This window comes from Neltuma alba, unplaced genomic scaffold (assembly GCF_004799145.2).
Source record: "Neltuma alba isolate B1F8T4 unplaced genomic scaffold, ASM479914v2 tig00010126_pilon, whole genome shotgun sequence".
Lineage (NCBI taxonomy): Eukaryota > Viridiplantae > Streptophyta > Magnoliopsida > Fabales > Fabaceae > Neltuma > Neltuma alba.
This window is the reverse complement of record NW_021635077.1, coordinates 6,203-68,430: the sequence shown is the minus strand read 5'-3', so window position 1 is coordinate 68,430 and position 62,228 is coordinate 6,203. Positions and strand designations below refer to the sequence as shown.

The following is a 62,228-nucleotide window of genomic DNA, read 5'->3' as shown; positions in this document are numbered from 1 at the left end:
ATGATAAGACAAATCTAAATTGTAACTTATAAAAAAAAATCAAGTTTCTTCAAAGATTTCATGCTGTGTTTTGAACTAGAGAGTATAAATTTGGATATAAGTCAGATAGTATTATATAATTTACAAAAGTTATAAGTATCAAATTTCTACTTATCGTTTATTGTGGCTCTTTACTCATAAGTCAAGTCGCCCCCATTACCAATACATTAGTAGCGCAATATCATCCGTCACATGTTTGATGTTGCATCCCGTTAATTTTAACCTATTAAATGAGAAATTTAGAACTGACAGAGGGCTAAATAAAATAGTAGAGGCAGACATGAAATAACTTTTGAAGTGAAATCCGGGTAGGGACTAGATTATCATTTTGAAAAGTTTCAGTTAAGGAAGGGTAGTATTGAAAATTATACCCAAAATTCCTAAAAATTTCCAAAAATGCATGAAAAATAGAATGAAATGTCTAAAATAGTATCTGAGGCCCAAAAGGTAGAAATAGGATAAAAATAATTTATTATAAAAGTTTTTGTAATTATAGGTATTCTTGGCTAGTTAAGGAAAAATAAGCCAAAATAAATTATTTTAAATGTACAGAGGCCTCAATTATTCAGACAAAAATGGGAAAAAAATTAGTTGATAGTTTACAACAGATTGTAAAATTATTCATAACCTCTGAAAGTACAAAGATTAGTTTAAAAATATTTAAAACCAAATTATGCTGATAAAAGACTGATTTTGGGAAAATTTTGAATAAAAGGAGTTATAGGTCAAATTTTGACATGAGAAAAATTGGTGAACTTCTTCTCAATAAAAAAGAGTTGTTTGCATAGACAAATGAATTTTTAGATCTTCTGGATTAGAAATGATTCAAAAAAAATTTAACTAATAGGATGGAATTATATAGTAAAATAACCTAAGGGCCCATTTGGTTCAATTACCAAGTGCTTATAGATGGTAATGCAATGCAATGAAATAGGGTGTAATGTAATATTCCTTACCATCAATATGTTTGGTAAGTTATTAATAAGATTTGGCAAAAAAATTATCTTTTATATTTAATCAAATAAAAATAAGATTAAAAGTCCGCAATGCCCCCAATCATAAGTACAAAACAGATGCTCTTACAGCTCCTTCTGCAATTACCAATCCCCCTCTGTCAGATCCTTGCAAGTCATAACACCTCTTCAACAACTCATAGTCCACCTCCATTTTTGTTTCAGCTTGGTCTTGAATTTTCCAATTTGAAACATTTTCAATTTTATCCTCTCCATAATCTGACTATGGTGAACAAGAAAGAAAGAACCAAACTAACCTTGCTTTTCTCCAAATAGATGCCTTCACTGTCTTTAGCTCTTAAAGGCAATGCCATTCTCATATGTCATTTCAACATTCATTGTCTCTCTCTGTGGTGACCCTTGTGCATTGCCCATCTTGCACGACTTTATGCTCTATTTGCATTCGAGGTCTCCCACTGTCGGCAACAATTCCTTTTTTTCCATCAACTCTTTCAGTAGTGTTCTATATATGATGCACCAAAACAGCACAATATGGAGAGAGGGGACAAAAATCAACCAATTTAAAGGTAAAAGTGAAGCAACATGAGGAGATATATGATAATGGAGGGAAGAGACAATGGAGTAGGAGGAGAGAGAGCAATAATGGTAATGGAGGGAGGGAGATGAAGGATAAAGTTTGGAGAAGGATAACGATTAAGGGAAAATATTGTATTTTTCACATTGATTACAAAGGCTAAAATCGATTTATATAAGAGATTGCAGCCCTATAATGATCATTCATAAACCCTCCCATAGGAATGGATATTACCAAAAAAAGGTGCAATTGATATTACCATTATAATTCTTTTTACCATTAGAAGTCCAACTAAACATGTCATTTATGGTAATGTAATAATAATTAACATTGCACACCTTCAATGGGGTTGAACCAATAGGACCCTAAAGCTTTGTAGGGCAACTTTTTCTCCTAATTTTCTATCATTTTTGACCCCATTTTTATAAAAGGAGGATCAGGTTGGAATTATGCTATTTGTCAAGGGACATAATTGCAAGATGTTAAATTATAATTTTATATTACTTTTAATCACATATTTAATTTGTAAAGATGACACATAAGAGGACATTTGGCCAGTTATTGAGATATAAGAGGACACTTGGCTTCATCTTAAGGAAGAAGACATGATCAAGAGCCAAGTAAGACATGGAATTTTAAGATTTTCCAAGGGCAAAAAAAGGGAAGCCATGGCAAAATGTGAGTCCATAAAAACCCCCCCAAACAACACATAATTTTGCCAAAAGAGAAAGAACAAGAGAGGGAAGGTTTTGCTCTTGAATTGAAGGAAAAGGGAAGAGAAAAAGGAAGAAGGAAACCAAGACAAGTTCAAGTAATCATCCAAGATAAGTCAAGGCTTCCATTAAGGGTTTAATTGCCTTGATTAGTGATTGTTTTGGATTTGATTTTGATGGAGAAAAATGGCAACAACCCTACTCTAATTTCTGCCCAAAATGTCATATAATTTGATATGAATGATTAGAAAATGGCTTGGGGATTAAAGAATAGAAAATGGTTGGAAACTTGTGTTGTACCTTGGTTTATGAAAGAATTTCAATTGTTACCTTTGTATGTGTATTTCTGCCAAGCATGGATCATGAGGCTAGGATGTGATTCATGTTAATTTGATGCTTCTAATGAGTTTAAGGAATGAAATTATATAGGATCATGTTGAGGAAATGTGTTTGTTTGCAAGCATTAAAATGAAAATAAAATTTTGAACCCAAAAACCCTATGTCTCAACCAACATGAAATCTAGGGAAAAAGAGTTGATTTGATGAATCTAACTTTAAATGTGGATTTTACATGAAAAATATGTAGGAAAAACATATGGGAGTTGTGTTTAAAAAGGATTATACAAAAACCCTAAAATCAAGATAAGAATTAGGGTTTATGTTAAGTCATTCATAGATGTTGTTTGAGTTGAAATTTAGAATGTCTTATTTTATAATTGATAGGAGTTAAATATTGGCAAGAGGAGCTTCAATGCTAAGGGAAAGAAAGGAAGAAGCAAGATTTGAACAAGTAGCAAGGACTAACAATTTTGATGTTAACTTGCAATGGTTGCTTGCTATGTGTTTTTATGCCATGATGTGATTGAGTTAGCTAAGTTGTAATGTGTTAAACTCCTTGCATTTTATGTCTTGGTAATGTGCATAGTTGAGTTATTGAATGGTATGTCTATGTACTCCCTTTTCATGGCATGATTTTGTTAGGGAATGCAGAAAATCATTAATTAACGTGTGGCATGACATACCTTGTATTGTTAGTATTACAATTGTTGTTTTTTACTACTGGGATTTTTTTTGGAATCTCATTCCTTTGTATATCCAATGACACCATTGGGGGCTGTCCTTCAAGGGAAAGGGGAAAATGTGGAGGGATGAGAGAGAATTTACATGAAATGTTATACTTTGATATGGATTATGTTATGTTTTATGAGATTTAAGTATGAATTTTGAGTGGTGTTACATAATTTGTATAACAATTATAGATTTTTGTAAGAGACTATGTTCTTATCCCTTGGGAAGTATGATTATGCTTGAAAAAGTGAAAGCATAAATGGTAATTAGTAAATTGTATGATCATAGCCTTAACTCTCCATAACAAAGCATTAAAAAAGGGTTAATGATACTTGTAACATGGTTTTGTGGCTGTAACTTTTCTGACCAAATCATAGAATCTGACTGTGATATTTGGTTAGCTTGAAGTTCACATTTAGTAAACTACTTAATTTAAAGCTATGTACAGAAAATTATGAATTTTTGAAGTTATAGTAATAACGCAGGAAATTTAAAATGATCAAATGAATAATACTTTTTGAAAACAAAATGGAGCATGACTGGAATGAGAATGGACCGGTGAGTATTTTGTCTATGTAGAGAATGAAAGAGCTTCAAATAGAACTTATTACTAATTTTTCTCAAACTCAATTTTGATCTCTAAGTATTTTTCCATAAGTTTTAGAAATTACCTTATATTGGGCAAAATTCCCTCACAATGTTATTTGAGCTAAATCTTCTATTTCTTGGGCACGAAACCATTTTTACAAACTCACATTAATCTCAAAATAACTTTTTCCTATTTTTTTCAATTATTTGAGGCCTCCTAGTAGTTTTCATTAATTTTAAATTTGACTAATTATCCCCTAATTAACCAAAAATTTCAGAAATTAAATAAATTCCTTTAAGTTATTTCCTCATTTATGCCTTAATGAAGCCTCAATATGGTATGGAATTTTATTCTCCATCTTTGTGGATCTCTGGGGATTTTTCTTCAAATTTCAAGCTTTATTTCCAAATTAAAGTTGCCCATTCTTACTTGTAATTTTTTAAAAATACAGTTTTCCCTACTTGGGACAGAATGCGATGTTGTATTGGAATGTCTATTATTTTCTTTAGTCCTTAACAGACTCTTAATCACATGTTTAGTCTTTATTTGAAAAGGTCAGATGTTATAGACATGGCTTCTGAACTTTAAAATTTGAAGAGATAGGAACAATTGAACATATACTTTGCATGTATTAAATTCACACACTTATGAGTTAGAAGCTGAAAGAACGACGATTTAGAGCAGCAGGCAATTGAGGAGTCATCTTCAAAATTGAGAAAGACTTGTCCTCTAACACACCTAACCTAGAAAAATAATTTTAGATCGAATGTATGAATAACCGGTCTAGAAACTCATATAAATATAAATGTAGACTTATTTTTAAATTATCTTTATTATTTTCTAGACTGATTAATTAGTAACATATATAGATCTTATTATTTAGACTGCATTTTTACAAAGTCGGTCTGAAAGTATATCAATATTTACAAAAATATCACTGATCATATTTTCTAAACCTATACTATAATGACTGATCTAGAAAGGACAATCTAACTAGTAGAAGTTTATTTTAAAAGTTATTGTGTGATGGTCATGTTTAGTGTGTGTGGAATTTATAATAGGGTTGTGTAGTGGGTAATATTCCCTTGGGTTTCAATTTTGCCCTAAGCCTTATTATATATGATTATTATGTTTGAACATGCCCAGATTGTTGTATCGTAAGATTTTTTATAATCATGGTGGCGTGTTTGTTACAAGTTTCACTCTTCTCTATTATGATTAATTTTATAGATGTGTTTAAGGAATAATTTTGTAAATTGTATGGGGTCCAATCTTTTTCCTAACCATGATAATTCCTTCTACTATGTCTTCAATCTCTTTCTATCATGATTAGCCTTAATTTGTATAATACTTTAAATTATTTAACCATGATAGTGTCTTTTAAATGTTAAGTTTATGTCTTTTTATATCGTGGTTTTCAAAGATGTATTTCTTTCTCTTAACCATGATAGACTTAACAATAAACAACCTCTTTAACTTTTTATTCTTATAAGTCTTTTCAAACTTTCTCATTTTAAGGGGGAATTGCCTAAAAATTGACGTCTATCCTCCCTAACTTTCTTCACATATCTTCCTATTTTTCAACTCATCAATAATAATTAAATTTATAATGTGGGCAACATTTCACAGTTAAAAACTAGCTTTTCATAAAGGAACAACTATGATTATTAATTTCTTTTCTTTCAAGTAGGAAATAATAGCATCATTAGAAAGGAAACTATCCCTCAACATCATAACACAGAACACCAAATTAATTCCCCACTCAAGTAAGCATTTTTTTCATTTCTATTTCAATATCCCTCCCTGTATGACTAGAGTGTAAAAAGAAAGTTTAAAAAGTCAAAGGGTGGCATTAAGAAAGGGAAAGCTATTGTTATACTACCTTACCTCTCCTAAGCATGAAGTCGATCTCACTGGGGGCTTGATCCATAAAGTGGACTCCTAGCATTATAGAGGGTCCTTTCTTAGCCAATACATCATCTACTCTATTTGCTTGTTGACTCACATGTTTAACCTCCATAATCCATTCTCTTTGTAGCATATTTTGGGCTTTACCAAATAGCTCATAATTAGTGTGGGCTTCACTAGTTCGTTTGTTCAAAATAGACAGTGCCTTTGGAGTCAGACTCGAGCATTATTCTTTGCAGGCCTAGGTCCTAAGCAAGTTTTTAGCCATGGACACATGGCCAAACCTCTGTAGTAAGACTGTCTCCTTCCCTAAAGTGATAAATGAAGCTTCGAATCCAGCTCCCATGCTCATCTCATACCAAACCCCACAAGCTCTACTTGTTGAGCTAGTAGCAGCTGCACCATCAATGTTCACTTTCATCCAACCTTGGTTACAGGGAGTCCAATGGCGTTTATTATGATTCACTCCTGTCACAAGGGCCCTCCCTCTACACATCCTCTTCTAATGAGCCTCTCTAGTGCTAGTAAGGGTGCTCTAACACTGTTAATAAGATCTTTATTTGTGATGAGCTTGTTTTCAAAGATGCATAGGTTTCTTCATCTCCAAATCCACCAGTAAGTGATAGTAAAATTACACTACTATAAAAATGCAAATACTTGACGGTTATTTTTTGCTATAATTGACTATTAAGAACTATCAAATATGGAGGCATCATATGTGATCTTAACAAACATTTGATGGTTAAGTATTGGTAGAGCCATATATGTTAAAACTGTCAAGTATTGATATAAATACTTGATGGTTATAAATACTTAACAATTATAAATTGAAAACTTTCAAGCATTTAGCTTTAATAATTATCTATTGGGACTATATATTTGATGATTAAACTGAATAACTGTCAAGTATTAAAGACCTTTTTAGGAAAAAAATATAAAAATAGAAGGCGGCAATACAAAACAGAGAAGCAATAATAGAACAACCACATATATATCAATCCAACCACCAAATAGGAAACCAATTTACACTATATTTTAACAAACCAAAAGTCATACAATGTACTCTAAACCAAAAATCAAAATTGGATAAGCATGCGAGGAAAGAAAAACCAAACCAAAACCAAAATGGCTAATTACCTTAAGCCAAAATCAAAATGGGCCAATTACCAAAATCACAACCAAATTATCTAAGTAAAAAAACCAAAAACAAAAGGCAAAAATCAATCAAACAAATGACAAATACCAAAACCAAAATTATCTTATTAATTATTTATATTGTGCCCACTAACAGTTAATGATTTATATTCCTTCATAAAAAAAATACAATAATTAGGCAAGCATGTATATTCTCATAGCTTAGGATGACAAAGCGTAACGCCTATTTTGCAGCATATACTTTGCTTGGAAGCTCGTTTTCCTTTGGTAGTATTTGTTTCATGAGCAAAACCAATTCTGTGAAACTTATGTCACTTCACTCATTTCTTACTTTCAAGTTATACAATTTTAAAACTGCATACAATTTTTTGAACTCAGTATAACTTTCATACAAAGATGTTTCTGCATCACTCTTTAACCTCTCAAACATTTCTAGACAATCCTCGAGTTCCCATTCAATCATGTTGGCCAAATCTTCAACCAACTTCATGTGTGCTTATGTCAAAATTAAGTGATCCACAGCTTTTACTATACCCTTGATTACTCACATCTCTTGTCTCCCCATGCTTTATCCGACATTTATAACTTTGATCAATTCTACTTATAATTAAGTGACTCTCACAAATAGATTACAAAACCCACTTGAAAAACAAAAATTTACACAAGGACAAACAATCCTAGTGTGATCACCAGTATGCTCAACTACAAACTTAAAAAAATCTCTTACCCTAGCCCAATATTCCTTTGATTGGCGGACATCTATTCCTTATCTATGGTCTCCATCTAACATAAATTATTTAGAGGGAAATATAGTCAACGATTCAAAAATATTTGCAAAATTAAACAAAGATAGGAAATCAATAAGTCACAAATAATCACATGTTGTCTCTCTTTAATTTTATTTATGCTATTGTAGTTGTTAATAACTAGTAATTAAAACAATTCAAGCTTGTGCCGTTCTATTTGGAAACAATTTGGCAATGTAACAACTTAAAAATAAGCATTTCTTAGGTTTTATGCTCTTTATTTGAACTATGTTAACTTCAAAAAAATTATTAAATAGTAAGCAAGGCAATATCAGTTTGGAAAACCAAGCAACTAAAACCACTATTCATGCATGTTTAATTCTTCACACTAAATAGCAAAATCCCAACTAACATTTAATCATTTAAACCATTCCAAATATCTAAAGCAATGCCAATGAATTTAGAAACAATTTCATCTAAATTCAATCATGTGCCATTTCATTTGGGAAAAATTCGATCGCTTAATGGCTTAAAAATTACCATTTTCTAGGCTTTATGCCCACTATTTCAACTATATTAACTTCACAAAATTATTAATCAGCAAATCAGAATGATGACATTGATTTTAACATGTAAAAACCAAGGCTACATAATAACGCTTCAGACGCTAGAACAATGCCATTGATTTAAACATGTAAAAAAATTAAACAAAGCTACAAAGCAAAACTTTAGAACATACAAACCTTCTGGAAAAAAAAAACAACAAAACCCACGAACACAAAAAAAAAATGCAAGATAGTGAGCAAGACAACGAGTACTTGGTAGAAGAAGATGCATCAGAACCCATATTGTGCTGAAGAAGAAGCAGGTACTTGGTAGAAGAAGAAGAAGAAGAAATAGATGAAACCTAGAGAGTGGAGAGTGTGGCTGGTGGCGAATGGAAGAGAGTGTGAAACAAAGGCGGGTGAGGGCATAGAGGCACTAAAATGTGAAGAACAGGGGTAGGTGATGACAGATGATGATGAAGAAGAACCCACAAGCTTAGAAGACGTGAGTAAAGTGTGAAACAGTAGTGGGATGCTAGAATAGAGTAGTCAAAGGCTTAAGGAAAAAGCACAAAAGCAAGTGGAGAAACTAAAATAAAAAAGGACATGTATCAGATCAGGGATTTTAAAACATAATACTTGATGATTTTAGGATAAAATCGTCAAGTATTTATTCAAAATACTTGACGGTTTGAAGAGAAAACTGTCAAGTAATTCTGTGTGAAACAATACTTGATAGTTTCATTTTAAATTGTCAAGCTACTCGATATTGTTTAAGTAACATCTGTCAAGTATTGTTTTGCTAAATAGCACCTCACTTTTTTTTTTCTTTACGGTTTTTATATACCCATTAAGCATTTGACATCAATTATTAATAAACATGTAGTAGTGAAAATGGCTTTCTTGTTGTCCATCTTCTTCTCTATGCTTGAGGATGTGTTCTATCATATCCAGCCGTCGAAATTTGTTGTACAAAATTGTTTTTGCACGTCGAGTGGAACTATCGACTCATAGAGTCTCCTTTTGATGTGTCTGTCTCCAAGATCGTGTAGAAGTCTTCAACTCATGTACACAAATAAGACAAGCATCATCTTCCCCCAGACCTTACATGTGTCTCAAAGCATTGTCGAGCAACCTCTTATGTGTGTCCAGAGGAAAGATTTGCATCTTTGAAGTACCTTCATTTTTTATATTCTATCCCACAAAGGGTCGTGCCTATTATCATCACAAGTTAACTTTTCATAGTTTGGTTTGACTAGTAACAAATTGTAACATTCCATTTTTTTTTAATCTTATTATAGGATTTAGATTATATGGGTGAGATTAATTCATAATATTTAATATTAAAGGTTATTGAATAAATAGTAAATCATAATTTCTGTTATATACATATAAATCATATATATAAAAAAATAATAAATTTATTATTATTTTTATATTAAAAAAAATAATATATATATAAAGGCAAGTGGGTGGCACGTGGGCCACCCACTGCCAGCGGGAGGAGGCGGGGGGGTGTAAGCCCCTTTTGGGCCGTGGCCTCTTTTATTAAAAAAAAAATATTCATTTCAAGTGGGGGGGTACACGTACCCCCACTTTCAGATGCTTCTCCCCCTCCCCTTTTCCGCTTCGCTGTTTCCTCTGGTCCGCGTCCTCGCAGCGCCGCGACAGTGAGTGGGTGTGAGAGGTGGTTTGAGTGTGTGAGAAAGGAAGGGTTCTACTTGGGTACATATAAGATATCTATGTAAGTCATCTTCATCCTAAAATTTTTATTATTTAGCTTATTCTTTTATTTTCTAAGTTATGGCAGAATGAATATTTTTAGGGCTTGTTAGATTTTTAATTTTTAAGGCTTCTAATTTAGTATTAGGATATTAATAGAGCTTATGTGGTTAGAATAAGAGTCTTATGACTTAGATTTTAGTTGGATGGTTGATTTGAGACAATATAAGTTAGTGTTTGGTTGGGAAATGGTGATTAGTGTTAATGATGATATTAATTTCAAAATTTATCTCTTAGTTGAGTTCATTTGAGGTTATATTGAGGATTCAATGCTTAAACCTTGAGGATTGTTGTTGAAATAGTAATGTTAATGATTCTTGAAGAGACTTTAAGTAGTGGAAATTGGGTGTTTGGAGTAAATTGAGGAAAATATTATAAGTTATTGATTCTAATGAATGGGAAATGATAAATGGAAGAAGGGAATAGGATTGTAATAATGATTGGAGGCATAGATGGTACATGACTATTTTTCTAAGAGTTAAAATAAACACTTTTTGGAGACTTTTGGATGATTTAAAGGAAATATTCTTATTAATGATGTGAATGAGAGAAATAGAGTTGGGAAGTACTAGGAATTGTCACTTGGAAGAATAGATGAATTATTATTTTTTTTTCCTAAGGATAAATTTTTAGATAAGCCGATTATGGGGATTTAGTTAATAAACTATTTTAATGCTATATTAATTAGTCTTTTTATATTAATATATGTTTATCAATTTATTATTGTAGAGTGAGCTTGGTTTGGGCTCTTGGGTCTTGAATCCTCCTACTTTTAGTTCTTGTGTCAAGAACTTGAGGTAACCACTTTCTAATTTACCTTGTATGCTTGTTGATGTGATTATAAGCATGTGTTGATATTATAAATGTTCTCAATATGTGTTATGGTGGTTTCTGTATGAAAAGTAATTTATATATCTATATCAAGATTTAAGTTTTGATAAATTTATTAGTTAAGTGGGCATGAATTATTTCATCTTATGAATATCTTGTTGATGTTGAACAAATTTGATTATTGAATATGAGAATACTTTATGGATATGAAATTGTGTAGAATTGGATGGTTGGATTGAGCTGTATTGGTTGTGCTGAAATGTAGTTGTGGGAGGTCTGATTATTTATACCACGTGGTATAGCCGCCACTTGGCGCCCAGTGGTTGGCATTAACATTCTTAGGGCCCTCGGTATCACCCTTCCTTTGGCCGGGTCAAGGGTCAGCCCAAGGGACATGACACCTTTCCATATTCCAAGGAAAGGGAACCCATGGTCCGATATGAGCTCTGTAACTTTTGGCCGAGTTACACCTCATTATTGGAGAGCTTGGTGCAGTCTTGTAAAAGAGACGAATCCTGTTATGTGTGAATAGCCCATGGGTTCTGTCAGAGGTTACAAGGAGGTTATAAGGATGGTTGATGAAGTCCTATGCATGCAAGTTACTTTCTGAATTATTATATATTGTTTTCTGTAAAGATGTTTAACTTATATGTTATTTGAAATTGTACTTTGCCCGCTTAGCTATCTTGTAATCACTCCCTGGATACTTGTTGAATTGGAATTGTGGTTATTGGGTCAAGTTGACTCACCCCGTGGTTATTTAACATTTTTCAGGCGAGGGTTCAGGTGTTGGTCCCAAGGGGAAGGTGTCCGAGGCTTGAGTTTTCCTTTCCACTCTGTATAGCCTCTATTTTGATATACATGTTTTGACTGATGTATATTGCCAAACTTTAGGGCCTTTTTGTTTTAGTTAACATTATCATAGCCTTTCCGTTGCATTCTAGACTTGTACTATTGGGCGGAGCCCTTTTTGGTCATATGTGATCGTTATTTTGATTGCAATTGATAATGGGCAGTAGTGGTAGTTATTTTGATGGACTTCAATGTCCTAGCCCATTTACAATTGGTCTTAATTGTAGTTGAGATTCCAGAGTATTGCTGATGGATTTGATATATACATGGAAAATCAAATGTTGATCCTTTCTTATTTGATTAACTATCTTTATTATTCTAGAACAGTAGCTACTACTCTGTTAAAGATTTGGTTTGTTATTGACTATGGTAAATTTCTATTTGATTATGTTTATCCTTCCTACCATGGCTAGCCTTTTAAAGTAATTATCCTTTTAAAAATGTTTATTTACCATGAATTACGGGGGTTGTAACACAAATCATTTTTCCCACTTCCATTATACATCCTAACCATGATTATAGGCTCTTATCCCTATTATACACTGCCCAATGTTGGTTTTATTCTATCCTACACATTTGACCCACACCGACCCTGGTTAATCTGTGGAATGAGATTATTTCCATGGCCATACTTGTCTCTGGTTACTTGATCCCCTAGTTCTCCTTTGCATTTAATGAGTTTCCATCCAAGATTTTTGAGAGTTGTATGGTTTTGTACTAATAATCAACTAACATTATGATTACATATTATATTTGTTTATATTGTCACGTGTTTAGGTATTCATGAGTCAAAAAAGTCAGTTTGTCTTGTAATTTGCTAGGATAGACATATCTAACTTTTCACGATATTGTTAGTTGACAATTGGTGTGGATTGACAAATCTTTTTCTTTTTTATTGATGAATCCTTGTTTGGAAAGCTACATGACATCCATTTATTCTTCCTTTTTTTAATCAAAACATGTGTATCATGTTTTGACATTGTCAATCATTATGAGATTAAGAGTGTTTTTTTTTTACCGACGAGTGCTTAGAGAGTAAGTTAAGATAAATATATACCAATAACATTGTAATGGATCACCAATAATTGAAAGACCTTTTTTTTCTTGTTATTAATGAATATATTGTTCGCAAAAAAATTTTGAACATCTTTGGATGGAAAAGAAGCATGAGTATTAATTACTCTATATTATTGAACTTTAGGGTGCTAATTACACCTTCATGAATATTTTGAGGGTTAAAAAAGCTCTTTAACTGAAATCATGTTAGAGTTAATGATAAACTTTAACATCTATTAGGACAGGGGCAATGTTATAATGATTTTTACACTTGTGGGATGAACTGCTCTAATAAATAGTTTAGGATGATTAATGCTCCTTACAACATAATTCCATGACAAAAATGCCTCTAAACCCAAATTTAAAATCCTTTCATTCAAATTCCAATCTGCATCAATAAGGTAGGATATAATGCATATGTAATTAATTCTATCCAAGTGCCATTTGTGAGGCAAACCATTTGTTTGTTATTGATGCGATACAGCAAGCTAATGATCTATTACAAATCCCAACTGGACCAATCACAATAGCAAAAGCTAAAAAAATTAAGGAAACTTTGAGTGGACTAGTGTAAGACACTTTGACAAAGCAAATGGCATTTATTGGAGCATCAAATCTGGATGAAAATGCTAAGGACGTCGCTAACATCATTTGGGCTGAAAATGGAGCTGATGATCATATCTTGGGCTTGGAGACTTCAATTTAAGGAGCTTGGATCAAGTATAATACATGAGAAGACTCATTTGGGCCTAATTAATCATATTTTGGTCTTGATATGCCGATTATATTTCATTAAATGCATTTGAGCGAAAATTCATAATTAATTGGCAGATTTGACTTTTGAGTTTCCAAGTTACCTAAATCAAGCCCTTATTATTTTATTTAAGTTAGATTTTATATTTTGATTTTCTAGATTTTATTTAATGCTTTTTAGGTCAGATTTCTGAATGTATCCTCTATAAGATATTGTAACCCTTATTTGGAAGCAGATTTGGAATTTGAATGAAAAAGTTGTATTTTGCAATTTCTGACTTGAGAGGGAATTCTCTCTAGGGTTTTTCATTAAATTAACAGACTTATCAAGGATTGATCAACCTTGTGGCGTCTTTCAACACTTTGGGTCCTTGTTCTTCCGTGTTCAAGGGTTCAAGTATATTACCAGACCTTTGTTTATGTTTTTGGGGTGCATGTATTTGAATTGGTTATGGATTTGTGGGATTTTCCCTTGTGGGTTTGCACCAGTTATTGATCAAATACTCTTTTAAATCTTTTTTTTTTGTGGGTGAGAAGGAAGAAGCCAAGAGATTACATCACAAGCCTACATAGAAATAAAGTTCCAGTAACACCTTTATGGAGGATCTCACACACCTCACTGGGAGGCAAATTCCATAACTTTCTGTGAGATGGTTAAGTCCTGCACATATGAGTTAATTTATCTACATAGCGGTTGCCCTCCTAAAAAACATGATTATATTGATGTGCACCATCCAATTTCATTCCAAGAGGTCCTTAATCTTTTAAGAGATTAAATAACATCCTTGTATCTCCTATCCTTCATAAAAATTCATTTACAAGTTGAGATGTGTCACTTTAACTTCCTCTTGTTTTAATCCCATTTCCTAGCAAAAGTGTAAGTCCTTCCAACAACCCCTATGCTTCTGTCATTTTGATACTACAGCTCTTTATTTTGATGGAATAACCACACAGCCATTCACTATAACTACCTCGCACTACTCCTATATATCATAAGCAAAGCTTTTTAAAACTCTTTTACAAGAGATGCCAAGACTCAAAAGATTCATATTCTAAAGTTCCCAATGCAAGGAATTGAAAGGCATACAGCGGAAAAATAACTTTAAAATTTTTCAATCCCTTGCTCGGATCTACCGATTGTGTCTAAGTTAAGTAGTAAGAGGTGTTACCTGCGGTATTCGAATAATTGGTGGCTCGGGGATTCCGACATTCGGGATGCTTATGCTCTCTTTTCGATCGTGAGAAGTCGACAACTCAGATCGGCTTCCTCTACCGGTATCCACACGAACAGCGTTCCAATCACGAACGACGTGCTAGCGCCTCTTGTCCTTCTAGGGTTTGAGAATCCGTCCTCACCATCTCTATTTTGGCCGTTTCTTATCTGCAAACCTTTTGCACTCTCACACACCCAAAACCTTAGCTCCTAATATCAAATATATATAGGACGCTAAGGATATTGGATTTCGGAATTAATTTAGGATTAATTTCAAATTAATACAATATCATATATTACGTAATTTGATAAGAAATCAATTAAATAAATACGGTTTATATATTAAATCCGTCTTACATATTTAATTCACCTATTCATTTAATTCAAAATAAAGATATGACAGAATTATATTTGATTTATTCTAATAAATCAAATTTGAGATATTATATCATGCCTCATCAATTTAAAAGTGATATAGATTTAATTTATCTTTATAAATCAAATCTTATAAATATCTCTTATATCATATAATATATATACGTGAATTTATATATATATATATACATGTCCACCCTAGATTATTCATTGAATCTGGACATATCTTAGATTTAACGAATATGGACATCATAGCTCGTGTTGGGCTATTTTGTGTGCGACCCTGTAGGCCCATATGAAGTTGGCAGTGGGCCATTTACTATAATGACTCACAAGTCGTAAGCGGTCTCTAACAAGACATCACGACTACCCAAATCATATGAGGATCGATGAACGATGTAACCTTTCATACAACCATATCACGTCCCTTTTGTCACATGACATTTCGATCATGGATGAGGCATGGAGAACGTCATCCTCCTATTCTTGACCGTTACTTTCTCGATCCCTGAGTAGTCTGAGTATAGAAATGGAACTACCTTTCCATTATAGTATGGCCATACATTTCTCAGACTCACTCATCGAGGGGCCAAGTAATGTCTCTCTACGAATGTGAGGGACAAATTCCATCTTGACCATTCATATTCCTCCATATGAAAAACCACTAAGCCTGAACATAGTCTTTATGATCACTCGATCAAAAGTGACTTTTGACTAGGTCAAAGCTGAGCGTTTCTCATGTAGGAATCCATGATGATCTCAAGTCAAAGGGCATAGTGACATGGTTTGTATATGAGAGAAGCTTATGACTTAACCCATGCAGCTCTCTCATAGCGGGTCGATCCAACACCTTGTACTCTTACATGTGCCTATGACTTTGATTTATATCTCTATACATCTTCAAAGTCATACTGGTCTTATTTCATCTCTACTCCCACATAGATGACCGACTAGGGACATTTAGGATAAAATCATGAGTTATCCAAGGATAGTCATCACAGTAAACATGCAAATAATATGATAACATAATTAAGAAATTCATAAATCAACAATGTTCATAACACAATGATTTGCTCCTAAGGCACAATTTCCAACACCTAAGCCTTCTCTTATCCCTTCAACTTTGATCTTTTTGTCATATAATTTGCAATTAAATCATTCAAAACAATATTTTTACTAGTTTTGTTATGCTAAAAAATCAAGGTGGTTCAATATAGGATCCGCACAGTAGGAGTTATTATATGGCAATAATTATTAAAAAAGCACTCATGAATGAGAAGGAAGGTGGCATGAACCGTGTTTAGGAGAAATTTGGAGATTGTCCGCGCCTTAGAAAATACCAACGTATATGTGGTTAACTATGCATGAATCTCTTTGACATTAGAAGATATAAGAAGCAACTAGATCGATGAGGATGGATGTTTAATTATGTAGAGCAAGTTAAGAGTGCTACACACACAATTAAAGAGACTACTATCATAATTATATTACATTCAAAAGGGCGCCCTTTTATGCATGGGAAATGATCTTATGGTGTGAAACAAGCTTTCTAATGAAGATATTCCAAATAGGAAGTTCGAGGGTGGTGATTAGGCAAGCATATCCATTTAAGGAAGAATTTACTATATGTTCAATTGAGAGGATGCTTAGGTAGAAACAAAACCATGGTTTTAAAAATACTTTTACAGTATACGAAGTATATATGTGATGAAATTTGTCTTGATTTACGAAAAAGTACTTTTGAAAAACACTTTTTCACTAATCCAAACACCTCTGAGTAAAACTACAGTGTAAAACTCTATAACTGCAAAATAATATTATTTTAATCATATTGCCCATCACCATGCATAATCGCTTAAATAAAAAATTGAAAAGCAATGATATTTCCAGAAATTTAATCGTAATTAAAGAATATTTTAACATCACGTAAAGTTATATGAAGTGGTAAAGGTAAGGTAAGATATAATAATAGTAATTTGTGTTCCATATCTTTTTGATGTAACTAATACTACATTTAATCTTTAATATAAGATCTAATTTACTAATTTGAAAAGATTAAGAACGTTAAATAAATCATTTTAAAGTATTATATTTATCATTTTTTCAAAATAATTTGCCTGGCTTATAAACTGATATAGAATTTAATTATATGTATAAGTATTTTAGAGAGATTATGCAATATATTCTATAATTAAGTAGTTTTTTTTAACTTTTAAATTTTTTTTAAATTAGTCAATTAAGTCTTATGTTAAAGAAAGAATATAGTATAATTTTATTAATTGACCAGTTTAGGGGAGAATTTAACATCAATATAATTTTAACCATGATCCCCTGAAAGTTTGATGTTGGGTTTTTAGTTCAAATGCTTGCATATGATAGGAAAATATGGGAAAGGTTTTTGCAATAGAAGATTTTGATAGATGAAAGGAAAGCTTGAATTTTTTAATTTTTTATCAACCATTACACCTCTCACCCAAGATAAAGAAATTGGGGATGATAAAAGAAGACTAGGCAATTGGTTTTTCCTTCTCTTTTGGTAGAATCCCAAAAAAGTACTTTTGAATTTCAAAATTTTAAATTAATATTATTTACTACACTTTAATAACAATTAATCATAACATTTGAAAAGTGAATAACAACACATTTTTATAATTTTTTATCAGGGATTTTGAAATTTTAGAGGTATTTTTTTAGGATGTTTCCCTTTTCTTGCCCTTGTTTTTTTTGTAACTTTGTTTTTTTAATATAATTTCTTTGTTTTCTATTGAAAAATGAAATAGCTATGCAAAAAAATTCCATTTTGTTATAAAATTAACTAACAAAGAAAGTAAATTAGAGAAGGGATGTGGATATGAAAATGAGAGATGATATTGTATTCCTTCACCTGCTTCACTTTCTTTCACTTGCATCACAACACAATGATATGCTCTATTTATAGGCATAGTCTTATACATAACTTACACTTATCTTTGAATGATAGATAGTAGGCAATAAACCACATGAATGTAAGTGGAGGTGAGTTAAAATATTAAAGACATAGTAAAAAAGTAATGGAGTAGTGGGAGATTAATTTATAGTGGAAGTAGTAGGAGTTACTTGATAGACTTAAAAAGAATGAGGAGATAGACACCCACACTTAGAATATTCATAACACTGCTCTTTAGATGTCCATTATGCAAGACTGTACCTCATTAAAAAACTTTAACTAGGAACAATCTTATGGGTCAAAAACCTAACAGAAGAAAAAGAATATACATTCATTGATACACTATTTAATGCCACTTTATTAACCTTGCTAGGAAAACATAGCGGAAAAAACCATCGACAAGGAAAAAAGAGGCATGTATTAACTCCCCCTTTTGGTAATATCAATTGATATCCTTGAGTTCATGACTTCCAATATCATGAACAAGCTTTTCAAATATTTTAACAGGAAGTGACTTGGTGAACAAATTTATTAGATTTTTATTTGAACAGATTTGCTAGATATAATTTCACCATCTTTTGAATATTATGAAATGAATACTCCATCTGGAATTACCAACATATGGATCGGAAAAGAATCTAGAATTCTATTTTAATGCATTTGTGTTGGTAAAGAACTATATTGTAATAGTAAGTTAACAGCAAATGATATGTCAGGTTATGCGTGACTGGCAAGATATATAGCTGCACCTATTGTACTATGATATGGTACTTCTAGACCTATGATTTGGTGCTTCTGGACTAAGTAGTTCTTTATTACCTTCTCGAAATCTAAAAGAATCTTTATTCCCCTCCAAAGATCTTAGAACTACTAGAATACATAATGGAATAGATGTGATTTATCCATACAAAACATTTCAAGACATTTCTTGTATCAATTATTTGATACGCAAAAATTTCATTTCTCAAGTATTCAATTTGCAATCTAAGACAAAACTTTATTCTTCCCAAGTCCCTCCTTTCAAATCTTTCTTGTAAGTAATTTGTAGCTTTTATGAGCTCTTTAAGAGTTCTGATGATATTTATATCATCAACAAAAACAACAATTATGTCAAACTCATTTTCATATTGTTTCATAAAAATATATGGGCGAATTAGATCATTTTTATATTCTTCCTTTAACAGATATTTACTTAGTCTGTTATACCACATACTCCTGACTGCTTCAATTCTTATAGAGACTTATTCAACTTAATTAAGTATTATTCTCAAAAACTTGAATTGTATGTTTCTAGCAACTTAAATCCTTCAGGAAATCTCATATTTTAATCCAGAATGATAAAATGGATAGTACATACTCGTGTTATTTTAATCTTCATAACATTTGATATATTGAATGACTTTCTTATATATACTTCTAACATATTTTGGATCCTGCAAGACTTGCTATGTAAATTTCACTATTTAATACACCCAATGCATAGGCTATAACAATATCTAATAGACACATATCTTATTTTTTGTATACTGTCAAACTATATATACATAAATAATTACATCCATTACAAAATAATATGTCTCATCATAATCATTATCAGACTTCTGTGAAAATCTTTATTTTCACATAAATGTTCATATGTCCTATAATACTGCATATTTTATGTGTTTTGACTATAGGTCCATAACTTCACATATTGAAATAATATAATCATATTTTCACTGCGGCTTTTTTCCTTTTACTTTTCTTTTTGGCCAAATATCTATTTATTTTGCATGATATATTTATGTGTAAGATCCTCTTTTTATCACGTGATATTATTATCAAAATCGTTGTTGACAACTTTATCTTTTTGGTTTTATTTTTCCTCTTGTGACATAACTTATTCAGATTTCTTTCTTACTTTTCACGTGCCTGAACCTCTTTTAGAGTTTTACAATTAGTTAGTCTTGGCACTCTTTTAGAGTACATGCCTCCTCAATATGACTTCTAAATTTTGTGCTCTTCTTTGTTTAAGATATTTATATTGGAACCGATTAATCTCTTGTGCTTTTGGCATGTCTCACTTTTATTTATACTAATTGAAGCATTTTCAACTAGAATAAGAGATTTAGAAATTCTCATTTAGGTTAGTAAGATATTTTGTAACATTTCATAAATGCAATGTTTGATGAACTTCTGGTCCATACTGATATATTTAAGGATATATATTTGATAGTAATAATGCATTCGGGTGTTCTTTTTTCTAGCTTTTCAATTTCTCTCTCTCATGTTGGAAAAATATTGTCGAATGATAATCAACTAATTATGCAGTATAGATCTCCTAAATCTATTTGCTTACTTTAGAAACATTCTTTTGTTCCATTTAGAAACAAATAAGAAGAAGAAAGTTCTTACCTAATATGTCTCAACTTTTTTTAAATATCCATCTATATGCATTATGGCGGGTCAGTAGAAATAAACATTGCACATTTAAATTTTAAGATGAAAAATATCTAGCCCCTAACCAAAAACCAATTTTATTGGGAGAATTTTGTTGTCGGGACGTGTATAAGTGTTGCAATATATCAAATTAAATATGTCAACACTAAAATGGAAAAAAAATTATTTCATAAATATTGATCCAACTACTTATGGAGGCATTAACAAATGATTTTACCACATCAGTTTTTTAAGCAGGCTTTTCAACATCAAAAGCCAGACATATAAATTCACTAGCATATTTAAGATCAAGTTTTAAGGATTACATAGTCTAGAAATCTCACGTAATATTTATCTAAACAATCTTGTAAGCTTTATGTTGCAAACTAGTGTCAATTACACTTGTTACCATTTTATATAAATGCATTTGTCAAATTTACTAAATACTCGCATGATTTACATGCTATGAATGGGCCCATATATATGCGTTTGACATATTTCCAGAAATGTAGAGATTCATTTCAAAACAAAACATGACTAGTGATATTCTTATAATCGATTTTCTTTAAAAACAAACAGTATATATAAATTATATATGTGTTGGCTATTTGGGAAGAATCTTTTGATTCTTCAATGGATATTAATACACAATTCCCAATAATTTGTTACATCATATAATTCAAGACCATTAAACAAGACATGCCAACAACAAATCTAATTAGATCAGTAATAATTCAAGATTATCAAACAAGATATTTTAACAATAAATCTGATTAGATAAGCAAACTTCTGGTTTACTGTTCTATGTTTCTTTACCAATAGTAAACTTTTCAATTACTATAACATATGATTAAGTCTATGTGATATTTATTTATGAGATTAATTGAGCTATATGAGAAATATGTCAAATATCAACTCACACTTGTATTCTAATAGTCTTTTCTTTAAGTGTGAGTCATTTAAACGTAATTCTTTTATTCATATGTGTCATAAACAGTGACTAGTATATAATAGGTTAAGGCCAATAACCTATCTTTTGCTTGGAAGCCTAAGTACTTCCTAGTTTATATATAATTATAGATTTTAATCCAATTATGCTATCACATTTACACTCTTTGGAGAACCAAAGTAGTGATGTAGATCTATGGGTCATATTTTTCACTATCAAAACTTTGTCTACTTATAAAGAAAAATCAGTATTAGTTTTTTGAAGCCATATTGATATTCTTACATATAGTTCTTTAGGAACTATATAATTTAAGAGGAATATGAAAGACAACTTTATTTCAATATATCATTAACGTAATAACACATGATATCACATGATCCTTTTGGCTTCACAACCATTTTTTAACATTTACTTTCAATAAATTGATATATATTTGTCTATATGACTTTTGGTTATAATATAATATTGGTTCATAATTTTATCATATTGATCATAAGACTATTACTATTTTCGCTATTATGATTCAATAATCAAGCCCAAAAATTATTGCTCTTTTAGTTATCAATTCTATCGATACAATGTGGTCATGCTCTTATCACTCTTATAGATACGTTCTTTGCTTTCAGGAGTACATCATCAATTTCATCAAATATTAGTCTTAATTGGACCATAGTGAAATTTTTCAGAACTATAAAGCTCTTTTGTATCATTTGATATTCAAACCATCAGTCTTTAGAACTTTGATATAGATTATGAGATTGTGACAATCTTGTCATGTCATTTATTACAACCACGAGATCGTCCTTTATCAAAGAATCATCAAAAGTGATATGACTTCTGGCCATCTAATCACAAAACCATAAAGAGTACAATGGTTGTTATTCATTTATTTATGTGTTTAACATCTTATTTCTGAGACAACAATTAATTAATATCGGGGATGATAATCATTTATAGTAATGTTATAAATGAAAATAAACCTCATAATAAATCAACAAGTATAAAGATAATAGAATCATGAAAATATAAGAAATGTAAAAAATAGAAATAAAAATTTCCATACCTCAATACAATGAATAAATATTGGGTTGCCAATGAATTAATAAGGTTAATATGCAAAACCATCATTTCCTCTAAATAAATTGGAAAAGTCTTACCATGACATATGGATTAAACTATTTAAAAATTAATAAGAAGCCATGAACTTGGATGGTAGAGTTTTGTATTGATAACATGTTATGAAATTAACTAATAAAGAAAATAGATTAGAGAAGAGATTTAGATAAGAAAATGAGAGAATGATATTGTATTCCTTCATTTTTTTCCACTTGCATCACAATACAATGATATGTCCTATTTATAGACATAGTCTTATATATAGGTTACACTTATACTTAAGTGATAGATAGTGACTAATAAACCATATAAATGTGAGTGGGGGTGGGTTACAAGATTAATTCATAGTGGAAGTAGTAGGAGTTATTTGATGATCTTAAAAAAATAAGGAGATAGGCATCCACACTTGGGATATTTATAACACATCTTTAAAATAATTTTTTTTGTTCAATGAAAGGTTCATCTTGAAGATATTTGCTTCAGGCACGCTTCTAGAGTTCATAATACTCCCATACTATGCTTTAATACGCTGTATTTCTTATGCTTAATTTGATCATAATTTTACTAATATTCCCAATTGGCGAAATCATCCGGTTTATATTTATGTACCTGGGACCATTTCCATCATGCTTTGCTTAATTCATTTTAGGTTGTGATCACCCTCTTCTAAGAAAAAGCATAGACCGAGCATGTAAATAGTGCATTATCTCCCACACGTTTAACCAATAAAATTAAAGATCAAATCGGACCCCACACCCTCTGACGCGAGACTGTGATCACTGTGATCATCATCAAACCCACTCGTTCTTTTGAAATTCCGAAACCACCCTCCAAGCATTACCAAAATTCCGTGTCACCATTTCTTGAACGAAACGAGGAAAACAAAGAAAATAAAAAACTACCCCGCACATTCCCTCCCCTCTCTTCGAGCTGCAGAGGGAGATCGGAACTGCTGGCAGAGCCCTGAGAGAGGCAGACGGGGTGACAAACAAAAGAAGAAAAAGGGGGCTTTATTCTTCACAAGGCTTCAAGGTTGTGGAAAATAATCTGTTGTTGCTATACTAGGATGTGGGGTCAGTCGGTTTGAATTAGGGTTTTTGAGAATTGGATTTGATAATCTGGTTGTGCTTCGAAAAATCTGTCTTGATTGTTGTGGTATAGTCTTGTCATGTTGGGAAGAGTTTCATCGAAATCTTTCTGGTTTATAATGTGAGTGGAACGGTTTTGGGTGGGTCTAGGGTTTGCGGGTGTGTGTATCAATGGGGAGCATGGGTGAACCGGACAGAAAACGGCGTCACTTTAGCTCCTTGTCTCCTACAGCTGCAGGTGCTACGGCCAAGAAGCTACCCTTCTTGCCCATTTCTGAAGACAAAAAGGTCGGACCTTTGTACCAAAGGATTTTCCATGTTTATGAGAAGCTTTTATTTCAATTCATTGGATTTCATTTTCTTCTTTTTCCTTGCGTTAGGTTCCTGTTAACACTTTTGTTGTATATGGTGATTGAATTATAGCCCGATGGTAATAGAAAATGTCTTTATATATTACTCTACACAATAATGGAAACCATGTATTTATGCTTGAAGTCAAATAAGGTACCATATTCTGTAGAATTCTGTGATGTAAACCTTTCGTTCTCTACACAATAGGCTTTTTCTGCGCCCTGGGCTTCTGCAAGGGGTGTTTGTAAGCTAGAAATTATGTACAGGTATTTTGGTCAAGAAGTTTTTAATTTGTTTTATTATACAATTGGCTCAAATTATTATTTTATTCATTTTGAATTTGTAGTATGGGTAGTGAGACACCAACTTTAATTCGCCTAGTTGATTTGAGGTCGTCTATCTAGCTGTGTAATTTGTAAATGGGGGGCCCAATCTTGTGCTAATATGTTGGGGGTTATAACCCATACATCACATTTTCATTCCGCATTATGCTTCTTATAGTTTGATTCATAATATTAATGCGTTTTGAATGCCTGCTGCTGTAATGATGTCATTGGTTAGATTCTAAATTTCTCCCTCTTTGGCAAACAAAATGTGTCCTTTCCTGGTGGCTTGTATGTTTTGTCCAATCAAGAGAATCTTTACCGCCCGTTTGATCCGCTGCTCGCCAGTCCACCAGGTTTACCTTTTAGCTAATCCAACTGACACGCTGCGTTTAAAGTCATCTCCCTAAACCGAAACCGAAACCTCTGTCCTGTTCGGTTTGTTCGCATTCTTTGGCGGAGTGTGTTTTCTTCCACCACATTCTCTTCCAGAAATTCCTATGCTGTGGTAATGAAATCAAGCAGATTGAGCATCTGAAGCCATTGAGTCTTTCTTCTTCATAAACTTTGGGATCAAGCATCTGGTTTCCCCATTGCTTCATCATTTCCATAATTCTCATCCCTGCAATTATCGTTGTGTGTGGGAGAGGAAACGTCCCTTCTGCACCCCAGATTTGTCAGACTCCACTTCAATGGTTTATGCCAACTAACAGCTTTGATATGACAAGATCTAGATGCATCTGTACAAGACTGGATCTTTTCATCCTCTTTTGGGCCCTGGTGTCTTTGGCTATTTTACTTTCCAGCGCTCTTAGCTTCCCACTAGTGAATTGAATTACTTTGTAAAAATTCAAAGCTGGGTTGAAAATTAATTGCTTCTGCTCTGAGAAGTAATTGTGCTGATCTTATGTAAGATCTCAATCTTGTCAACCCTGGGAGCATGTAAAATGGTTACCGTGATTGCCTAGTGTCCAGAGATTCAAACTGTACTAAGAAGAAAAGGATATGCCTGTATAATTTTTTTGCTGATTGCATTAAGTATTTTACAAATTAGAGCATATCTTTAATTGTCTAGACTCTGAATAAAAAATTCTCTTACCTGATGATGTGGTCATTATTTTCATGATTAGGGATAGAATTCTCTTGCTAAATCCGTGTGGTTATTTGTCTTTTTTGATCTTTCCGTCCTTGCCTACCCTTTTATCTAGAGCTTTAACCAGAATACCCTTGAGAGTGGTAACTGGAAAGACTGATTGGAGTAGTAAGTTTGTCAACAGACAAGAACTTATATAATTTACTCCTTTTGAAGCCACTTTGTCTTCTCAGTTTGGCTTTATTGTCAACACTAAGCATTGCTTCCATTTAAACTTTTGGATTCTTTTCTCATGATGCAGCTTGATATTGCTGTTCTTCAGTTTCAAAATCAAAAGCTTACACAGAAATTGGAAACTCAGAAGTTAGAATATACTGCGCTTGAGAATAAATTTTTCCAACTAAAGGATAGACAACATTCATATGATTCCATGTTAATGGTGGTCAAGAAGTCTTGGGAACAGGTAACCCCCCCCCTTTATTCTTGCTTCCTTCAATATGGTGATTCGTTTGTATATTGAATCATATCACTTGATCAGAGCATGAGTTTTGCCCATCTCTTAAATACAGGTAATTGATGATTTGGTGTCATGTTCTGCTCAAACGGTCGAGTCTAGCAGCAGCAAATTGCATACAAATGTTACATCAGGGACAGGTGGTGAGGGTCAATTGCTAGAGCAAACTTATTAACTATCTCATGTTTTCCTTATTTTTTTTCTTGTTAAATATGTTTAGTTCTTCTTTTGATTGTGTGCATTAAAATACTGTTTTTCTTCTTACGTGAAATATAAAAGTGCTTGTGTAATTTTCCATTATCAGGTAAGCCATAATTTCTATTTTGGCGGGAAGGATGTTAAACTTAATTCAAGCTGTAATATAATTCAAGAGACATTTGTCCCTGTTAAGTTCAATTTATTTGTATGCTATATAGAAGGAACTGATTTTGCGGGAGATGTTAATTGCTGTGCCATACGTATAATGATCAATGTAAATATTAGTTTCCCCAGTGAATACATCTAAATGATGCTACTTATGCATGATCAAAATGTAAGAATATTTTACCTATGCAGTTTCATTTGTCATTGATACGCTTAGGCAAATGATGGAAACTAGAGTTTGGGGTCCTTCTTTATGTTCAGTTCAGATTTGGATTTCTCATATGCACTCAGGATTGTTGTTCAAGCATTTGAAGATCATATGAATTCTGGAGTCACAGACCTGCTTAGAAGAAAAATTAACCACCCAGTTGTCATAATAATGTTTGTATCTCTAAGGATGAGTGATGGAGAACATCAATACTTCAAAAAAAAAAAACCTACTAAAGCTGTGCCAAATCCAATTCTAGTTCTTTTGGACTCAATTGAAATGTTGCTATCGTACTAAGGGATTGGAAAGCTCTTCTAAGTTAATGTGCCCGTTATTTGTATTTCTATGTTTTGAGAGGAATTTGTGTCCTCAGATTCTGTATTGCTTTCTTATCATCTGTAACTTTTCAATGTAAATATATAAGTGTTAGTTTGGTAAGTTTTACTTGTAGATTCTTTTTGGATCTTGTGTTTTAAGGGCTTAAATCATTCAATGTTTCATTTTAGTTCAGTGTAATTTCTGTTGTGCTTAATCATGGCTGTATCTTGGCTGGGATTTCGTGCTTTATAGTTTTATTAGGTGTTGCTGTTTCTTTAATGTTGCTATGTTTCTTTTTGCTTTGGTATTTGGGGGAAGCTGAATTCCTCAAAAATAGACCTCTAGTGGCAATTTTTGCAGTTTGTTATCTGGGCTGGGCTATGCCCATGGATATGCATGTGTGCGTGCTACTCTCACTAATGTCTGCTATTTTGAAGAGAAAATCATGGGAAGGTGAAAACGTAAGCTGATATACATCCTGAAATACATAAAATCTAATCTAAATCTAAATAAAAGTAATAGTAATATTTCAATCAGATTAAGGAGCTGATGGGCTTGTGTCTTTGAGTTTGTGTGGTTGCCTACACTTCCTCTCAAGATGGAAAATATTATGTTGAGCATGCCCAGCCTCAAATCTCAATATACATAATCCTAGTGCCCGAGCTCCATATTTATCTTTAGCTCTACTTCAAGTAACAATTGGTTCTTTCTTGCTAGGCCAAGTAACTGAGTTACCGCACGTTGAGGTGCAATATCTGTGAGGATATTCTAGCAATTGCTCATTCTGCATTTGTGTGCACCTTAATGGTCTGATTTTCTTCCTTTCTCAAAAAACAGTCTTTTGGAGGAGTCATTTAAAAGTACTCTAGAATTCTGTACATTGCTACCAGGTGCTGTTGCTTCTAGTTTTTCTGTTGGTAGACTTCTATCGGAGTATCTGCTGGTCTATAGTATCATCCCATTTTCCTTTGATAGATCAATTGTATGCTTTCTCTGAGACATTGTGAACCCCCAGTGATCTTTCTACATTCATTCTAAGAAATCATCTCAGCCTTCCTAGATCTTATATGTCAAGTGCATTTCCCAACGACTTCTTTAGGTAACTTACCATTATCATCTCTAGTGATTACTATGTGCTAAATACACTATAGGTGATTACTATGTGCTAAATACACTATAGGTATGGACATCTTGCTAATTTTATTTTCTTAAAAAATAATGTATGATTTCTTTGGCATTGAGCTTAACCTGGCTACTTCAAAACTCCTGCGAATCTTTCTTTCAAACCATGCCCAGTGATACTCTTTCAATCCATAAAATGACTTGAATAGCTTGTACACTTGAGTTGTTCTGTATCAAGAGCCTTGGTGGTATTTCCTTGGTGTGATCATTTTTGCCATAATGATGACACCATTTAGCTGATATATTGTGTTTTGGATTAAGAAATTGCCCTCTCGTGATTGGACAGATGGCTTAGGATTCAAAGAAGTGCTTTTTACTAGATGTTTCTTATGCTCTTCCTACTAAAACGGATCATAGGCTTCATGGTGAGAGGAAATGGGGTGAGTCCTCATGATGCGTCCTTTGGGATCTTCCATTCTTGCAATTAGGCCAAGTAATAACTTGTGATCTCTTTCCGCTTCAACTGTCTGCATGTAGTATAGTACACCAAATCAGCACTATAAGACCCTTGGTGATCATCAAATAGATCAATCTGTCCCCTCAGTTTGAGTTCATGCTGCATCCCTTTAAGTTGGAAAAGTGAGATTTAATGGGAAGAATTGTACGTTATTGGATAATACTACCTTTGGTCCTAATTATAAGAGTCAGTTGATTAATTTGAGAAGATTAAAGAAGTAAGTTGAGTTAGTTATTTGTCCTAAATAGGTATTGTCTTTCCTAAAATATCCTTGTTAATCAAGTGTATTGACTAGAACTATCATTGTTAGAAGGGCTAGTTTGGAAAAAAATGTATAAATATGAGAGACAAAGTGGATTGGGGTCTTATATTTAGGACCAAAATAAAAGTCGAACAAAGTCTTATATTAAGGACCGGAAGTAGTACTAAGTAAGAAGGAGTACAATATATAGCCCAACTAAGCTAACTAGGGTAAATCTAGGGTAAATCAGATAAATAAATATGTCCTAATGATAATGCTAATAATTTGGAAAAGAATCATAGATAAAAGACATGATATAAAGATAATATCAAATAATTGTAAATGAAACTACTAAATAAATAAAACTAAATTTATTGGGCTTGGGCATTGTCTTCCAACACTCCCCCTCTAGTTTATAAGTAGATATCAATCATTCTCAGCTTGCTTCTTAGTCCTTCAAATGAGTTTCTCGGTAATGATTTAGTAAATAGATCTGCCACTTGAGTTTTGTTCTGATGTGAGACAAATCAGTGATGCCTCCTTCAATTTTTTTCCTAATAAAGTGTCTGTCAACTTCAATGTGCTTTGTCTTGTCATGATGCATATGATTTCTGGCCATCTCTATGGCTGACTTACTATCACACTATAGCTTCATTGGTGTGCTGTGCTCGCGTCACGGCTTTTTTAGTACTTTGACCATCCAGATCCCTTCACAGACTCTTAAGAGCTAAGACCCTTAGCTTTGTTTCAGCACTGCTTCTGGAAACCACTAGTTGCTTTTTACTTCTCCAAGTAGCTAAGTTTCCCCACTAGAAAGTAATGTACCTAGTGGTAGACCTATCCAGCTATGATCTTCCATGATCTGCATTAGTATAAATCTTTATGCCTCTAGACTCTTTTTTTTCCCAAAAAAAAAAACTTTTTTGTCGATTCATCTTTAAATGTTGCTGAATTTTGTATACAGCTTCCATATGATGTTCTCGAGGCTTATTCATCAACTGGCTTACTACCCCTACTGCAAAACTTATATTTGGTTGAGTATGAGCTAAGTAGATGAGTTTTCCCACTAGCCTTTGGTATCTTCTGGTGTCAACCTGTAAACCATCTTTTTTGTATTCTAAATTGCAGTTAGCTTCTGTGGGAGTTTTTGCGGGTTTGGCTTCAAGATTCTAGTCTCCTGCAACAGTATACTTACTTTGAGAGACATTGATTCCCGGTTTAGATCTAGCAATCTCCATTCTGGGAAAATATCTTAGTTGTCCCAAATCCTCCATCTTAAACTCATCTGCCAGGGACTTCAACCTTCTCACGACACTTTCATCGTTTCCTGTAATCATGATATCATTCACATATATTGTAAGGACAGTTATTTGGTCATCGGCATGCCTTGTAAATAGTGTATGATCTAATTGGCCTTGTGAGTATCCCATTTTTTTCATCGTTTTGGATAATGTTCCAAACCAAGCTCTAGGAGATTGTTCAATCTGTACAATGCTTTTTGTAGTTTGCAGAGCTTTGAGCGATAATTTGTGGAATTTTGTAACCCAACTGGTATGTCCATATACACTTCCTGTTCAAGGTCTGTTTAAAAGGGTGTTTTTTAACTTTTAGCTAGTAGAGTGGCTAGTCTAGATTCGCTACCATTGTTGAGAGGACCTAAATGGTATTAAGTTTGGCTACTGGGGCAAGGTTTTCCTGGTAGGTAATTTTGTAGGTTTGTGTATACCTCGGCTACAAGTCTTGCCTTATACTCCCTCTGTTCCTTATTATAAGAGACGTGATGCTTATAGCATGTTCCTATATATAAGAGATACTTAAAAGTTGTCTCTACTTTTTTATGTTGATTTCTTATTTTACCCATATTTATTTTGTTTCCAACTCACACTCTCTTTTCCTTCCACTTCTCTTTCTTTTAATAATTTAATTGTTCTCTCATGCTCTCTCTCCTTATTAATGAGGGCATTTGTGGAAAAAAATTATATTTTTTACGCATTGATTGTTCTTAACTAATTTTAACTGTTTTTTTTATTAACATAATTCGGTTATTCGTCTTTTATAATAAGGAACGGAGGGAGTACTTGCTTATGCTTCCATGTGGATTGTATTTGATGGTAAAAACCCATTGGCAACCTATTGTCTTCTTTCTTGAGGGTAGATAAGTGATTTTTCCATGTTTTGTTTTTCTCCGGTGCTTCCAATTCTTCTTTAGTAGCTTGTTTCCAATTTGGGTTACCAATGGCCTCTAGGAATGTCTTTGGTATTCTCTCATTGGACAGGTTTGTCGTAAATGGCTGCATTCTAGGAGATAATTTGTCACGGGAAACGAATTTACTGATTGGGTGCTCAGTATAAGATCTTACCCGTTTTCTAAGAATAATAGACTGGCCAAGATCCTCAGGATTTGACATTGGATTGGAGTGTTGGTTATGCCTTGGAATGTGAGAGACTTTATTATCTTGCTGCTTTGCTTCATCATCTGACTTAGTGCTTTGCTACTTGTCCATCCCTATATCAATTTCCGTATTGTTTTTGAGGTTGCTGTGGTTAGGTTGGGAGTTTGGGTGCTGCTCGGTTGTTGATTCAGGGTGTTGATGAAGATTTAGGATTGTCAAACTCGGTATGGTTTAGTCTATATTGTCTAGGTTTGGTTTAGGGATTATAGGTGAATTGGTAGGGATGTTTTGGCTTGTGTTAGAACTGTCCAAGTGTGGTTTGGGTTCTATTTGCCTTGTTTTAGTAGTGGAATCCAAATTTAGCCATTCTTCAGTGTCATAATTCTCGTCTTGAATGGGTAGCTTGGAATAAAAGGCGTCTTCCTTAGAGAATACAGCATCTTTGGTGACAAACCCTCTTTGTTGTTGGGTAATGACACTTGAATCCCTTTTGAGTAGGGGAGTAACCAAAAAAGATACATTTTAATGCTCTCGGCTCAAGCTTGTTACCATCACTTTTGTATATATACCACACATCTAAATGCTTTCAAGGGAATGTTTAGAGCTAAAGGGGAATTAGGGCAGGTTTCAAGTAGTTTTTGGATAGAAATTTGGTAGTTTAGGACCTTTGAGGGCATTCTATTGATAAGGTAGGTTGCTGTGAGAATAACTTCTCCCTAGAATAGGTTTGGAGCATTTTTGGGCAATCATAATGGCTTGAGTGACTTTTAAGAGGTGTTGGTTTTTTCTTTCAGTAACCCCATTTTGTTAAAGGTGTGTAAGCGCATGAGGTTTGATGGTGGATCCATAGTTAGTCAAGGAATTCCTTAAAGGTTGTATTAAGATATTCTTTTTCATTGTTACTTCATAATATTTTTAATTGCCCCTTGAAATTGAGTTTTTACAAATGCATGGAAACTTTTGAAGACTTCAAGAATTTCTAATTTTTCTTTTGTTAGATATGCCCAAGTCACTTGAGTGTGGTCATTAATACCACTTAGCATTAGAGGTTGATTTAATTCTTGCGGGTCCTCAAATGTCATTATGTATTAGGGTAAATGGTGTCGTTGGTTTATAGGATTATTTTGAATCAGGAGGTTCTTGTTTGTTTGGCAAGTTGGCAAGTTTCACATAGAAAAGGAACTGAACTTTTATTAAATAAATCTAGAAACAAGTGCTTCGTATAATCAAAACTAGGGTTGCCTAGTCTAGAGTACCGCAATAATACATCTTTATTTAAAGAATTTGGACTAAATAATGCCTTGCTCACACTTTTATTTGTGATTCTTGTGCCTTGGGGATGATAAGAGTTGTCCCATTCCTTAGCAATGCCAATCCTCTTTCTTGCCGTCAGATCTTGAAAAACACATTCAACATCATCATAAAACACTCTACACTAATGACTTTTGGTTACTTTGCTCACTGAGTTCCAACTCCACAAACTTTTGAGAAGATCCCATTAGCAACTTTCATCATTAGGTTCTCATCCTGACATTACTTTAGAGATTTGAATAGAGTTTTATTACCCATCTTATGATTTGTAGCTCCTGAGTCAACGATCTTATCACTGGTTATCATGGTATTTAGAGCTATAATAGAATTATCTGATTTTACTAGAGCTTTTTGGGGTTATTGGGTTTCTCAAGGATTTGTCTGAATACTTGTAATTCCTCTCACCTTAAGGTTTCTCCAATTTGCTCTTTCTCATCAGTCACTGTAGTGTAGCCCTTGCTTTTTGGTTTTCGTCTTTGTTTTATGTTAGTTGGCTTAACATGGAGTTTCCAGCATGTGTCCCTAGAGTGATCATTTTTGTTGCAATGATCACACCATCCTTTGGAATTCTTTTTCCTCTTGGCTCAAATCCATTACTGCCTTGCACTATCATGAGAACACTTTGAGGCCAGTGTAAGTAATTGCTCCCATTCAATTTATGGGTAATTATCATATGTTGTGTTTCGGTAGAAGGTACTGATTCTCCTCCCATTGAAGACGACATAGAACCCAAAGTAGAGAGGAAGAGGATTGTTTTTGTGATGTAGTTGCCATAAACACTCGGGGGTGTTGAGTTCGAATTCCCTCTAGGGTGTCTCATTCGGTGGAAGTTCTCTAGACTCCATTGTCGTCTTTGGTCACTAGCTCATGTCTAACTTGCGATTCTCGGTTGCGAAGGAGACGCACTAATCTCTTGGGTTGTAAACATTGTTGCGGGGAAGCTTCATGCGACCCAAAGATAAACAAGGTGGAGGAAGTTACTTCTCTGATACCGTGAGATTTAATGGGAAGAATTGTACTTGATTGAATAATACTGAATAGGAAGGAGTAAAATATATAGCCCAACTAACCTAACTAGGGTAAATCTAGTGTAAATCAGATAAATAAATATATCCTAATGATAATGCTAATAATTTGGAAAAGAATCAAAGATAAAAGACATGATATAAAGATAATACCAAATAACCATAAACAAAACTAGTAAATAAATAAAACTAAGTTTATTGGGCTCAGGCCTTGTCCTCCAACAAAAAGGGTTCATTATTCTCTAGTGATATGGGTTGTTCTCACTACATCCCTTATCTCTAGTCATTTGAAAAGGGAGGTAGGTCTTACTTGTTTCAAGTGCATGGGGTTAGCAAGCCATATGAATTTTCCCAATCCAGGTTTAAAGTCTTAGATACGCATCTGCAAGTTGAGTAGGCTTGCCGGTGAGGTAATTTCCTTCCCTTTCCCTTTAACAAACACGAGACGCTTCGACCGTTGAAGGAAGTTGCTTTTGTTGAGTATGCCCAATCATAATTTGAGGGAAATATCCTGGATGTTTGCTTATAAGGGCATTGAGAGGCACCTAATCAGATGATGGTTGTGGCCTCGTTGGCATTGGCACAATGGTGGCGCTCCTTGGTAGATGTGAAATGTGCTGCCCATCTTCCCAAACAATTTCCTATTGTTGGGTTTGTGGTTGCCTGTCCTTGGTACCATGAAATTTCCCTGTCTAGGGTTTTCTTTCATTGATTCAATAGAGGTTACAGAATTGATATAACTCAGAAGAGGCAGGCACAAGCGGTGCTCAATTCTGTGATTATTGGAGAGAAAATCATGGAAAATTAAGAAATATTGAGTCTGATATAATCCTAAAAGAGATGATAACAAAGATCCAAATGATAACAAGTTTGCTTTCTGATAAAGGAACTAATGCGTCTGTGTCTTTAGGCTTGCATAATTGCCTACATTAAATTAACTGAAAAATTTTCATAAGTATTCTCTATGTAGCTGGTAATGTTGGGTGCATTATATTAATTATAAATGGTTAAATAAACTTATCATTGTCGAGCTAAATTTACCTGGATTGATGTTGGGCAACAGTTGTTCAGACTTGGACACTTAAGTATTGATACGGCATCTGTACTTCACACCATGATGTGTGTATTGTAGTCAGATTGCTTAACATTTTAATGGTGCAAGATCTCCAATAAAAGTTACAAATTAAGGTTACAATGTTATGGATTTGATTACTGCATTGAGCTGTGAAAGTCTGCTTTGTTGGGGGTCATATGGATGAGATCTAATACATAGTCATTTATAATTTTGAGTGTGCATCATAAGTGCCATCTTTCTCTATCTGTCCTGATTTTGTTTTTGCCAATTTATTTTTTTGATAGGCTTTTGCCAATTTACTTTACTGTCACCTGCTTTTTTAATGGACTTGTCTTCACTTCATGAATTTATGCGTCTGCTTTCTTCGAGCATGCTACTTGAAGTTTCTTTCTTTGTATTATTTCTGGTTACCATTTTTTGGGGAGTGGGGATAAGAAAGCAAGATTTATAAAAACTGGATAGTTGGTATAACTAGGATTGCTGTGCTACTGTAATATCTGGATGTTCGAAAATGTTTCCTAATGAGGACATTTTGATCTTTTTGCCAGTTGGTAGTCGATCCACTGTTGAGGATGACCTTCTTAGTCGACTTGAGCAAACTGGTGCAACTGAAAGTTCCTCCTCATATAGTTGGTCCAACCAGATGGAAGAGCAGAGACAAGTTACTGTTGAAAAAGCTAAGAGCATTATGCAAAATATTGTGGCAGCTATAAACAAACTTTGGTCCCTGAAAGATGGATTGCATGCTGCAGTGTTAATAAAACTTCCAGGAGATGGTAGGAAAAGATTGCTGTTTATGATTATCTTTTAGTCTTTTTCCTGAGTTGCCTCTTACCTTTTTGAGACTTCCTGTTTACAGGTACGTGTGGGCAGAAGTCCTCCGTTGATCTAAATATGGAAATTAAAACCTTGAGATCTGCCTTCACTGAGCTTCATTTAAAGCACAAGTCGTTGGCTAGTGAGTTCCGAAGTCATCGAGATGTTGATGCCAAAAATAAAGTTGAGCTTAAAAGATTGAAAGGTAAATTTCTCTGTCGTATTCTTGATCATCCAACTTTGCTGTCATACTAAGGGCTTGTCTGGAATGGCTTATATGGAATTTGAGATAACTGTGTGAGAGGGGTTTTGTTTCAATTCATGTGAACATGCTCATTGATCATGAATCCAAGCAAGCCCTAAATTTATCATTTTGGTGTCCCTATTTATAAGTAAATAACTAAGGGGCTGCTTGGTTTGGGGTTTTTTTTTGGTAGTTAAACTTCCTAGGAAGTGTATAAATTCCAGTTGTTTGGCCCATTAAAACATAATAGATTGTACCACACTGAGGTTCTATAGTGCTTTTGTTACTCTTGCCCTTTGCAAATGTTGCAGGTTAGTTTTGTATATATGGTCAACTATTGCACCCTTAAGTTTTTTGCGCTTCTGCTACTTGGATCTGTTATGAGCTTGTCCTCGTTATTTTTTACTTGAGAATGTGTTAGACCCTTTGAAGCTGTACTTTTTTCTCTGTTAAATTTCTTTTAACACCCCAAAAAAAAAAAATTGGCGTTATATATTGTAATAGTTGCGCTTTTAGCACACTTAAATCAATGCATCAATAAATTATTCAATATATAATAGAAAATATATTGCAAGAGACATTGTTCATAAGCCATTAACAGTGTTCCTTATTTGCTAGACTCCATGCAATGCGCTGGAAAATATGTCCGGCTTTAAATAAAGTTGGGTTGCTTACTTCCATGTTTCATCTCCTCTCTGTTTGTTAGTCTTCTATGCTACTTCATGCCCATCTCCTTTTTGCGCGGTTAATGAAGAAGGATTTAATTTTGTTGTGTTGGACTTTACTTAATTTATTACCTTTTTTTAAATCTAAGCGCATGAAAAGGCATTTCTTAGTTTTGTCATTTGATTCCTTTCTCTTCTCTATTCCATTCTGCATATTAAACGTCCTTAAAATTGGAGGGAAGAGAGAAGAAAAATGGAGTGGTTCTCATCTATTTTGTGATTGAAAAATGCTGTGATTGTTTTGTAGGGGAACTAGCAAGCACCATTGCAGAGCTTGAAGAAAGTAATCACAAATTGGCAACTCTCAAGGCAGAGAGAGATGCAGCAAAAGGGGCAGTTTTTCCCATCTTAAATGTCGGAACTAAGCATGCTGCTAATGATAAGATCAGGGACAAGCAAAAGGACTTGCAAGAGATGGAATCTTCTTTAAAGGAGATATTGGTAATTTTTTTAATAATTTCATTTTGGTTGTGAGGTTTTTGTGAAATGGTACCTTAATTGTTGAGTTTTACAGGACCAAGGATCCTCGAGGCTAATGGAACTGAAAAATCTTCATGAGGAAAGAATAAGAATATTACAGCAAATGTGTGATTTACAAGTTAGTTTTCTTTACTGTTTATGTTTGCTCCTGTAAATTTTATTCCGGGGGTAAATTGTTGTCTGCTTGTTATAGACAGTTGCATTTTTTTGTTTATAGTATTTGATTTGGGATGATTTCATCAGAACACTCTGAAGAATTTGAAGTGTATTACTTCTTCCCATGCATTCCAACTGGCAAGAGATCAGATAGAACAATCAAAAGTAGAGGTTCTTGAGTATCAGACCTTATTCGAGAAACTACAGGTTGTAACTGGTCGGTAGTTTCATTATGCCTTTTGAATGCTTTTTATTTGTTGAGATTTGCTTCTGATATGACTGTATTGTTATTTTTCCACGTCAATGTAGGTTGAGAAGGACAATCTTGCTTGGAGGGAGAGGGAGTGGTACATAAAGAGTGATTTGGTGGATGTTTTCCAGAGGTCTTTGTCAGTCGTTGAATCTAAAGTTGCTGATTTAGGGACTGAAATAAAGAGGAAAATTGAGGAGAGAAATGCGATAGAAAATAAATTGCAAGAGGTGGCAAGGGAACCGGGTTCGTAATTTTTTTCTAAAATTTTTTTATGGTAACAGGAAATTCTTGTTTTATTTATTTATTTATAATCATTTTAACAAGTTACCTTGACGCTTTATAGTTTGATACATTTGTGATGGAGGCTCTTTTCCCCCCCCCCCCCAAAATTCTTTTAGGAAGGAAGCAAATTATTGCAGACTTCAAATCTCTACTCTCTTCATTTCCTGAGGAAATGGGATCTATGCAAAGTAAATTAAGCAAGTATAAAGAAGCAGCTTCAGACATTCATTCTCTGCGTGCAGATGTGCAGTCTCTCTCCAGTATTCTTGACAGGAAGGTGTGTATATTTGTTTAATTTACATTGATATTATTGGCAGCGCACTCTCACAACTCTTGAAGATTTATCCTTTTATTGTTTTGGCTTTTACAGGTAAAGCAATGTGATGTTTTATCTAATAAATCTGCTGATCAACTTGCTGAGACACGGAGGCTGCTTGCTGTGGTATGTTTACCTTCATTTTAATATTTATTAACGAGGGAAGAAAAGACAATCAGAATTGAGGGAAAGATATTCTAACTTCTCAAGCTGAGTTGCAAATAAGAGACGCACGAGTGATAAAACTCTCAAAATATGAAGGCTTCCTTTTTCCTCCGTGTGTCTTCTGGGTGTATAAGTTGTAGTACCATGGCTGGAACACCAGAGAGGCCATTAATTGAGGGGAGGGGAAGGTGGGACAGATTTTAATGATCCCTCTGAATCTATCCAAATCTGGATGGGAGAAAAGGACCTTCATATTCTGTCATCTTCCTTCCATTTTCTGCCCTGACCAACAAGGGGAGGGAAGGGTTGCAAAAATCCCTCCCCTCTCCTTCCCTCAAGTCCCTCCGACCAAGTACACTGTTAAGGTTATGTGGGTTTGCCTTTGTAATACTGGCATTAGTTATGTGAACCAAATCATCCTAGAGCGATGAGGCTATTAATGTGGCTAAATATAATATAAAATTTCAAACTTCGTACAACGCTCAGAACACGTGTGATGGGAATGGGCTTCAGCATCACTTGGTGACATATGCCAGGGGAATGAAGATGGCTGGGGACGAGCTTTTGTTGACTTATACTAGAAGAAAGAACCAGGGCAGGGCCTATGTGAGACTTCAGAGTCTGAATGAAGAATTGTTATACCTCTGGCTGTTATAGAAGGAGAATGTGGGAATGTAGTCTAGGTAGGGAACCAGAGGGAGTTAAGCTGATTAAGAGTGAATTTATGTTGGAGAGCATATGCCTCCCAAATGCGTCAGAGCCTTAGCTTAGTCTTCATTTTCTTCCTTCTTTTGCTAAATCTGTAGCTAATCCTGAGACGTGGACTCTAGCTAGACCTTGTATGCATAAGTAATTTAATTATGGTGTGGCATGTCTCCCTAGTTTGACCTGTAAAGCATCTTAACAAAGTTTAGCTATGAGACTAGTTTCATTTGATGAAATAGATACGAAGCAATATGATGACTAACTTCTCTATCTAGAGACTATGACAAACTTGGACTCCTAGATAACCTGACTTCTCATCTTTAACATTCGTTGCTCTTATCATTTATCCGAGAGTTCCCTGGCTCATCATTAGGTTTTGCTGATTGTCAATTCTTATGTTCACCTGTTTCTCTTAATCTTGTCTTGGCAACTTGTGCAGGTTGATGATTTGAGAGAAAGTGAGCTGGAGTTGAAGTTGATTCTGGACATGTATAGACGTGAATCCATTGATTCAAGGTTGGGACAAATCTGGAATTGACCTGACATATCACTATTGTTTTTCTTTTCTGATTAAATTTTATGTCAAGGACAGGTTGGGCTTTGGCCAACCCCCCCCCCCCGGCCCAAAAAAATTCTTTTATTTTCTTTTTTCTTTATATTTGGTGAAGCCATGAAATCAGGTAAATTACACAGGCAATCTGTGGATTGTGGTAATCAATTCTAGGTCTTATAGTTTGTTGAAGATCATGATTCATATGGAACACTGTTGAAATCTTTATGTCTGCAGGGATGTTGTGGAGGCACGGGATTCTGAATACAGAGCATGGGCCCATGTTCAAAGTTTGAAATCTTCTCTTGGTGAACACAACTTGGAGCTTCGAGTTAAGACAGCAAATGAAGCAGAGGCTAGATCTCAACAGAGGCTTGCTACTGCTGAAGCTGAGATAGTTGACTTGAGACAGAAATTAGACGCCTCAAAAAGGTCATCTATTGATTTTTTCCTGTTTATTGAAATGTTATACTAATATGGCGTGCATCTGGATTCATTGCTTCACATGTTCTTATTTCTAATTAGTTAAAGCATCACCCACGATGCTATTTTTGATGTTGAGTAATGAAGGAAAAGGTAAGGGACCTTTTGGTCTTGGGAGATTGTTATTAGGGGAAGGAGGGGGATAAAGAATGTGTTTCTGCCAGCAGGTGCTTTCAGTAGATATCCCTGCGTAGGTCTCTTATTTTTCTTTGGCCTAATATTTAATGAGCATGAATACCTTTTATTTAGTTTCCTTGAGGAGCTCTTAATAAATCTCCAATTATTGAAACCAACATCTTTATATTTTATTTGTGATACTAGACGAATCAATCTGATGTCTTTTTGTTGATTCTCCTGATGGAATTACATGCAGTGGCAGATCTAGTAAAATTGATGGCAAAACCCCATGTTCATCCCATGAGTTTGAATGTTTGAAACTAGTCTTTTAATTGGAGTTTTATTCAATTTAGTCTGTTAATTTAAGGTAGCGTTTCAATCTTCTCTTTCCCAACGCCATCAAATAGTGGTCAGAGTGCATGAAAAATTGATGGATTCATGGCCCTTAGCTACGCGTGATGTTTCTTCAAATTTGACCCTCAAACTGCTTGCTTGGACTAAACAGCATTGTGACCTCATCCTCCTTTATCCATCTTTCTCTTTCTGTTCTCTCTTGAATGTTCTTCTCTTTTAATCTGAAAATGAAATCCAAATAGGAGGCTGCAAAATAGAGAAACCAAGCTTCAGGTGAAATCCCTAACATAATGTGAAAAGTTTATGATTTTCCTCAAGAGACCATATGGAAGGCAAACTGGAGCATGTGAACCAACACCCCAAAAATCAAGCACTTGTTTTTGCGGACACCTACACTACAAAGAATGGAAAACAAAGGCTTTACAATAGACATATGAGTTAATAAATGATCAAACTAATTGAAAACTCAGAATGATGAAGGTAGAGTTCATTCTGAATCTTCTTTGTTGCACAACAATGCTATTTCCCCTTCTTTTTTCTGAAAAACATGAATGAGTGCTTGTAATTCTCAACTATGCAGTTTAGTGAAACTATAACAAAAAAAAGTACTATTGAATGAAAGCAAGCCTGGAGCTAAAGGAGATTATTGGGAAGTAAGTATTTTTCAAAGTGTTGAAAGGTAGGGTAGGTGACATTTTGTGGACAAAATTGAAGCCATGATAACTAAACCAAAGCAAAAGTAAATCAACCCACTAAATTGAAACTAAGATCAAACATAAGGGAAGAAAATATGGTTTCTACCCAATTTTTATTTTGGTGAACATTACAGCTTTGCTCATCATTTGTTTGGGCAAATTTATTCTTATATTTAAATAAATGGAATCTAGTCAACTGCTTAATTTGTTTCAAGACTGATGATTAGCTCCATCGACCTTTAATATACTATTTCAGGGAGAAGGGTAAACTCTCTGATGTCTTGAAATCAAAAAGTGGGGAAATTGAAGCCTACTTATCTGAAATAGAGGTTAGACTCTATCGTAAAATATCCAGTTTGATTTCTTTGGAAAGGAGGATGATATTTAATTGTTCACCTTCTAGCATTTTCTAACTTAAATAATTTTGATATCGGTCTTACAGTGTTGAGATTATATTTCTGCAGACTATTGGACAAGCATATGATGATATGCAAACCCAAAACCAACATTTGTTGCACCAAATTACTGAAAGAGATGACTACAATATCAAGGTGACTTGCTTTCTAACGCCCAAAAAGTTGGCTTGTCTTTTTTTATTTTTAGCTGGTCACTATTATCCATGTTTAATTTCAATTTCATGGTTTTTTTTTTCTTGGGGTAATGGGCCAAAATTTTCTTTTCCCATCCTTCCTCTTTTATGTTCAAACATGGGCCAGCTTCATGGCACTTATATTAAATGTCCACGTAACCTCAGACCCACTATAAGTAGCATCCAAACACTCATGTCTCGTTGTTCACTTGGTGAAAAGCATTCCATTTCTTTACAGAAATCGTCTCTTAATTATTAGGCATTGTGCCCTTCTTGTGCTCTGAAAGAATGGTCTCATGGCACTTCGATTAAATCCCCACCGAACCCAAGACCCCCTATAATTAGGATTCAAGGACTCGTGTCTCACCAGTGCTTGCCCCAAAAGCGTTCCATTTCTTTACAGAAATCCTCTCTTAATAATTAGGCATTGTTCCCGTCTTTTGCCCAGAAAGCATGGTCTGTTGCCAAGTATAATTAGCCCTTAGCAGTCAATATATTTCTGGACATTTCCCCAGAAGTAGTAAATGTATACGCCAGCCTTTGTCATTCGACAGCCTTTGTGCCAATGGGTTGGTGGTAGACTATAGAATCAATATGAAATGCATGGCTGAGTATATGCAGACGTTAGTGCATTGTGATTATTATTGAGATGAAACTGTAAGTGTTTTACCTCAACTGTCGTGAAATCTTCACTGCCACAAATGATAAAACTAGAGGACATGTGGCCTGCTGTGTCAACTTTTGTTGAAAGATATATTTGTTGTCTGACATTTTCGCGGGTTTGTTTCTTTTGATGCAGCTTGTCCTAGAGGGTGTAAGGGCAAGACAAAAACAGGAATCTTTGATCATGGAGAAGCAGGCCATTGAACGGGAGATCCAGCAATCAAATGCATCTCTTAATTTTTTTGACATGAAAGCTGCTAGGATTGATGAGCAGGTAGCTGGGTCTCATTTAATCACATTTCGGGTGTTAACATGGCATTGACTTCTTATACTTGATATGCAGTTAAAGTTGTGGTCAGATCAGTGTCAGAGACTTGAGGAGGATAAGGTTCAAAGTTCTGCCACATTGGAAAATACACAGAGGAGGTTGTTGGATGTCAGAAGATTATCTCAACAAGCCAGAGAAACTGTGGAGGAAGTGCAGTCTAAAGTTGGCATTAGTCGAGTGACTTGTATGGAGTTACAAGTAGACCTAGAGAGAGAAAGGTATTGTGTTTGTGTACAGGTTTTCCCTTTCCTACCATTTAGGACACAACAGTTAGGGCCTACCCTCTTGTCATCAGGTTTGCCAGGAAAAGATTAGAGGAGGAGCTGGAGGTTGCCAGGAGAAAGGTTTCTTACCTTCAGGCGCAGATTGAGGGCTCCTCTGTTGTTGAAAAGCTTCAGCAGGAACTAGGAGAATACAGGGAGATTGTCAAGTGCAGTGTCTGCCAAGACAGGACCAAAGAGGTAAATCGTTTTGTGTTTTGAATGTCTGATTTTTATTTATTTGATGTTCTGAGATGTTATCTGGGAAGGTTTTCTGACATGGTAAGGGTGAAACAGTCACATGATAGGAGCTTCTAGAAATATGTCAATTTGTGCTGGGCCCTACACTTGATACGTTGCTCTTTGAAAGCACATTGACGTTGAATAAAGTAATTAAAAAAATATAAAACATTATTTTGGAGGTAAACAGTAACTGATATAAAGTGTTCATGTTAGACAAGTTCCTTTTAGGTTTTCGTCTTTTACTGTTCACCTTTGTAGTGGGTAAATTTAAATACCTGTATATGCCTTGGTAATCTATGTTACCAGTAAATGCATCTGTAAAGTTGCAGTGAGCCAGTTCGAAGGTGTAAATTTCAAATCAATTGACCAGTTTCCAATTTATTCCACTGGCTTGGTCTGTTTGTGATATTCAAGTGGTTTCAAAATTTTACTTGTTCAATATAATATATTTTCTTGAACAATATAACTGGTGAAGCTTACTAAAACTGAAATTGAAAAAAAAAAAACCAAGGACTAGGAATCCACAAAGGAAGAGCATAAATCATAAAGATGATGATAGTGATAGTGACAAGTATTAAACTTCTGGACAATGATGAAATCTTAATGGGAAAAATGACATAAAAAGAAGTGGAAATTGCAATATTCTAATTTAGGCACCTATGATTTCAAAATCTAAGAAGAGGAAGTGATGCTTGATTGGGTATTTTGCCAATATAGTTAAATGACAAAAATGTCGTTGCATCAAAAAATTTATTAACAAGTTGTGAACTAGCAATGACCAGTGTTGAACAGCAAATGATTAGAAATGTACTGACAATGGCAAGTTACTTATTAATAAGTTGTGAACTAGTAATGGTAAATTTTAAACAACTAATAACAAGACATGTACTAGCAATGATTGATAGCTTGATTTTAAAATCTGATATGAGGGTATTTTAGTCATTTGCCTGCATTTACAAAAATACCGGATCAGGCACTGCTTCCTCCTCTAGGCCTAAATTGGAATATTGCAATTTCCAACTTCTTTTTCATTTTCCCAATCTTAATTTATGGATAAAGGTTGTGAAACTGATCTCAAATTATCTTCTAGCACTCGGTGAGTTTGGAAGGTTCATCCTTGAATATAGTTTCTTGACACTCATCTACTCTGAATGGACAAATTGCTCTTGGAATTTATTGACTATACTCAAGGGTCATCCTTCAACATAGTTTCTGTGACTAGCATTAGTTAACAGTGCCCTGATAGACAAATTGTTCCTGGAATTATTGACCTGCTTCTCATGAATAACCTTCTGAAGTTCTTTTATTGGTTAAGCATAGTTAACATATTGGGCTGCTTTATCCTCCTGAACCCTCATATGTTTGTGATTTGGTGCTAGGTTGTAATTACAAAATGCTATCACTTGGTCTGCAATCCATGTATCCAGAGAGTTGTTGAGAGTAAGCAACGCAAGTGTCCGCTATGTGCTGCTAGCTTTGGGCCTAATGATGTTAAGCCCATTTATCTGTAACCGGGAAATCCATTGGTTCTTTTCTGCTTAGCGACTAGACACCCCCAGTGTTCGTTTAAAATTTTTGATCCAAAATCTGGCATGTGGGTTCTCCACTAGTTCAAGTGTATTCTTACATAAGCAGCAGTAGAGTTAAGGAACACTGGAGTCAGTTCGTTAGTGTTTCCCTTGGACTAAAGCTGTGCATTTTCTTTTTTGGCTGGTATTCGCATTTAGTATCATCCGACTCAAACTTGGAATTTCCAGTCTCAATGACTACTTTTTTTGGTGGAAACTGGGAAGATGACTCAATGGAGCTATAGGTATCTTGATGAATGTTCTTTGCAGATTTATCATAGTACGTCATCACAAGCGATTTGGAAAAGGTCATTGGGGTTGGTGTTTCCCTGCTATTAGTAGTTCAAATTTTTCTCTGCCTGAAAAGGCCATCCTTGCAAATTGCTTTTGGAAGTTGTCTAGCAAATCAGTAGTGTTCTGTTTCCCTGCTAAAATGGATAGGGCTATAGACATTTTTGGTTTCACAGGTTTTTGTATATATCTTAGATATTTAGATGAAGTCGTGTCAATTTTGTCTTTCAAAGCCTGTAATTTATGTAGTTCTTGTTGATTGTTAGGATATATATATATATGTTGTAATTTGATTCGATTTGAAGACAATATCATGTTCACAATTTGTTAACTTGATGTTTTGCATTGCATTTTCTTTGGATTCAGTTCTGTTTGAATAATGCATCTGCCCAGCTATAAATGTGTTTTGGTGCTAAATTGGTAAGGTCTAGTTAGTTTAATCCATACATGTAATTGGCCATTTGATTTGATTTTATTTGCCTTAGATTAGAATTGTTCCGTTTGATGATTAGACGACTGAAAATGGAGTTAAATGTTGGAGAGAAACTCTTACTCCTACTCATATGAGCAAAACCTTTTCCTTTTGTCATTTTGTAATAACAATGGGTAATTGATTTCTTTTAGGAACTATACTCTTGTATTGATAATTGGTTTTTGGATACTTAGAAGCCATGAAAGATACAAGATGCTACTCCCTTTAGTCTCAATTACAGCCAAGAAGACAACAAAGCTAGTTGTTTTTAATTGTGAATAAAATTGGGACCTTTTCTGTTTTCCTAACATCCCATGTTAGCATATGTTCAATTACCCCTCTTCTAATTTTGAATGGGGGTCAGAACTGAAAACATGCGCTAATTACGTTTAATTTAAAGTTGGGTAGTTTTGCTTATAATTAAGAAAATGTTAGTTGTATCCAAAAAAAAGAATAATGTTAGTTTTGGCTGGAGATGAGACCTGATGGAGTGTGTACATCTCTGTTCTTGTGTGTTCATTTGTATTTCATTCTTACATGTTAAGAAATGCATTAAGGGCTGGTTTGGATAGGCAATTATAAGACTGCTTTTACATATATATATTTTGTAAATTACAGATAAAAATATACTTATAAGTTATTTTAAACGGGTAATAAATTGGTAAAATTTTTCACTCCTGCCCCTGTGAAAGAGAGGAAAGTGAGGAGTACCTTTTTTCTCTTGATTTCTTTGTTGTATTCGATATAGGAATAAACTTTTCTTCTACAATTGACAAAGCGGTAATGAAAAAATTCACATCCATTTATCTATCGTTTCTAGGTTTCAGTGCATGTTTGATTTAAACTTTTGATACCGTTACTTTCATAGTACTTTCCCCATGTTTTGACCAAGGCCAACATTTTTGTTACCGTTTGTTTTTTGGCCAAAGCATGTTACGTCATTCATTCGGCAGATAAGCACCCTCCATTTACAGTTCATACTGGACTCAATTAACAGACGGCATATCTGGGTATACGTGAATCGAATCTCAGATGATCCAATTTCTTAAAGAAAAATTGAAAGGTTCATACCTTCCTAGAGGGGATCCGAACCCTTTCAGCAGACCTAACTTTTTTTGGTCTTTATCTTCATTTTTTTGACAGGAACATGTATTATTTTATTAGAGATAATCATATTCGTGATATTGTCGAGTACTAAATATAAATATTTTTCCTAATAGGAATTCAAATATTGGTTCATCACATTATGGAGACTACTTTTCTGCTAAACCCAACCTTCATTGGTTGATAACTTTATATTTGATTCTTCATTTATCACCCTAAATCCACTAACCAAAGTATCTAATGCACCCAAGTCCTCTGTTGGTGTGATTTCAGTCGAGCTCTGGTTCTTTGTTCTGGTTTTGTCAACCCTCACTCTTGTTTTCTCTCCTCGTCTCTCCCTGCCTCCAGAACATTGTCCTCTCTCCACCACCAGAAAGACTCAGGAGAGACGATGAATGACTCAAGGCTGAGCTCTCGTCGTTGCCCCCTTGTCCCTTCTCACTAAAGATGATGATGATTCAATTGAAATTTTAGGGTAGAAGCAAAACACACTGTTTTGCTCCCCCTCTTTTTTTTTTTAATTATTATTTTTTAATATTTTTTCTTTTTTTAATTTTTATTTTAAAATCTACCAACAATCTGCAACCAAAATTTAACAATAAGGTGGCATTAATTGTCCTTAAAAATTAATTAATCATAATTATGACAAGTTTACCCCTATTATGCACTAATTCCAGTTAAAGCATTCTAATGTAAATTATACTCAAATGATACAATTAAGGATCAATAATAATGACAAAAACCCACAAAAAATATATGAAAATGCATGCAAAAACATAGGTTTATCATTAAACTTCAAATTAAGTCGAAACCACTCTTGTATAGGTGCTGTAAAGAAATGTTAATAAAATTTCTTCTCAATAATTGACTCCCACAGCGTTTTAATCTTCGGGTAGTCTCTGAGGGCGTGGAGCACATTCTTAGAAAAGTTATTGCATCAGATACACACTCTGCGATTATGCAGACCTCGTTTATATTCACTTGAGCATGTTTATCTTCTTTACCTCCTACCACTTCCTTAAAATATCAATACTTCACAATATGCCTTATCCAGATTTGGAGGGACAGATAATCTTAGAACTCGTTTGTCTCGGGCACCTTTGTTCATCCACCGTAATACATTGAGATATACATATATATATATGTGTGTGTGTCTAAATGAGAATGGTAATGAATCATAGCTAACAACATATACAGATAATTAAAAATGAGTGGAAGTAGGGTAAAACAGACAATTTTATTAATTAGTGATAAATATTACAATTTCATAACAACAACGCCAATGTAAAATATAATTGGTAAAATATTATAGAACACTTGATGGCAAGCTGTAGAGGTCACCTGCTATCTTATTTTCAGAATACCAAAATATGATTAAGACGGCAAGATACGTAGTTCATGCTTCATAGTTGGTGACTAATGACCATAAGATGGTGGCTTTTCAACTGGTGGCTTATAAATAGGAGGCTTCTCAACTGGGGGTTTGTACACAAGTGGTTTCTCAACCGGCGGCTTATACACAGGTGGTTTCTCAACTGGTGTCTTGTAAATAGGTGGTTTTTTCACCAGAGGCTTCTCAACTGAGGGCTTTTTAACTGGTGGTTTCTCAACTGGTGATTTGTAAACATGTGGTTTTTCCACGGGGGGCCTGTACACAGGAGGTTTGTCAATTGGAGGCTTGTTAACTGGTAGCTTGTAGACATGTGGTTTCTCAGTTGGTGGCTTGTACATGGGTGGTTTCTCAACTGGAGGCTTGTAAACAGGAGGTTTCTCCACTGGGGCCTTATAAACAGGAGGTTTCTCAACTGGGGGCTTGTTAACTGGTGGTTTGTAGACGGGTGGTTTCTCAGCTGGTGGCTTGTGCACAGGTGGTTTCTCAACCGGTGGCTTGTAAACAGGAGGTTTCTCCACTGGGGGCTTGTACACTGAAGGTTTCTTAACTGGAGGCTTGTGAACTGGTGGCTTGAAGACAGGTGGTTTCTTAGTTGGCGGCTTGTACACAGGTGGTTTCTCAACTGGTGGCTTGTAAACAGGAGGTTTTTGTACTGGGGGCTTGTGCATAGGTGGCTTCTCAACTGGTGGTTTGTACACAGGTGGCTTCTCAACTGGTGGCTTATGAACAGGAGGTTTTTCAACTGGCGGCTTATAAACAGGTGGTTTTTTGACTGGAGGTTTATAAGTGGGTGACTTCTTAGTAGGAGGCTTATAAATAGGTGGTTTTTCTACTGGAGGCTTAGAAGTAGGAGGTTGATAATAATCTGCAAAGGTAGAAGTGGTGAGAAACACCACTCCTGAAAGGAGGCATAGCAAGTTTCTAGAGAACATTGTTGAACTCAAACTTCTGTTATGCAAATCACAGATTATGTGCCCCAATTTATAGTAGAACTAGGGGAAGTAGTAGGTACTTAGGTGTTGTGAGTCCAATATATTTTATTACGAACAATAAATTCATTTAATAAATAAGATAATATTAAAACGTAAAGTCAAGGCTAGTTGGTAGGTGTGAACTCCATCGCTAGATCTGGTTGCATGCATGTGGATAACTGGAAATCTCTTTAGCATTTTCTTCCCTTTCCTTCAATAATTCCTGTGTGTGTAATTGTTTTTATAAAAAAAAATCTTAAAAGACAGGCACACATCAATTTACTATTATGTATATTTAACTTCTTTTAGTGCTGAAGTTATTTTAAATGAATCATTATATGTGTCACTCTAAAATATCTTCACGCATTTATTAGAAATATTAGTTACGCATCCTTGCATAAGAAAATTTTATAAATATGATAGTTTTGGCAGATTGGTCAATGAATATGGATAATGCTTACTAGCTGGGAATGAATAGATTTATTTATTTATTTTGAATAATAGGTGACTAAGAATATGTCAATAAAAGAGGTTAGAGTAGAAATTATAAAATAATCAGCAAATTATCCACCAACCATATGAAATGTAATATAATACTTCAATTAATACTTGTACAGCATCAATATGGATTGCATGCTTCGGACATACATGCACCACTTGGTTCCAACATATTTTTTTATATTGAAAAAAATTGCGTTGCAAATATAAGTGGCGATCATTTTCTTTCAAGGTTCCTTAATTTGGTAGATGCAGAATTTCAACTTAATATAATAAAAGAGACTCAGATCGCGGCTCCCAAGACGTGAAGATGACTACGTAAAGGTTCCACAAGGGACCATTCCAGCTAGAAAGTACACACATCGGCATCCCAGGTATTCAGATCTAATTTAAATAGTCAAAATTAAAATAAAATTATTTTCTTAAAAAATGATAGTTAAGATATCATTTTTATTTTAGATTTTATACTCATCAAAATAATTATTTTTTTTTAAAAAATAAAATCTAAACCGTCCAAATTAAATGTGAACAGTGCAGACTTGATGAGCTTTGGGTCACATTCCACACGAACACTTTGTGCAATAGCCTAAATATAAAGAATAGATGATTGATTTTTAATAATTAATTAATTATAAAAAATATGTAGTGGTTTTTGTATAATACCCTATTTAATTATTTACTTTGAAACTATCCCTTAACGTGGGAGTCAAAATCATTAAGAATAATTTAAAATTTTTTATAAATTTAGGAAACAAAAGAGATTAAGGTAAGATCAAAACATACTTCATAACCAGATTTTACATTTGGGATTGGAGAGAGCATCTCCTATTAGTATATACTCCCTCCAGTCCTATATATAAGTTCACTTTTGAAAAGAAATCAGTCCAATTTATAAATTTTGTTGAGTTTTGTCCGAATGTTTAATACTTTTCTTTTTCAATTTTTTCTTTATTTGATCGTATTTAGTGTTTTATCTTTGTCCAATGGCTATGAATAACATTAATTACAAAGGTGGCTAACTTGATTTCCCTCCAATTATTTTAATAATTCATTTTCTCTCTCACTGGCATATAGTACCTCATATATTCTCTCTCATAATTTATTTACTTATTGTCTCTCTCACTTACTCTCATAATAAATAAAGGCATACTTAAAAAAAAATTTTTTTTACCTATTTATTATTTTTAATTAATTTTAACTGTTTGTTAAACTCAATTTGGTTATTTAAAATTTATATATAGGACTGGAAGGAATATATTGAAAAATTAAAGCAAAATTGTTTTTGATTTTCCTTGGTTGGTGTGTGCATCCGTACATGATAGGATTAGGAAAAGGCGGGGTTTGACCACTTATAGAGATTGCCAATTGACATCTACTTCAGGCTTGTCATATGGTAGTGTGGCGGTGGTTTGCCAATTAGTATTTTTGTTTTTTTAATTAGTGATCTAAGTCTTTTTCTCATAATTTCATTGACTTCTTGTAAAAAGTCTATTCATTTTTACAAACAGCTTTTTCTATGCTAACTTTTTCCGAATTCTTGTTAACTTTACTAGGTCATAAAATCCATGTTCATCCTGATTGGAGCCTCCATCAATAACTTCATTTCTGGATCACTAACCATAATGATCTAACCATTCTTGGCTATTGTATTTTATTTGTAGATTTGTTGTGTCGTGTATGGAATTTTTTCCTTCATTTTTCTCAATTAATAACGAAATTAAAATTCTGTCACTAATTAGTAATGAATTATTAACTAATAATAAGTTGGTTTTTTTAAAATAGTGATACAGGGAGAAGATCTTCTCCTTCACATGTAATTTCCATGGCAATGTCTAATTAAAGCAATTAAATGCAGCAACCCTACAGAGTCCGAACAAATTTTTAGCATGTATGTGTGCGCGTAGTTTTGGGAAGATATGGAGGGGTTGGTTCAAAGCATACCACTCAAAGAAAAAAATTTTATTGGTGGGATTTTAATAGACATGTTAGCGAGGAAGCAGGACAATTCAATGGGGCTCGTGGTGGTTTTGGTTTTGGGGAGCTAATAATAGGGGACAATCTATTCTTGACTTTTCTCTTGCATGCAATCTCAAGATTTTTAACACTTGTTTTAGGAAGCGAGAGGAGCATTTAATCACGTACAAGAGTGGTGCCTCAAAATCTTAGATTGATTTCTTTTTGGTTAAGAATTCAGACAGAAGATTGTGTACTAATTGTAAGTGATTTCGAGAGATGGGGTGACTGCTCAACATAGGGTACTTATCCTTGATGTACGTTTTAAGAGTATCAGACAAAAGTATCATCAAATGGTAAAATCCAGGGTTAAGTGGTGGCAGTTAAAGGGTGAGAAGCGAGAGTAATTCAAAAGGACCCTTTTGGAGGAAGGGATCTGGGAATTGTAGGGAAATACGAACATGATGTGGGAAAAGATAGCTACAAGGGTTCGTATAGTAGCTAAAGCAATTTTAGGAGAATATAAAGATCATGGTCAGAGAGATAAGGAGACTTGGTGGTGAGATAAGAGTGTGCAAAAGAAAGTAAGAAAGAAAAGAGATTGTTTTAAGGTTATACATTTGTGCAATAATGTAGAAAATTGGGAAAAGTATCGTTTGGCGAAAAAAGAGACGATGAGAGCAGTGAGCGAAGCACGTACTAAAGCTTATAAGAGATTTTATCAGGAGTTAGGAACAAACGTAGGAGAAAGAAATATTTACAAGATTACGAATCAACAGGAGAGGACAAAGAGAGATCTGGACTAAGTGAAGTGTATAAAAGATGAAGATGGTAGAGTACTAGTTATTGATAGTGATATTAAGGACAGATGGAAGGCTTACTTTTACAAGTTGTTTAGTAAGGGAAGCGAGTATACGACTCAAGACTTACAAGACTTGCTGATTAACAAAGATGATCGGAATTTGGCTTTTTACCGTAGGATCTGCATCGGAGAGGTAAAGGCAGCTCTCCAGAAAATGGACAATGGTAAAGGGCCTAATGGTATTCCTATTGAAGTTTGGAAATGTTTCGGAGATAAGGGTGAATTGTGGCTAACCAAGCTTTTTAATGAAATTTTACACTCTAAGAATATGTCGGATGATTGGAGGAGAAACATTTTAGTTCCTATTTACAAGAATAAAGGAGACATTCAAAACTGTGCAAGCTACAGAGGGATAAAACTTATGAGTCATATAATGAAGTCGTGGGAAAAAGTGATTGAATATAGGTTGAGGTTGGAGACTTCTATTTCAGAGAACCAATTTGGATTTATACCGGGTAGACCCACAACTAAAGCAATATATTTACTAAGAGGGTTCATGTAAAGATATAAGAGTAAAAGAAGAGATTTACATATGGTTTTTATTGACTTGAAAAAAGCTTATGATCATGTGCCAAGAAAAATACTGTGGAAGGCTTTGGAAAAGAAAGGTGCATGGGTTGCTTATATCAAAGCCATACAAGATATGTATGAGAGGGTAACTACTAGTATAAGAACACCTGGAGGTGAGACAAAGGACTTCCCCGTTAAGATTGGCCTACATCAGGGATCTTGTTTGAGTTCTTACTTATTTAGTATGTTTTTGGATGTTCTGACTGAACTTATTCAAGAAAGAATCCCTAAGTCCATACTGTTCACGGATGACATAGTTCTTATGGCAGAATCAAAAGAAGATATTAACTCTAGATTGGAATTATAGAGAAAGACTTTGGACTCGAATGGCTTTTGCTTGAGTAGGTATAAAATATAATATATGCATTGTAATTTTGGGAGAGGCAAGGCAATGGTGATTTGGAGGTAAAGATGGGGGATCAAATCATTCCTTAAGTATCAAAGTTTAAATAGCTAGGATTCATTATACATGAGGAAGGAGAAATTGATGGAGATGTTTCTCGTAGAATACAAGCTGGTTGGTTAAAGTGGAGGAAGGCTACCGGAGTTATTTGTGATAAGAAGGTACCTGAGAAGCTTAAGAGAAAATTTTATCAGATTGCTATAAGACCAGCTATGTTGTACGGTAGTGAATGTTGGGTGATAAAGGGAAAACAAGGGCACAAAGTTAGGGGGGCAGAAATGAGGATGTTGAGATGGATGTGTGGTCATACAAGAAAAGATAAAATTCGAAATGAAAATATTAGAGCAAGAATCGGTGTGACACCTATCCAAGAGAAAATGGTTAAAGATTGCTTAAAATGGTTTGGTCATGTGCAAGAGAAGGCCATTGGAGGCTCCAGTGAGGAGGGCAGATTAGACAATTTAGAGTCCCATAAAAAGAGGTAGAGGAAGATCGAGAAGAATGCTTAATGAGGTTATTAAATGAGACATCCTGGTCAACAACATATTTAAGGACTGGGTTGTTGACAGAAGATGATTGCATAGTGTGATTTATGTAGCCGACCCCACCTAGTAGGATAAGACTGCTTCTTCCTGTTGTTGTTATTGTTGCTGTTGTATGTGTGCGTGTAAAAGAGATCCTGAGATAAATACTACACAAGTATATATTAGAAAAAGAACAGAACGAAAAAAACTTCTTAATATTGCAATTATATAGGGATTACTTGAAAAAAAGATGAATAAATGTTGGAGACAAACTATATTAGGTATTAATTTTTAAAACAACCCAAAGGGCCACAAATGCATAGGGTAAAATGGCAGAAAGGATGAAGTCCTTAGAAAATACTAACTAATAACATGCTTCATATATATCATCAAATGACAAAATGCGATAGCTAAGTACATGGTGGACAGTTAATCACCGAAATATTACTTACGATGCTGACCATAGATGATTCTTTTTGGTGCAAATTATAGCTAGCACAACATAGACAGGAGAATCCAAGGGAAAGTAATTAGGTCAAAAATATACAATAATTTTATTATGTACTGCTGGATTTTGGGCTTGGATTAGCTCTTGATAGGTCGGACCATTTGATTGGATATTAAGAGAATATATTGATCAAATATCCAAATAAGATCATGATATGTTTAACTCGGTCAAACATCCTGAATCAAATCCAATCGGTTACTATATAAATCTAATTAATTTATATTTATATATTAAATATATATTAGATATGTATATATATTTAGAATTGATTATGATTGATTCTAGATTTGAATTCAAAATTCAGAATCTTATAAGTCAAAAATATATTTGAATATCCAAATTCAAATTCAAACTGATAGACTTAGTGGATATTTTGGCTTCCCAAAATACTCCTGGCCAAAGCTGTAAATAGAGGCCTCCACTCGTCATTTCAACTAACTCTAGTAGTTGAGGTTTCCTACTCTCTCTCGCTCTCTCTCTTATTCTTTTTTGCAAAGAGGTATTCTGTTGTGTACTCAAAGTTTAGACTTTTATAGTCTAGTTTATAGTGTGAGCTCAGAAGATCTAACCGACCGGACGTAAGATCCAACCTTGTAAATTGTTTGGTCCAATGTTTTATTTATATGGCATTGGTATCAGAGCCCTACTAATCTTGAGGCTTTATGTGTGTCTCTGTGTGTGTGTATTTTTAGGCTCTAGCATATTTTTTTTAAACTTTCTGTTGCACATTTGATTATATATATGCGTTTAATTTATGCTATTAATATGCTCCTTGATTGACTTATGCATTTAATTCCAAAATCCACTCTGATTTTCTATATGAAGCCTGAAAACACTATCTGAATTGCCATAAGGTTAAAAAACATGGTACAATCTCCTTTTCATAGAGTTACGTCATCAGCCACGTCAATATGTTTTTTTAGGTCTTTAAGAACATGTTTTTTCCAAAGAAAATAAAGCCATAGGATTATAGAACTCAAAGAAACGATTCCATAGACACCTAAAATGCATAAAATAGAGCTAGGAGGTGAAACTCATGGAGGACCAAAAATGGCGTGTCTGGCGGACCCACCAGAGCCACAGCCGAGCATGGAGCAACCCAGCTAGAGGTCAGAGATAACCCTGACCAGCCAAAACAAGGTCGTTTTGGTTAGCTAGGGCGTAGCCTTTCACTTTAAGTGAAACGCTACATTCTAGGTCCATTTGACCTAAACTCGTCTTGGAGACTGACCTGACTAAAAAAAAAAAGGGGACTTTTTTTATATTTTTTTAAAAACATTTCAAGGACGTGCCATGTGGGTATGTGGGGCTCACCCTAGCCCCCTCAAGTCACCTTAAGCACATAAATAGACTCCTCAAGAGGAATTGAATCTACCGAGGTAGGTCTCGCAGCAGAAAAACGCGCCACAGCACCCACGCGCTAAGCCTAAAAAGGGCCAACCCTCTCGCCCTTCATTTCTTTTTCATTTTTTTTAAAGGAAGGCTTCTAGAGGTGTGTGAAGGAGTGTGAAAATGGGTTTTTGGGCCCTATTTTGCCTGAAAAATTCCTAAAATCATGAGCTAGAAATTGATATATTTTATGCTTGTTTTTTGTGACATTTTTTGTATGAAAAATTGCAAATAAATGCTTTTTTTAATTTTTCCTATTGTTTTTATTTTTTTAAAAAAATTTCAAGGACGTGCCATGTACCGGTGTGTGGGGCCCACCCTGACCCCTTAAGTTGCCCTAACCACATAAATAGACTCCTAAAAAGGAATCGAATCTATCGGGGTTGGTCTCATAGTGGAATAAAATCACCACAGATCCACGCGCCAAGCCTGAAAGGGCCCTTCATTTTTTTTCATTTTTTTTAAAGGAAGGCTTCTAGAGGTGCGTGAAGGAGTGTGAAAATGGGTTTTTGGACCCTATTTTGCCTGAAAATTTCCTAAAATCGTGAGCTACAAGTTGACATATTTTGTGCTTCTAGAGAAGCCAAGGCTCTTAAAATAAGAAAGACAGCCCTAAAGTGACGAAGGGAAAGAATTCGTTCAAGAAAGGCAAGAAATTTGTCACAAAAAAAAAAGAACATAGCAACGATCAAATGCTATGGTTGCCAACAGAAGGGGCATTATGCCAAGGAGTGCCCTGAGCAGAAAAAGGTATTGGATTTAGATTTGATACATTTCTCTTATGTTTTTAGCACTATGTTTATTATTGAAACTAACCCTGTATAGGTTATAGACTTGGGGGCAATAGACCACATGAGCAAGGATCTTGACAAGTTCACAGAATTTCTTCGGTTACTAGCAAGAAGCAGATGGCTTTATGTTGGGAACAACGCAAGAGTAGAAGTCAAAAGGATTGGCACTTGTGAATTGACCCTTCATTGAGAAAAAACCCTAGTCATGCAAAATATGTTCTATGCTTCAAATATTCGGTGAAATCTTGTGTCTGTTATTTCATTAGTTAAATTTCATGTTGATGTCTTTTTCCATAATTTCATCGTAGACATTTCGTATGGGACCAATTTTTTAGTTTATGATTATGTTTTGAATAGTTTCTTTGTTTTGGAGAATTTCAATGACAATTTTAATTCTAGTTCTTGCTATGCGCTTTCTTCTGATATCAATTATGATATATGGCACGCTAGATTAGGACATATTGGTTAAGAACATACGATCAAACTAGCAAAAGAGGGTTTACTAGGAAACGTATCCAAAAGAAAAAGTCTCTATGTGAATATTGCCTGGCTGGCAAAAGCACAAGGAAACCTTTTGGAAAGGCAATGAGGGCTAACAACCCTCTTGAATTGGTACATTATGATATTTGCGGACCAATGAGTATAAAGGCACATCACGGAGCATGGTATTTTATTACGTTCATCGATGATTCTTCTCAATATGGCTATACTTACCTGATTTCTCACAAATCTGAGGTATTAGAGTGCTTTAGGAAATATCTCAATCTAGTAGAAAATCAACTAGGTTCCAAGGTCAAAGCCTTAAGAACTAACTGAGGTCGAGAATACCTCTCTGATCAGTTCAAGGAGCTTTGTAAGGAAAAGGGCATTATTAGGCAACTGACAATCCTCGGCACTCCTCAACAAAATAGAGTTGCTGAACAGAGAAACAGAACTTTCCTTGACATGGTTAGATCAATAATGGCATAAGTTGAGCTACCAACCTCATACTAGGGAAATGCTCTTCTAACTGTCACATTCATATTTAATCGAGTGCCGTCTAAATTAGTCACCATAACTCCTTATGAATCATAGACAAACCATAAACCAGATTTAAGTATCCTAAGACCATGAGGGTCAACGGCCTATATTCGTGATTCTTCCTATAAATATGACAAGCTAGAACCAAAGGATAAAAAGTGTATCTTCATAAGATACTCTGAGAACTCTAAGGGATGCGACTTTATTGGTAGAAATAATGATGGCTCAGTGACTGAGAGAGAGTCAAGTGATACAACATTAATAGAAACTAAAATTCCCTAGCAGAGGGAGTATTGATCAACAAGCTATCTTTATGAAAATGATAGCAATGAGGTACAACAAAGTATTCCTCAGTCAACTAATCTAAGTAGGAGGGTTGAACTATTTTCACAATAAGGTTTGACCCAGCCACAGGAAGAAAGTCCTACAGCAACCCCACTTAGGAGAAGTAACAGAGACAAAAATCCTAGGAGACGCTTCTCAGTTGAAGGAGCAACTTTCATCGTTAGTCTAGAAAATGATGAAGAAGACCCTATAAGTGTCACATCTAGTAATATGACATTTAGGAATAGGGATATTTCTAAATATTCAAAGGCCAAAAAGGATGATTAGGAATAAGAAATATTCCTAAATAATTAAGGGTCAAAATGACAAGGAGAAATAGAAGAATTTTGGTGGAAAATAATTATTCTGGTTTTCCAAACCAATTATGGAAATTTAATTAATTAAGAAAAATTGGTCAAGAATAATTATGGAAAAATATTTTCAAGCCTCAAAAATTAAGAAAAAATAAGGACAATATTCTATGAGAATTATATGGGATTATAAAATTGGTTTTATGATCAAATTGCCCTTAAAGAAATTACAAAAGAATTTAAGGGCGATTTAAGCTAGTTTAAGGTCATCTATTTGGAAAATTCCAAATAAATATTTTTAAAGAGGATAAAATCACAAGAAAATTTCTATGATATCTCAAGGAATTCTAAGAGATTATGGAATTAAAAGAAGACCCTCAAGTATCCAAGATTTTTCCCAATTCCTTTGAAAAGTGGAAAAATCAATAAAGAGAAGGAAATTAGTTTTCCCTTTTATTTAATTATTGGGAAATTAAATTTGTGACAAAGGGGGCAATTTAGGAAGATAAAAATGAGAAGAATAATTTATGGATCTGACAAAAAATAATTACGAAGCCAGAGCATTGTAATTATAGAAAAGAAATCAAACTCGAAGTAAAAGTGCATTAAGAAAGTGAAGACTAGAGTCTTGCACTTTACTTAACCCACAAGTTGTCAATTGTCAAGCCTCTAATGGATGGTAATTAAAGCTTTCCAAGTGTCAAGCATTAAGTGGAGAGGATCTTGACTTTGGGATTTAATTACATTATGATTTACTTTATTAAGAAAGAAGTTTCAAGACTAAGTAGGAAGGTGACACTTGGCAACTCATTTATGATGGTAGTTGGGATATTTTGGTACATTAATTAAGCTCTTCCTCCCCCTAAATCAGATCATGTTTCAGCCAAGGCAAGAAGAGAGGGAAAAAGAGAGAACTTGATGGAGAAATCAAGAGAAAGGAAGCAACTTTGATCATCGATCTAAGTCAGATTTAAGGTTAGTTGTTGGTTTCAAGTCGTTCCTTGTCTTGTTTTCATGCTTTGTATGGTTGAAATTTCTGGTTTTTCCTCTTTATTTGGAGCTGGCTGAAATGCTTATGGTGTAGGGGAGGAATTTTTATTGTTCAATCTTGCTAGAACACTTTAAAACATGATAGATCCTAGTGGTTACAAGTGGTTGTAGGTTGATTTTGGAGTGTTTCCTTTGTTATGTTGCATGAGGACCATTTCGGCCAAAGCAAGAACTGGACCCTAGGATGTGTTTTTCAAAGTTTTGAGGCTTCCATTATGTTTAAAATGGAAAATGGTGTAGGATAAACTTAAAGATCAAGTGTTGGAAGCATTAAAACCAAAGTTGCAATTTTTGGATTTTGAACCCTAATGGTTCGGTCAGTTCAAAACTGAAAGAAGGAATTTTATTTTGTTGAATCCAAGTAGATATTTGGAATTTACATGAAAAATCATGTAGGAATGAGTCAAAAGGGAATTTTTAGGGTTTAAGGAAACCAATTCTAAAATTTAAAGAACAAAGGTGGAAGCTTTAAAGGACAAAGATTGTCCTTGAGTTATGTTGTTGATTTTTATGTGGAATGGTTGATAATTCTTGCTGCCCTTTTTATGGATTGCCATGTTAGGATTTGGCATTTGTGGAAGCAAGAAAGAAGAACAAGAAAATCAAAGAGCATTGGATCAAGGTAGTAAGATTTAATTGACCTTAATGTTGAGTATTGCATTGATTGCTATGTAATTTCATGTGCTATTATGTGGTTTAATTAAATGATAATGATAATGATGATTGTGTAGCTATACTTCTTGCTTTATGTGCCTTGGCTATTACATGTTAGAGTGCTATATGTATGAGGTAAAGTAGTTTCCCATTAATAGCAAAAGGATGGAATACTTGTAATTGATGCATGTTGATGTTTTGGTTGATTGATTTTACAAAAACCTGACATTTTTTCAAATGAAATTAGTTCATAAGATTATTTTTCCTTGAAATAGCACTCAAATATAATTTTATCTAATTCTAAATCACTCCATTTTGATTTTTCTAGATTAAGTTATGAATTTTCGAAGTTGAGCCAGAAAACTAGATTTTTACCCGATGAACAGTAAAAATCTGAAAATCAGCATTTTTCATGGATTTTTGAGCTCAAGACCATCCAAGGTGGTCTAAAATGGTTTTAATTAAACTCTAAGTGGATCTGATAGGAAGGTGTGACAATAACTGTTAAAAAGCACTAAAAGGGCCTCTTAAGAAAAAATAGGAAAAGGCCTTACAAGAGAAAATAGATTCCATGGAGTCCAACCAAGTATCAAAATTAGTTGATCTACTACTTGGCCGAAAGGCAATTGAGAGCAAGTGGGTTCTCAAGTACAAACGCAAGACTGATGGATCAATTGGTAAACTTAAAGCAATGTTAGTTGTTAAAGGGTAGACACAACAGGAAGGAGTCGATTACAGAGACACTTTCTCACCTGTTGTATGTTTGAACTCGATATGATTGATACTAGCCCTAGTAAAAAGTTTATACCTAGAGTTGCATCAAATGGATGTAAAAAAACATTTTCCTAAATAGAGAATTAGATGAAGAAATCTATTTGGAAGAGCTTGAGGGCTTCATACAGAGAGGGATTGAACAAAAGGTTTGTAAACTCTTGAGATCCATTTATGAACTCAAGCAATCATCTAGGCAATGTTACTTGAGGTTCCACAAAGTTATAAGCTCATATGACTTCAAAATGATCAAGGAAGATCATTGTGTTTATATCAAACAGTTTGGAGAAAACAAAGTTATAAGCTTGTATGACTTCAAAATGATCAAGGAAGATCATCGTGTTTATATCAAACAGTTTGGAGACAATTTGTCATTCTATCCCTCTATGTCGATGACATACTCCTAGCTGGTACCAATCTCAAACTAATCAGGATAATTAAAGGGTGGTTATCCTTGAACTTAAGATGAAAGACGTGAGCAAACTAGAATATATCTTAGGCATTGAGATAAGAAGAGATCATTCTAGGAAATTGCTATCATTGTCACAAAAGACATACATAGCAAAGATTCTTGAGTGTTTCAATATGAGAGATGGTAAGCCTTTGGATACTCCTATTGTTAAAGGACATAACCTAAGCAAGGAAATGTGCCCTATAAAAGAATGGGATATAGAACGCATGAGGAGAGTCCCATACTCAAATGCCATTGGCAATCTAATGTAAGCTATGTTGTGTACCAAGCTGGACATATACTTCATAGTTGGACTTGTGAACCGATTCTAATCTGATCAAGGAGTAAAACACTGGGAAGCTATAAAGAGGATTATGAGATATCTGAAAGGAACCATAGACTACGAGTTGTGCTATCAAGGAGAATGCCTTTATGCAGAGGGTTATTCTGATGTTGATTGGACAGGAGACCTAGACGAGTGACACTCAATGTCAGTCTATGCATTCCTACTAAACAACGGAGTAATCTCCTAGAGTGGCAAGAAACAGACATGTTTGTCTCTTTTGTCCATGGAAGTAGAATACGTAGTATGTTTTGTGGTTGTCCAAGAAGCTGTATGACTCAAAAGATATATTTGAATATCAAAATTCAAATTCAAACTGATAGGCTCAATGGATATTTTGGCTTCCCAAAATACTCATGGCCAAAGCTATAAATAGAGGCCTCCACCCATTAGTTTCAACTCACTCTAATAGTTGAGCTTTCCTACTCTCTCTCTCTCTCTCATATTCTTTCTTGCAAGAGGTATTCTGCTATGTACTCAAAACTTAGACTTTTGTAGTCTAGCTTATAGCATAAGCTCAGAGGATCCAACCGAATTGACCTGAGATCTGACCCGATACGTTCTCTAATCAAATCTTTTATTTATCTAACATATACCATCAATGTCACTATATTTGGAGAACGAAATCCATAGAGCCATACATATTAAACAGCAAGGCGAACATAAAACAAAACTGGCCAAATTGTGGAGAGATCATACTCTCTTAATTGTTATATGCCAAAATATACTTGGAATCATAGAATACTCCTTTTGTACATATTTGATAAATGAGGCTAGTGAGCATAAGGTAGGAGATGGTAGCTTTGTGGTTTCTTTGGTTATGGCTTGGAAATAGGTGTCCAAAATGGCAATTTTTGAGGGGTGGTAGACTTATGAATGGTGGCTTTGGTATCCTAATTTAACACTTGTTCCATAATAAGAGCCTTATAATAAACATCTAGTGGTTTTTCAATCAGTGGTTTGTATACAGATGGTTTCTTTGTTGCAGTCTTGTAATTTGGTAGACCGGATGACTCTTCAATAGGTGGTATGTTTAATAAGGGTTCGTTGGTGCATGAA

General features: G+C 34.3%; 2 protein-coding genes across 3 annotated transcripts; one reads left to right on the top strand and one right to left on the bottom strand.

Moving 5' to 3' along the window:
• Window positions 1-23,502: 23,502 nt before the first annotated feature.
• Window positions 23,503-45,157, top strand: LOC114754269 (E3 ubiquitin-protein ligase BRE1-like 1). 2 transcript variants are annotated; one of them, XM_028943055.1, is made up of 19 exons: window positions 23,503-23,958; window positions 25,739-25,900; window positions 26,007-26,091; window positions 35,073-35,300; window positions 35,384-35,545; window positions 36,557-36,750; window positions 36,824-36,907; window positions 37,033-37,152; window positions 37,255-37,441; window positions 37,597-37,757; window positions 37,851-37,922; window positions 39,106-39,182; window positions 39,454-39,648; window positions 41,122-41,194; window positions 41,330-41,416; window positions 42,254-42,391; window positions 42,461-42,663; window positions 42,741-42,906; window positions 44,328-45,157. In XM_028943055.1, exons 1-19 carry the CDS (start codon window positions 23,842-23,844, stop codon window positions 44,457-44,459), a joined length of 2,643 nt encoding a protein of 880 aa, XP_028798888.1. In that variant the 5' UTR covers window positions 23,503-23,841; the 3' UTR covers window positions 44,460-45,157. The 2 variants fall into 2 exon arrangements, with proteins under 2 accessions (XP_028798888.1, XP_028798887.1); XM_028943054.1 differs by having other exon boundaries at window positions 26,007-26,094.
• Window positions 45,158-47,799: 2,642 nt separating this feature from the next.
• Window positions 47,800-56,953, bottom strand: LOC114754261 (repetitive proline-rich cell wall protein 2-like). Its single transcript, XM_028943047.1, has 3 exons — window positions 56,923-56,953; window positions 52,115-52,116; window positions 47,800-48,697 (listed from the first exon to the last, which is right to left on the bottom strand). Exons 1-3 carry the CDS (start codon window positions 56,926-56,928, stop codon window positions 47,800-47,802), a joined length of 906 nt encoding a protein of 301 aa, XP_028798880.1. The 5' UTR covers window positions 56,929-56,953.
• Window positions 56,954-62,228: the final 5,275 nt, after the last annotated feature.

What these genes read in the sequence shown, in the direction of transcription:
- LOC114754269 (XM_028943054.1), top strand. Translation starts at nt 23,842, where the DNA reads ATGGGGAGCATGGGTGAACCGGACAGAAAACGGCGTCACTTTAGCTCC. An exon ending in CCTTATTCGAGAAACTACAG is followed by an intron (nt 37,153 to 37,254) that starts GTTGTAACTGGT and finishes ACGTCAATGTAG; the next exon opens with GTTGAGAAGGACAATCTTGC. An exon ending in CACGGAGGCTGCTTGCTGTG is followed by an intron (nt 37,923 to 39,105) that starts GTATGTTTACCT and finishes CAACTTGTGCAG; the next exon opens with GTTGATGATTTGAGAGAAAG.